This window comes from Diabrotica undecimpunctata, chromosome 3, assembly GCF_040954645.1.
Source record: "Diabrotica undecimpunctata isolate CICGRU chromosome 3, icDiaUnde3, whole genome shotgun sequence".
NCBI lineage: Eukaryota > Metazoa > Arthropoda > Insecta > Coleoptera > Chrysomelidae > Diabrotica > Diabrotica undecimpunctata.
In genome coordinates, this window is record NC_092805.1 from 155,479,594 (window position 1) to 155,551,682 (window position 72,089).

Genomic DNA, 72,089 nt, shown 5'->3' on the forward strand with positions numbered 1-72,089 from the left:
GTACCTAGTTTTTAAAATGAATAAAAAGCTAGTAATTATAAAAAATTTAGGTTTGAATTTCATTAAGAAAGATACTTTGGAACCATCGACAAATGAAGCGTGCCATATGTAAAACGTTGTAAGTGTCACTTTTTCACAAATGCGGATTATAAGCTAAATAGGTAGTATGTGCCATGCTTTACTTGCACAATAAAATTTATATCGATGGCTCTTTCCCAGTGCGATATAAGGAATTAAATATCAAAACGTAGTAAGTGCCAACTAACAGTTGCTTATTTAACATAACATAGCAAAGCTTTTAGAGCAGTATCGGGTGTATTGTTAAAATAATGAATATTCCTGGAGATATACGTGCTAAAAAGAGAAAAATTACTGGAAATGAAAGATAAGATGTCAAATGCAATAAAAACTCCGGAAGTCCATACCTAACTTTAGAGCAAAAGCGAGCAATACCTGGCAAACGTTTTTGTAGAGAGGTAAGGTAAAAAAGTTTAAATTTTTTTTTGAGAGTTTATTTTTGAGAGCTTATAGAGCTCATTTGCCTGAAGTGTATTGATATATTTTATTAAAATATTCTTTTAGGTAAAGTGTAGATGTCAGTACTTTTGTAAGCTAATTACTGTTGTTGCAAGAAAAAGAGCAGTTTTGGAAACTGGCAGATTATATTAAGCAGCAGAACTTTTTACGTTCCCTTATTCAACCTATTTTAATCAAAGCTATAAGACATGAAAATTACGATAATTTTAACAAGAGCAGACGACAACACTCATTTAAATATTTTCTTCTACTTCCAGGAGAATCTGAAGTTCAGGTATGTAAAAGTACTTTGTGCTATTACACAAAGAAGATTAGAGATATTTAGTCAGCGATTACTCTCCTTCGGCATATCTGTTCAAGACAGACGAGGTGGTAAATGTCCTGTCAGAAACAAAACCCTATGGAAACAAAGTATTATTGATTTTTTTACGTCAATTTCTAGCAGAGAAAGCCATTACAGTCAAGAAAAAGTTACAAACCGAAGATACCTGTCTGAAGATTTAAATGTTCGTAAGCTATATAATGCCTTTCTTGAAAAACATCGGCTTGATAGAACAAAGTCCCCAGTCTCCGGACAATGGTTTAATGAAATTTTTAACAAAGAATTCAGTTTAGCCTTCGGAGCCCCAAAAGTGGACACCTGTCCTACTTGTGACCAGTATAAAATTTCTATAGCTACTAGTAAAACTCCCGTGAAAAAAAAATAAATTCGAACTAATGTTTTCATTAAAGTATTGTGTTTTATTACTTGCCTATATCTAAAATGATATCAGAAACATCAACAAATATTTTGTATTTCTTAGTAAGCTAAAACAAAACAAATTAATGTGCCTCCTGTAAATTTTTTTTTAAAATTGCACATACCACCTTTTGCATATGGCACGCTTCAAATCTGGTTTCTATGACCATACCAAGAGTTAGATTAATCAATAAGCTAGATTAAGGGAACCGGATATCTTAAAAGCCATTAAGCTACATATTGCTTTTATATACGACCAACTTGCTTTAGTATATTACGATGGATTTACCAACAGAAGCGTTATTTTTTTTTGGCTTCCGGAGGACTTCTCACAAGGAGTAAAGATCTACGAAAAATACTTCTAGAATTTAACAATGCCTATGGAATTGGTCAAACTAGGGTGAAAGCTTATCTTGATACTTTTAGGTCCTTTGTTACTTCGGAAAGAATTATGTACCTACAAAATCAAGGCAAAGTCATCGAAATTACTTTTCCGTTTCTCCACAACGATATGTTTAAACAATACGACGTATTCTGTGGGACTAGAAACATAAAATTATTTTAGTGATGAAAACTTTAGCATTTTGAATAATATTCGTTCTATAAGATATAAAACAGATGCATTATTTTTGTTTCTAGAGGAATTAGCATTGACTTGAAGTGAACAAGACTTTTTTTGTAGAACAATATACCACAATTACTAGGTATGATCGTCCAAATTCAGCTCATGGTAGCGCCCTAATTCTTTCTACAAATAATGATTTCTCTCCAATAACAAATCAGTGGAATAAAGCCTTCTTTGAATTTTCCTTCGTTTATAATAAAAATCTTAATTTAGACACTCTTGCATTTATAAATGACCTGAATATTCCACGATACTGTTTTTATAGAACCTGCTTAATTTGTTAGATGACTTGCACAATAAAAGCAGAAAAATTCTAAGCAGTGACTTTAATGTTTATTACGTTGCTGCTTGTGCTACCGAACTATCCTTGGTTAATATATTTGAATCGTATGATCTCAGATCTTCTTCTACATGAATTAATAAAGCAACATCTACCATAATTGATTATTGTCTCAGATTTCTCACCTCTCGATGAACGCTCTACAATTATTATTGCAGGACTATCTGATCATGAAGCAGTATATACCAAGTTCAACAAATCCTCTTAGAAAACCCGACGTTTAAGTAGGATTTTTTCCCGTCAGAACTTTCGTAAATTACAAAATTTATACTTTACTTCTGGGTGGAACTTTCCTTCTGTATACGTGAAAGGCATTTTCTTTAATTAAAATTAAGCCAAAACCTCACGATACACAGACTAGCGGTATGTTCTTGCGCATGAAAGGCGAACGCGTGACGTCATATGGGAACCTAATTTTCATTCGGCAATGCTAAATCAAGCGGTAATATTGTTCGAATTTTAAAATTATGTACCTATCATTGCTTTTTAAATAAGAAATTGTATTTTATATTCTTTTTACTGCCATTTTCCAATATGCATTTTATTTAAACATGAATTTCCATTGAAAAATAAAGATTTTATCTTTTGTCCAATATACATTACTAAGATCTGCTTTCTCTTACTTTTATATTAACTTTTTATTTATATAAATACTTTAATTAATTATCTAAGTGTCGCAAATCATACATAAAAAAAATCTCAGGGTGGCATTTTATATTACAAAAAAAAAATCAGCTTTGGTTATACTTATCTTTTCTCGTGGCTTCCAGTATCTCTTAGTTGTTCCTTATCAGGATAAAATAGGAAAAGGAAATAAATAGAAATAACATAAATAAACAAATACAAATATTTTTATTATCAAAAGAAATAATATGAAAGCATAACTACACATATATTCTCTTTAAAAATATGTTTATAAATAAATAACACCTTTATATTAAAGTTTATAAATTCAACAGAAGTTTTGTTAGAATGACCTAATTTTGTAGATACAATTTTTAGATTTTTCCGTTTATTTTATTATATTATTATTTTAACTGTACTAACAATTTTTCAAATTAATTTTTATCTTCTCTCCGACAAGCATTTATCCACTCTTTTAATAAATCTTCATTTGCACGAAATCTGTAGTAGGTATTTCACATCCGTACCTTTTGTATTTTTGTTTGAATTTTTACAAGTAGCCACAGCACAGCCCGGCATTATAGTCTCGGTTTTAATAAACTACTAACTAACTTAAGGTAAAAATACAAAGTATTAGATAAGTACTAATAAACAACAATTTGTAACTAAAATAATCCAGATTTAATCACTTTCAACGCCACCAAGTACGACTTAATGTATCGAAACTCCAAACAACAAACAAGGAGCAAATGGAGCAAATAAATTTTAGGTTCCCGCGTGACGTAGCTGCGCGGCTGAACCAAATTTAACGACGAAAATCGGCATACCGTTTAGTCTGTGTATCGTGCCAAAACCTCACAAAACCTGGACTATCAAAGGTATCCGCATATTAGCCAATAAAATGCATTCACTACTGTACATCAAGAAATTACTGTACTGTAGACTGTACATATTAAAAGTAGAAGACAGAAAATAGTCATGTTGCTTGTTGACATTTGTAACCAATAGGAATATTAAAGAGAAGCATATAAAGAATTGTTAAATGATACGGTGGAGATTGGAAGTTTAGCATTTCAATAAGAAACCGTCGAGAATTTAAACCACGATTAAAAATTTGTAAAGACACTAACGGTGAAATTCTACATGATAAAAACTCAGTTCTTAACAGATGGGCACATAACGATATTGAAGGAGGTTACAACATAGACTATCAACAAAATCTACAATGTCAACTACACAATAAAGACCCAACAAGACAAGAAGTATCAAATGCCATCCTAAAACTCAAAGACAATAAACCCCCAGGAATCGATAAAATCTGTTCGGTATGGGAGTAAGTTTCGGCATTGAGAAGGGCCGTAGGATGCCCACGAATGTAGTGGAGAGATAACATGTGGTCAGATTTAAGAACAATGAGGCTACCACTAACCCAAATATCATGGACGACGGTGTGATATGGAAGCAAGTTGTGTAGTCAGCCGCAAAAGGCTGCAAAAAGGCAAACCATTGTGTTTTGCAGCCCAAAAATATCTTTAAGAGTCACCCGCGATGACTACCAATTCCCCCTGAATTTGATGGGAGAAAGGCTCTATATCCGACCACCAGCTTCTTATTTGGGTGTTCTTTTATAGGACACTCAACTGGAAGTCTTATCTAAAGATACCTTTAAACAGGGGCAGAAATTGAGCCCGCCTCTTCTAACCACTTACATTTAAAATTGGATGAATACATACAAAAACTCTCGTTAACACTTATAAACCCTTCATTCGGCCTGTTATAGAGCGTAAGTCTAACTTATAATGCCTTCTCAATCACTATTAGAAGAATAAACTACTTACCGCTGAATGCAGAATTCTGCGTAGTGTAAACAACAAACCCTGGAGATTTTTACCCCGTGAAATCCATAACATCTCAAATATTGTCACAATTATCGAGAGAATAAGTACTTTTAACAGGAACTTTAAAATCAGAATCATTAACGGGCCCCATTCAAACATTCAAGAAACACAAACGGGTTGTAGTGCTGCAAAAGGAAAAAGAAGAAGAAAACAAAAAGGAAAAAACGATAATATAATCTTGACCACTGTTTTAGAATAACAGCTATAAATGCAAACTAAAAAGAATAAAAATAGTTTATTATATACAATAAAATGCCTTTTTCTATTGGTTATTCTTTAAATACATTAAACGAATAGTTAGTTATCTCTTTTGCATTTAATGTAGATAAGAAATCTTGTTAAAATTATTACTAATATTTACTATAAATAACGCTATGCGTATGCGCAAACATAACTGATAATAGAAACCATTTGCTATTATTTTGTTAGGACTGCTTCAATTGCTATCACCCGATCTGTTATGACGGCTTGTCAGAATCCCGCTGACATTTTTACAAGGAATGATTAACTCTATGATCTCAATCAAAAGAGAAATAACATCAACCTCAAACCTACTCATAATATCATTGATTGCGAGCAAAATATGAAGTTTCATAATTCAATATGAAAGTCTATCAGATAAAAAATGCCGAATAACAAACCACTACGGGACGTGACCTCTTTGCTAGAATCAATCCACACTTAACGAAAAGGCGTAACTGGCGGGTTAAAAAAGGGTATGTTTTTATTTATTAGAGAGAGTAATTATGTTTTTATAATAAATTATTAAAAATACCATAATGTAACATAAAAAATTGTTTAGTAAGCGATACATGATAAAATCCCACTCAAGAAATATCTTAATAATACAAATTTAATACACAGAGTGTGATCTTCTACTTCTTGTAGTGGCTCCTTCTTTCCTTAAAGTGATTGTGAATTTAAATCTACCCAATTTCCTACATTACTTAAAGATTTTCACTCACGAAGGTGCTTTTTAAAAAGACACTTTTTAATAACTTTTACAACTATACTACACTGCTTTTTTTGATTGAAAATTAGTGAACTTGCTGATAAAACTGCTGATTGGGATTGCTGACCTCCGGAGTTACTGCACCATAGTTTCTCCGTCTCCTTGGGAGGTTTTGTGAGGGATGAAAAAAAACTGAAGGTATAGATTCTGGATCAGCTATATATTTATATATTTATTGGTGTCCATAGATGATAATGATCAATTGTTTTTAAGGACACGGTTTGGAGTCTTTCTTCTTCTCTTGAGAGTTTATGTAGTTCATCGCATTGGTGTCTATCTAATTTTAGAGGCTTTACTGTTGGATCTTCCCCTTAAAGTTTAATTTTTATCTTTGGCAGGGTTAACGGTTCTTCCTTTATTGTTGCTTTGAGATTGATGTAAACTTCGTTATTGGTTCTAAACTGACATCCTGAGGGTAGTTCTATTAGGATGGTTTCTCTGGGTACTTCATTTTTGGAAGTAGAACAATGGGTGGAGACTTTAGTAGCTTTTGGATAAACAGCAATATATTTATATAATAATTGAAATTATATAATATATAATATAGTTAGGGAATTTTCATCGACAGCTGATCTTACTGATCTGTTATTACTGGTATTAACCCTCTGTCAATGTCACATAGACCTTATATAAATTTTGTCTATATTGCTTCTATATATAGTCTATTGTTCGTATTTATCATCTGTAGTTTAGAGTAACTCACTTTCTTGTGTGACTTAAAATGATCATGGTTATTTTGTAGCTTCTTAAGTTCTTGGCACTGTTATTTTTATAAAACTTTTCTTTGTTCCACTTATTAGGTACTCTTGTGATGTTTTTGTGGATATCCGTATATCTAACATTGTCTTTGTTCTTTAGTTGTATTCTTTCGCCCATCAGTTTCAAGATTTCTTTAGTCATCAATTTCTGTTTTGTTTTCTTCAAAAACACAAAAACAGAGTCGACAGACTCTGAGGTGACTTTTCTGTTGCTACTGTAGCAGCTGGTCTAACCTGCCGCATTAGATGTTTCACATCCAAATTTAAAAACAGACATATTACTAAAAAACTCAAAAAATCGTTTTAAAAATAAAATTTATCATAATCAAGAATTTATTTAAACTCTTTAACCCGTTTCATCCCGGTGCTATCGCTGAGAAACTATCGATAAACAAATTTTTACTGAACGTCCCAACGGCTCCACGGTGAATCTACGTGTATATTGTGTTGCTTATCTTATAACCATGCTCGTTATACACAAAATTTAACAAGGGTCTCGCGGTTTTTTCCATTACACCGCCTCGATCAACAAACAGTCACAGATAAGTTTATGTATACATTAGGTTATTGTTTGCGTGATTGATAAATGAATTGATAAACAATGAATATTTGCAAATAATGGCTTCTTCTTCTCATGGCGCCGTCTACTTTCGAAGGTTGGCGATCCAAATGGCAATTGTAGTTTTGGAAACTGCTGCGTGAAAGATTTCTGCGGATGAGCGGTCGAACCATCTCCTCAGGTCTTTTAGCCACCAGTTCTGACGTCTTCCTACTGATCTTTTGCCCTGTACTTTTCTTTCCAGTATAACTTGAAGTAATTCGTATCTTTCGCCTCTCAACACATGACCCAAGTATTACATTTTCCTCTCTTTGATTATTCTTAGTAATTCTTTTTCTTACACATGCGATGAAGTACCTCAACATTAGTAACTCTTTGTACCCATGGAATTCTCAACATTCGTCTGTAAATATACATCTTTATTTTCTACATCTATTCTTTTTTCTATTTCAGAGATCATTGTCCAACTTTCACAGCCATACAGTAAGACAGAAAAAACGTAACATCTGATCATTCGGATTCTAAGCTGCAGACTACGGTCTGATCTTGCAAAAAATGTTTTCATGCTCATGAATGTTTTCCTTGCTTGTTCGATTCTTGATAGGATTTATTTTTTTGGATTACACTGACTATTGGTATTTGCTCCCAAATATTTTATGGAATTTACCTGTTCTATTATTTGACCCTTGGCATACACATGTACGTTTATTGGTGTCTTTGAAAATACTAAAGTTTTAGTTTTGGAAACGTTTAGATGTAAACCGAACATTTTGCTGTGGTGAACTACCGTATTTATTATATTTTGTAGTTCTTGTGCATTGCTTGCTATTAAGACGGTATCATCAGCATATCTGATGTTGTCTGTGCTGATTCTGTTAATCTTAATTCCGCCTTGGACCTCGTCTAATGCTTCGCTAAATATAGACTCCGAATACAAATTAAACAGTAGCAGTGATAAGACGCAACCCTGTCTCACTCTTCGTTGGATTTGTATATCTTTGGATGTTGTGTGCTCTATTTCAATTATTGCCGTTTAATGCCAGTATAGTTCTGAGATAATTCGCAAGTCTTGTTCGTCAATTCAACTCATCAAAAGTGATATATGCGTATATTTTGACATTTTCTAGATGTGGCACTAGTAAATTCATATATTATTTTTTGTAAAAGAGGAGAAGCATCTATACTCACACTAAAAAATTTTAGGTTAGCTGTGTCATGGGGACTAATTGGAGTTGAAACAGTTAAAAAGAGAGGCAAAAAAAGTTTGGAACCTCTCGCTAGTAAATTTAAAAAATACGTTCCACTAGAAACCAGATTGACATGTGCTGATCACATGCCAATTCAAGGAACATCACGTCACTGTGGACTTTGCAGTATAAGAAAGAAGCCGCATAGAACTAAGTGGCAATGCTCTACATGTAATGTAGAACTTTGTCGAAATGACAAAAAAAATTGTTTTGCGTTGTACCACAAAAGTGACCCGATGTTCCAGTAGTTTCGTGATAAAACCAACAAGTTTTTTTAACTTACTGTAAAAATACTTAAAAATAATTAAAAATTATTAAAAAAAGGTTGAACTTTTATTTTGGGGCTCAAAGGTTTAAACAAAAAAGAAAAGATAAAGCTATAATTAGAAGAATGCCAAGATTGCACTTGTTTACATTGAACTAAATAATATATGTGTAGAAAATAACAGTATGCAAAATATAATTATCAACGAATTGAGTACAAACCAATAAATCAAATAAGGAAAAAATTCTGCACAAAAGAAAGACATAGAAGAATAATATATAAATCATTTTCATGTTTATTGCCTCTTACAAATCATGTAAAGCCTAGAAAAAGGTAGTTTACATTTCCGGTCACAAAAGTCTTGTATTTTTTGGTGAGTGCTCCTAAAAAGAACGCCAATGACTATGTGTAGTTACTTGTACCTAACGAGTACCCGTTCAGATTGAGGCACGTTCCAAATACAAATTACATTAACACCTCAAGAAGTTATACACGAACCGAAACATATTTGAGATGATTACTTCCAATATGCGGGATGAGTGCCTTCACAATCACTACGATTACCATTAATACAATTTTGTTCTGACCTACACGTGTTCAAATAATTCGAATATTTGTTTGCGCTAGGCTACATTCAGCCGTTGTTGTTATTAAAGTTTTTTACTTCATTTTTTATTCTGATTTTGATTAATGATAATAAGAATGTAAGATTAAAAAAAACTATAATGTAGTAATAAAAGATATAAATATTATATCTACATGTGTGTCAATATAATAGCGAATATTCTCATCTATATTCAATAATTATGATTTATATTATATAAATTATATAAGAATGTTTATTACATATTAAAGTTCAATAAACTTTTAACAAATTACTTTCATCTTTTTTATTACGATTAACTGCTGAGTTTTGTATCATCCAATCGCTTGGCCTCCAGATTTTTTTTTGTTAATTTGTGGTCGAAATACAAAAAAAATTATTAAATTAATTATTATCGAAACGTCAAAATTAACTTATTTTAAAGTAAAATTATGGCTTATTTCCAATAGAAATAGTGAATTAAAAATTATTTAATTTTAACAACTTATTTAGAAAATAATGTGTAGGGGAGAGTGGGGGAATATCGACCACTTAAGCGCTATTAAAAATTTCAAGTAGTAATATTTGTAATAAGATGACCAACACGGGATAGGTGCTCTTTTACTTTATTCATCATGAGATTTTTTGACTGGCTTTGGAAACAAATATATTTTTTTATAACGTACTTTTTTAGAAAGAGGAAAACAGTCGGGTAATTTCGACCGGTATGTTAATATTGACTATTATGTAGGGCAAATCGATACAACACTAATATTTTTAAACACATTTTATTTTAATATTTTACAGTGAGCATGGGTCACAAATATACACTGACGCTTTTTCAGCGTTAGTACATTCAGCATGAACCAAGCAAGTTGCTCAAAAACGGCATCGCCACCAAATGTCATTTTCATGTCAAAATTATTCACAAATGATACAGATTTCGTCACCTCTTATGGAGTTTTCCCTTTATTTGTAACTTTTCTTGTAATCTTTTGTAATTTTACTGTGTTTTTTCTCTCTTTGTTTGCTTTTTAAATTCGAGCTCAGCTTTTAATGGAGTATAACTTAATATTTGCAAATGGTCTTTTTTTCGCTGTGAAATTCGAAGCTGAGATACTGGAACTGGACACAAATCTTAAAATGATGTATTTTCCGTTTTTTTACTAATTTTTAGGGTTTTATCATCATCATCGCTTAAGATGTCTTCAGCAACTTTTTTCAAACTAAATTCAGAATTGTACGTATTTGATGACAATCTATTATATAAAATTTTCAATTTTTCAGGAATGATTTTACTTGTTCCAGGTTCTGAAGAAGGAGTTTTTTACGACTTGTGAAATATCATGAGGTATTTCCCTAGTAAATGTTCGGGAGCCATTGTATTGGATCCGTCTTCATTATTTTCATTGAATAAAAGAAAATCTCCCTCACAAAACACCATTTTGTAATTTTAAATCCATTTAAAGCCTTTTCTATCGAGGTAAGCATTTTTAAAAAGTTCAGCTATATCACTATCTTTAATTTTTTTATAATTTCTATTCTCCATCTACTTATCACATTCTTGATGGTAAATAGTTTTTATTTCCCTGAAAAAAGTTACATACAGAGGCTGCGTTCTATGAGATGTGTGTGGTGAGAGTGATAATAAATGGATGCGAGAATACCGACAAAAGTTTACTCTGATCTGAAATTTCGAGTGGAATGATTATCAAGTATTATCTTAATTTTCATGCAAATCACTTTTACCAGTAGTTATTTTAGGTATTTAAGGTTTTCTTACGATCTTTACAAGTTTCGTTAAGTTTTATATACAAAACTTACCGCTTTCCGGTTATTTAGCATTATATGTTTGGATTTTTGGATTAGATGAATAAAAGTCTATTTTCGAATAGCCATAACTTTGTTATTGTATTAAGTTTACGGTAATAATAAAAACAAATCTTTTTATATTATAAGCTTTATTTTATATCCAAACAGTTTTTCCCAAACCATCTAATTTGTTCGGGATATTTGTGAAAAACCGGTTAAAAACATGCTTTTTTGACTTGTAATTTGTGAACTTTCAGTCATGAAAAACTCCAAGAAATATTGATTTTTTTCGCACCTGACTACCACTATACTTGTAGTTCGAGTTTTCTGTAATACACTAACTACCACTTTACTGGGTCACAGCTCTACTCATTTCAATGCTTTATATTCACAATGACCAGGCGTAAAGAAACGAGATGTAGACGCCGTATATGTATGTATAGTCTAGTATATTTTAGTCTCTAATATTGTAATCTTTGTCAGTATACTGGTAGTTCGTTCCTAAACAATTATCGACACATTCAGAGCACGTGATAATTTTAAGGTATAAAGGAATAATACAAATATTCCAGGGAAAGAAATATTAAATATCATTTATAGAATAACTCATAATAGTGCTAGTAATAAACCAAAATAATTTTGGTCTAATATTTTAGTGTTATTTAGTTACTGATTAATTAAAAGCACTTGTGCAACTAATTCCACTTTTGATAATTTTATTATAATTTTTCTAGATGGTTTTATTTTAAATGTAGTTGACTATATGAACTTAAACCTCTTAATCTTAAGTTAAATTTAGCATTCTTAAATTTTGTTTACTTTATTTAGTTACAAGATTTTTTTTATTGTCCCATTATAAACAATTGAATGTTTCTTGGACAAATAAATAATATTATAATTAGTTTTAATTATTCTTAAAAGTATTATAAAATTTAGATAAAAAATAATGGTATGTACAGAGTGATTCAATATTTTGTGCATTATTAATTGTTTTCTTTTTGTTGTAGCCCAAGTGGTATGAAAAAACCTAGACTTTCAAAGTATGTTAGCAATCGCCCGTTAACGGAACAAGAATTACAGATTGAAGCAAATGAAATAGAGGCAGAATGTTTCGATGGTTCCAGAAAATCCTAGTGAGTCAGATGACGTTTTTTCTGACGATGATTCTATAGTTAATAAAACTTATCTTAGCGAAACTAGTGTGAATAGTTCTGTGAAGATACAGAGTTCGATCAAAGTGAATCTATGGATGAACAACAGTTTGATCTAACAGCTGAACCAAATATTTGCCATAATAAGACAACAAAAAATACTATGACACAGAAAAAGTCTAAAAAATACATTTCAGATGAACATTATGATTGGGGTAAAGTAGAAGAAGGTGTAACAGAATTTCATTTTACTGAAATACCGTCTATCAATGTAAATCTTCCGGCCAATGCAAAACCCATAGATTATTTTACTGTGCTTTTTGTCAACAATATAATCAATATAACTGTATGTGAAACTAATAGATGACCCACTGTATCCATATCTACAACACTGCAACAATAAAGAAGTGTATGGCAAGAAGTTATATATTTGAGATGCTATGTTTTCTCTGTGTTGTTGTACGGGGCGGAGGCATGGACGCTTACAAACACCACTATTAAAAAACTTGAAGCATTTGAGATGTGGCTTTATAGAAGAATGCTGAGAACATCATGGACAGCAAGGATCACGAACAAGGAAGTTCTAGAAAAAATGAAGAAGGAACCAGAGATTGTGTTTACGATCAAACGCATAAAATTGCAATATCTGGGACACGTTATGAGAAATCAGCGCCGTTACTCCCTGCTGCAGTCTATATTGCAAGGTAAAGTCAAAGGTAAGCAAGGACCCAGTAGAAGGAGAATATCATGGCTGCGGAATTTAAGAACATGGTTTAAGAAAACCTCAATGGAGCTGTTTCGAGCCGCAACGAGCAAGGTCCAACATCCGAAACGGATAGGAACCAGAAGAAGAATGGCAAGAAGTTTCTAATGAGGAAATAAAACAATTCCTAGGTTTGTGTGTTTTGGGAGGCATCGTAAAGTTTCCCTTCCTTGCCAAACACTGAAGCAGAGAAAGTATTTACTATGCGATAGATTTCTAGGGATTTTAAAAATGCTACGATTCGTAGACCATATTGATGGTAATACTGAGGACCGCCTTTATAGGATTCGGAGTATTTTGGATGCAGTTCTAACAAATATACCCCTTCATTGATGAGGCCATGATCTTGTGGCGTGGTTGTCTCATCTTTCGACAATAAATAGCCAGTAAACGTCACAAGTATGGGATTAAACTATACGAACTCACTACACACGATGGATATATATTAAATATTATTGTATATAACGGAAGAGGTACCTACCTTGAAAACGGCGGATGTTGTCAGAGTTGACGAAGAATTATTTCGAAAAAGGTCATATTTTATACATGGATAATTTTTACAACAGCGTAGAATTGGCGAAAATTCTATTCAAGGAAAAAACACACGTTGTTTGAACTCTACGAGAAGTGAGAACTGGAAACCCTAAGGACATGTTAAAAAAAACGGGTGTGGCAGTCCAGTGGGACTGCCGGTGGAAGTTACACTTTTATACACGCATTCGCCGTTACAAATTTATTTGGGAGTCAATCTGCACAATCATTACATATGTAATTTTATAGGTAAGACATAGCAGAAAGAGAAACAGAATTAATAACAACTTAATAACAATGAAGGATTGAATCAATATTTTGATGAAAATGTATATTTTTATTTTCATATATGTATGAAAGGAGTTGAATGCAAAAATTTTTTACACATACTCTGCAGTAAAATTCATTGTTTATTTTGTTATTAATATAATAATACAATACAAATTAAACTGCAATATTCATAAGTATTTAAAAATGACAATAATATACATAAAAAAATACACTACAATACAGTGCAACATAATTCCATATATAATAATACAATACAAATTAAAATGCAATATCCATAAGTATTTAAAAATGACAATAATATAATAACATTAATAAAAAAGTCCTTCCCGACTGGGAATCGAACCCCGGTCTCCTGCGTGACGGGTTGGGATACTGACTACTACACTACCGAGGACATAACACAAATGTATTTCAAAATTGACAGTTCTGGATCATTCAGTGATTTATTGAGATTATTATTTTGAAATACAAAAGAATAATATAATTATGAACATTTAATAAATAATACAAAACATATCACATAAATAATAATATTAATAAATATTTTATTATATGTATAATATTATATGTATATATATCTTTATATAATATGTATAATATTAAATTATATATACAAAAGGAACATTTTTATATTCAAGAGAGGAAGAGAGAGAAAATATATCTCCTGTCTCTCTCTTACTCATTATCTTACATATATAATGGTTTCACAGATTCACTCCCATACAAATTTCCAACGTGGAGCGCGCGTATAGAAGTATAACTTCAAAAGAAGCTGAAGAAAGGAGATGCTGTATGGAAACGTAAAGAGCTCGTATTGGTTACACTAAATGGATAGATAAGCGTGATGTCAGAATGACGGTTGTAAACGAGATGCTACGAAAATTAAACCTGACTGTGTACTTGACCACAATAAGCATAATATGTCTGGGATAGATCAAGCAGACCAGATGTTGTCATATTACTCGGTACCAAAAAAAAAACACTTCGGTGGTATAGAAAGCTGTTTTTCCATCTATTAAACATATACATTTGGAAAAGCTTTTACATTTACAAAAAAGCATCGAATAAGAAAACTTCTTTTTTGCAATTTCGTGGGAGCATAGTAATGGACCTTATAGACAATAACAAGGCTATTCAGGTACCAACAACTGCAAACAATATGCATTACCCTAAACAAGTTCCGGCCACGGAAAAAAAAGTGGTATGTTACGGTGCCGATATTGCACTAAAAGCAAAAAGCCCGAAAAAGCTATTATCTCGTTATTATTTTCCCAGCTGCCCCGACTCACCAGGACTATGCATACTTTTTTGCTACAAATTGTACCATACACAAGTCAAACAATAAATTTATTTCTTATAGTTTAAAGTTTAGAATCATAATTATGTTTCTTTTTTAATAAAAAAAAATTATAATATTGATGAGACTAATTTTTTTTTCCAATTATACACCTATTATTGTTGTTTATTTTGTCTAGATTAACCTGTCAGTATACTGGCATTCAGAATAAAGTTAAAAACGTACATCTATATCCTGACTACAGGTATACTGGCAGGCTAAGTAAACCAAAAAAAATGTGTAAATATGTATATACTAATCCATGTGTCCAAGTTTTAATCCAATAATCCTGTTTTTTACCTAAAAACCCGTATCCGTTTCTGAGGAACGTCTAGTATCAATAGATTATTTATTTTATTTATTTCAACGGTAGATCCATTTACAATAAAATACAACAAATAGTAAAAAGTAAAGATCATGTACAATAAACATCAAACAATAACAAAGAAACAAGTAAACAGTTAAAATTTGTACATTAAAACAGTATATCAAATCACAAAAGTTAAAAAAATATATATATATTATTATGATTGTTTATTTTGAGTTCAAACTTAGTTTATTGAGCCAATAAAAAAGAATTATAACTTATTTGTTATCAAAAGTAAAATAATCCTTATATTACCTGTGTTCGATGGATTCAAAAGATTTTCTAGTTGTCTTTTATCGGGAGAGAAGAAAGGATACGAATACAAATATATTATATTACAAAGATTTACGTTTCTTTATTTTATATGAACGAATAAAACAATTATTAAATTCTGTCGTTATCTTATCAATCAGCATACAAGAAAATAAATCAATTTTTATAATAATAAGATTATAAAGCTACATACATTTATATTACGTGAAAACCAATTTTACTTAAAATTTTCTTTACTTGAAACAAGAAACAACAAAACTTTAAACTTTTGATTAGCCTAACAAAACCTCAGTTCTTAAATTTGAATGCTAATGACCATGATGTCAAACCGATCCTTCACAGATATAAAATTCAATTGTACAAACACTTACAGCTTATTTTCTTCTTGAGTTGTATGTTGGAACATACCCAGAAAAGTCCAGTCTCCTCAACGATGTGATCTCTCCTCTTTGGCACCTCGGCTCCTTCTTAATGTCTCTGCAAACCTCCTGCAGACTACACAAAAAACACCTGATTCACTTCTCCAAACTCAGCTACTTATTTATGACACCAGGACCTCCTTTTGTCAACTTGATGCCGTAAGAATACTTTCACATATACTTTATAAAATGCCCACGGTAGATACAAGGACCTCTTTTAATCTACTTGTTATCTCCTTCTGCAAACTATTCACTTCTTTTCGTTACGCCGGTATCCAAACTCACGAACCACACCCTATCTTGAGACAAACGACTGTCTCCTTTCGATGACCAAAATATAACTAACCCCTCCGGTCTCCTGATCGGCTCACAAATTCCCATTTTAAAACGACCGTCCAATCAAAAGCTCAAATTGTGTTTACCATGATTTTGGAAAAGCCTAATTTCGGTTTCAGAGAAAAACTAAATAGCTTACTTTAAAATTGGTTTTGTCAATACACAATTTATACATATTTTAAAAGATTAGAATATGCTCATTTAATACTCGACTATACAAACAATGAAAAGATTAACTAAGACAGGTAAAATGTCTTCTAATTCTAAACAAAGGTTTTTTTGATAATTTTGTTTGAAACGGAAAAAGGTCGTTTGTCAAACAAATTTCTATTCTTATCTACACTAAATCTTATCTTAAATTACTATATACATTTTTGTTTATAATGATATCTTAAAATTTTATTCCGATGGATATTTTTATTTATTTTTCTTTGGTTGGGAAAGAAAAAATATGACAATATATATATATATATATATATATATATATATATATATATATATATATATATATATATATATATATATATATATATATATAAATATCACATATCTAGATTGATAATTAGATTCTTAAGTTGCCTTTTGAAAGCATTAATGTTTGTACAGAAAGGATCCAATAGGAGGTCATTGCAAGAGCTGAGCATTCTCGAAGGGAAAATGACGAGCATAATCAGTCCTATGAAAAGGAATATAAAAGAGTGCAGTGTGTCGGGTTCTATGTATTGTGTTTAAGTGTACATTGGCTAATAACGAAGGACAATTAATAACGTTGTTTAGAATTTTAAACAAAAATAACATATCAGCTCTCAACCTGCGGTTCTTCAATGTAGCAATGTTAAATTGAGACATTATTATAGAATAATCTATGAAATAATTTTCAGTATTTTTTATATTAATATGTGATTTAAAAGCTAAAGATCCTGAGCGTACTAGAGAGCAATACAATAAATTAAATACAATAGGTGAGAGATCATGACTGTTACGATAAATAAAACTAAGATTACGAAATCCTGTTTCCTTAATTTTAAGAAAATGGCTTCTAAATGTCAATGCACAATCCAATAATACACCCAAATCTCTTATCTCAGTAACTGAATCCAAGAGTACATCATTAAGAACATATCTATTAGCTATTAGATTATTTATATGACCAAATGAAATGCAAGAACATTTAGTTGGATTTAAGCTTAAACCATTTTATTTTGACCATAAAAATATATTATTTACATCATCTTGCAGGAGATCTCTATCCGATTTATTATGTATACAACGAAATAACTTAAGATCGTTTAAGATTAGGTACGAACGTATTAGAATAAAACTATTCTAGCGGCTAGCATGTTTTTTTAAACTTTTTCAACTCCGAATTGGGGTGGTAACCACCTATTTTCTACCTACTGTTAAAATTTCAAGCAAATTCATGAATAAAAAAAGAATTCTGAGCAGAAAACCGTCATATCCTGGAATATATGTTAAGATAAATTATAATCTGGTTTCTGTTTGTGCCCACTGTGATTTCCGTGTACATACGTGGATAACACGGTGTCATTTACTGCCATAGAAAAATAAATCATAAATTGTTAAGACGTTTCAAGCTTCCACAAGTCGGTACTTGATGACGAGTTATTCAAACTTTTCTTAAGAGACATCGATCTCTTAAAAATAAAACAAAATTCTTTTCCCGTATACTTCACGTCGATAATATCTCCACTCGACAACTAGACAAGAGGAAGATATGAATAATCTCAAATAATCTTCTAAAATCATCTTAGTCAAAAGTATTTGTCAGTTTAAACGTGACCACAAGTTATGAAAGGAACAAAAGACAGTCTATTGAAATAGGTATATCGTGGTATCTAATTAAGATAAAGACATGTAACTATTAAATACAAAGCAATCTTTCTTTCATTCAATGACACAAATGACCATAAATTCACAATAAACTTACAATGAATTAGGGATTAATTAGAATCTACAAAGAATGTACCGCCAGTTGTTTAATTTATGAACCGATCGGCTAAGATCTACAAGCAGTAAGTGGACATGTGATACTTGAAAATTGATAGGTACATAACTTATATGTCCAGCTATTCATCATTATTATAAGTAATCAAACAAGATTTTTTAAAAGATAGCCACGATAAATAATTACCAAGAAATCAACTACAATGTGAATATTTTTTAAGAACTATTTGTGACAATACAGCAAAAATTTCAGATTGAGAAAAAACAGACCTTTAAAAAATAAAACTTTATTAGTGTACTCACTAAACTACTTGACCAAACAAAAATGCTTATACTAATAAAAGGTTGCTAAAAGTTATAGTTCCTTTATCCAGTTCCTAATTTTTCCAATTTATTAAACCTTCAACAAAATTATAATAATATTTAAATATCGATAGCCTAATGCTGACAGATCGTAACCCACAAAAAATTGAAAATTCATATTTTTGTGTCAAAAACAACCAACCGTGCATCCCTATATGCTGTTAAATTCTCGTAACCTAAATAAAATAGTAAGGTGGCCATTCCCGCGATTTCTAACAAGTCCTAAGCCGCTCGCGTTGTTTGTTTACTTCCAACTCATCTTATCCCACAGTGTAGCTTGAATGGCAAAGCGTGTTGGTAGTAATTCTTTTGAACTTTAAAATTAGTTTATAAATCAGGTATAAAATAGGTAAGTCATTGATTTTCCCATTATAAAAATGAAGATCAAGGATCCAAAAGAAAAACTGACAATGAAAATTTAGACAACGAATAACACGAGATAGAAATCAACAATGAACACTTACAAGATAAAGGATCAGAAGAAGCTAATGACGCAGAGCTGGGCGGTCAAAGAAAAGTACAATAACCCGAAGATATTGACTTAGAAAGTGAGAGGCTCAAAGAAAATATCGAAGATTCAGAAGATCAAGAAGTCCGATTAATGAAAAGGCGCAAAGTTGCGAATCCGGAGAACTGGGATAAAAACAAGACAAAACAGTCAATAATGTTAGGAAGGGAATATACTGATTATAGAATGCTATAAAACATTGTGAAACATGATATTCTACGCCCTGAACGTAAAATGAAGCCAGCCTGTGTCTCGAAGTTTTGCGCTACCGCGCCGACTCGCTTTTGCCAAACAATATCAGAAAACTTAAGAAAAGAAATATTTTTAAAATTTTGGGAAATGTCCTGGGAACAAAAAAGAATGTTCTTTGCTCATATGGTTACCTACAAAGAGAAACAAAGATGTTATGTAGATGGACCTTCCAGGCGAAGTGGTACCTACGAATACTTTCTGACAGTAAAAGGCGATAAATTACAAGTCTGCAAATTGATGTTTCTTAACACACTAGGAGTAGGAGAAAAGATGGTACAGAACTGGGTAAGTTCGGCACGAAAAGATGGATTTCTAGAAAGTTGTGACATGATGCAAACAAGGATCAAAGAAAAAAGAGAGTCTACACCAAAAGCAAAACAGGACATTTTGCGAGTACAGAATTTACGAGAGTTTCTGAACAGGCTGCCTAAAATAGAGAGCCACTATTGCCGCAAGTCTACTGGAAAGTTATACCTGGAACATAATTGCAAATCGAAAACTGAAGTATATAATCTTTATAAAGAACAATGTAAAGACAGGGAGGTACCATTATCAAATTGTAAATTCTCTACAGAATTTGACGAAATGAATTTAGCATTGTTTAAACCACGCAAGGACCAATGTGATATATGTTCATCTTACAAGATGAAACAGGTTACAGATGAACAATACGCATCCCACATTAGACCAAAAGACCTAGCACGCGTCGAAAAAGAAACTGATAAAACCAGAGCCATCCATAAAGAAATTTACTGTTTTGTCGTTGATGTGCAGGCAGTCAAATTGTGTCCAGTGTTACAGGCTAGTTCTTTGTACTATAAAACAAAGCTACAAGTACATAACTTTACAGTATATAACTTGGAAAACCATCGCAGCATGAATTTTGTTTGGAATGAGACTGAGGCAGACCTTAATTCATCTGTATTCACTACGTGTTTATTAAAACATCTAGAACAATATTTGACCTTTGAAAAGAAAAATGTTATAATATTCTCGGACGGCTGTGGTTATCAGAATAGGAATGTCGTCCTTGCGAATGGTTTATCGGTTTTAGCTTCCAAGTATAAAGTCGAGATTGAGCAAAAATTTCTAGAAAGAGGCTACACTCAGATGGAGTGTGACTCTACCCACAGTCTAATTGAACGAAGACTAAAAAATCGGCAAATATTTCTACCCTCAGACTATATTTAGGTAATATCAGAAGCCAGGAAGAATCCTGAATCTTTGGAAGTATCCTATCTCACCTACACTTTTAAACTACAATGACTCTAAAAACGTTCGCTACAGCTCAATTCTTCCAGGTAAATCAAAAGGAGATTTGAAGGTAACAGATCTTAGAGGCTTAAAATACCTACCAAATGGGGATATATTATACAAAGTGGCCCATGATCAATCACGATTTGGTTTACGATCAACTTTATTCGAATAGATTAAAAATAACCACAAAGAAATGGAAGAACCTTCAAGATCTAAAGTCTGTATTACCTGCAGATGTGCACTATTTCTATGATACGCTGCCTCACGAAGACTTAATCACCAAAGACAATAACAAAAATCAAAAAAAGAAAGCCAAGATTTAAACTTATTATTTAGTTATTTTATTTTAATTATTCCTAAAAATGTTAACTGTAACGTTGTTTAAATGGTATTCGCTTAGTTTGCTACATTTTATTTAAAGTAAACACACATTTGTATCTGTTTGTATTTGAAATTAATAAAAATAAAAAAATAAGGATTATGATTTAAAATGACGTAAACCACACTTTTATGAGAACACCTTGAGTTATAATAACTTACTACATTTTCTAAGAGTTCGATATACTCGTAAGCCGCCATGACGTTGGTTACAATATGTCGTATCCCTTAGTACCCTTATCAAAATTAAACAAATTTATATTTTTACAATAAACTCACTTAGTAGCCATTACATAATTATTTATTTAAGAAAACATTACACAAGCAATCTTTTATAATTATGTTATACAGTTTTTTGTGCCTCTTGTAAAATTTTCTAAAATTGGGTTACGACCTATCAGCATTAGGGTATCGATATACAAAAATGCAGATTTCAGGATAACGCTTTAAAATAACTAGAATTTATAACCAAAATTTTTTTCTCCATAAGCTATGAGAGTCTGACTACCTACCCATCTTTTGCACTTACTAATATATAATTTTACACAGGGAGGGCATCAGCGACAACCAGTAAAGTTTGTTTAGCAGAAAATGGTTGACTTCAATTAGTGCGGTCGTAAATATTACTAAATTTATCTGACTTGGCCCATTGTTAAGACCGGTTCGGAGCGAAAAACAAACGAGGTAGACAGAGTTGGTCTTTTGACAATTGACGCTGACTAGACGGTACTCCTATAATAAAGCAAAGGATCCACAAAATTTACAATAATTACGATGACAAAAACAAAAAATGGATGTAAAATAGATTACTTTGCCTTATATACCCGAAATTAATATTTTCAAATGAGTTTTAAAGAAATTAAATCTATTTTAATTGCTAAGATTATAGAAAAAGAAACATTAATAATAATTTGTGGTTCTGAAAAGAACCGTTTTTTTTTTAATAGTAACATTTGTAGATTTGATGACAGTATCTACACATAGTTCTGTTTTGCTATCGCTATCTTCATCTAAATTAATTATGATCGGTTCAATTATATACATACTTTTTAAAATTTTCCATAAGCTTGTGAGGCTACAGCTTATTTGAATTTCGTCAACATTGAGCCGTTGCTTCAGAGCTCCTAATGTAGTTTTGCGTTGCTCTTCCTACTCTTATCCCACGGACGCCACATAATGATAGAAAACGTAGTGAATAAAATGAGTAATACTATTTACCACTTCCTATGATACATAAAGACATACAAATTTTATCAAAAACTCGTATTTCAATACTGGTTGGTGTTTAGTTCCATAATCTTATTATATAAATACCTGAAAACCACTTAAAAGCAAACCCGTGGCGCACTACCATCGAATTCGGAAAACCTTCTTATCACTACAGTTTCGTCAATATAAGCGTTATCTTTTTCTTCTCATTGCGCCGTCTCCTTTCGAAGGTTGGCGATCCAAATGGCAATTGTAGTTTTGGAAACGTTTAGATGTAAACCGAACATTTCGCTGTGGTGAACTACCGCATTTATTATATTTTGTAGTTCTTGTGCGTTGCTTGCTATTAAGACGGTATCATCAGCATATCTGATGTTGTCTATGCTGATTCCGTTAATCTTAATTCCGCCTTGGACCTCGTCTAATGCTTCTCTGAATATAGACTCCGAATACAAATTAAAGAGTAGCGGTGATAAGACGCAACCCTGTCTCACTCCTCGTCGGATTTGTATGTCTTCGGATGCTGTGTGCTCTATTTCAATTGTTGCCGTTTGGTGCCAGTATAGTTCCAATATAGAGATAATTCGCAAGTCTTGCAGTTGTTCTAAGAATTTCGATCATCTTTTGATGGTTAACGCAGTCAAATGCTTTTCGATAGTCAAAAAAACATGCATATAAATCTACATTCATGTCTCTGCATCGTTGCGTTAACACATTTAAAGCAAAAAGAGCCTCTCGTGTTCCCAATCCGTTTCGAAATCCGAATTGAGTGTCACTCATCTGGAACTCGCACTTCTTGTAAATTCGTGTATGGATAATTCTGAGAAAAGTTTTAAGGACATGAGACATCAAGCTTAATATTCGATAATCATCGCATTGTAAGGAATTCGATTTTTTTGGTAATGCTACGAATGTTGATTTTAGCCAGTCTGTTGGTATTTTACCTGTGTCATATATCTTATTGAATATTGCTGTTATTAAATCTAGGCTTTTACTTTCGTTATCTGCAATTAGTTTAAGTATTTCGACATTTATATTGTCTGGACCGGTGGCTTTTCCATCTTTCTAAGATTTTACTGCATGAATCACTTCTTCTTTGGTTATTTCTGGGCCTTTTTCATTTATTCGATTGTCTGTGGATGGTGGAGAACAAGGTCTATCGTCGTCAAAAAGAATTTGTATATATTCTTTCCATCTCTCTAGTTTGTCTTCTGTACCCATAATTATTTCGTTATTATCATTTTTTAATATTGTTGCTTGTCTCTTTTTGTGTCTACCTGTCATTTCTTTTACTTTTTTATGGATATTAAAGGTGTCGTATTTTTCCTGAAGTTGTTCGATTTCTAGGCATTTTGTTGACATCCAGTTTTCTGGATATCTGTATTAATTAAAGCGTTATCTGTATTAATGAAATTATAACGAGTTTGGATTGTACGCAATTAAATCAACATTAAGAAATGAAAACTGACAAATTTTAACAGAAAACATATTTAAATTTTACCTGAAACCGGACCTTTTATACTATTATCGGTTAACCCGGGATGTTTATAGTCGGTACTGGTGAAATTCCATTCCACTCGATATAAATTTTCAACCATACCGATATTGCAATTCTTAAAAAAAAATAAAGGAAGATATTTAACGGTACTTCTTGGGGTAAGAACTCTCCGCTAGCTACCTACATAATTTGAATATTATCGGTCAGTTGAGAAAAAGCTATTACCAAAGTCGGTCGCAAATCACGTAAGCTGAAATCGTTAGTTCGCAAAATACTCTCTTCGCTTATTAATATATTATAGTTGTAACTAAGTAGTTCACATCGTATTATTATTCATAAATATTATCAAGTCAATCGTTTATATTAATCAGTTTTTCCTAAAACCGCAGTTATAATTTTCATAACTGAACATAAACAGTTCATTTATTTAAACCAGCAGTGTTGCCAGTAGTTCGCTTTAAACATAGAAACGACATTCCGCTAACCAATTGTACTTGTAATTATATATAATACATAGTGAAAACAGCCTCAGTAAAAAGTGTAGTGAACTATCCCATAGCACAGTGTTTTCGGACAGATATTAGAAATTGCTATTTAATCTTAGCATTAAATATAAGCTAGTATTTAATCTGTTTTTCATTCCAGCCCTCGGCTGGTGGTCCTTCGTCCTTCAATTATTTAAATGAGTTATTTTCCATTCCAGGTACTAACGGAAGTCAACCATTTACTGTTAAACAAATTTTACCAAGTTAACACGCATAGGAAATTATCTTGGATTGGCTTATCATTGGACTAACACAAGCGGCGCTGTTACAGCGGAGTGGTTGTGATACTAGGTGTCAATTATCCAGTCACAATATTACTAATTAATTAAACATAACAGTTCAATGATCGTAAAGTTTATAAAATATCATAACGAAGATTTGTTGGTACTGTATGATTTAAGTACTGAAATTAAGATCGGGTACCAAGTTAAAATAGCTCCTTCTTAACATCAGTGCCTCCAAAAAAAGATTGAAATGTTATAATATAATTTAAAATACTTTTTTTTTCGTATTATCTTCTCTTTTTATTTTATTTATTTATTATTCATTTTTGTGATTTTTTTTATTCATATATATAAATAAGGCGATGAGGTCGTCAGAGTTCCACGGCAAAATAAAAACCTGTGGGACAAGAATCTCAATAAATTCGCAAGAAATAGTAAAGAAGCTCATCCAGATCCTCGCATTGTTTGTGCTCATAAAGGTGATGTTTGTAAGGCATATCTATTGACTCCTAATGATGTAAGTAGCTTTTATGATAAAATCTACTCACATAAGACTGCTGCTGATCAGAACAATTTCGTATTCAAATACCTTCTCAATCAAGAGTCTAAACAACATATGCCTAGAAATAAAACAATTCCACGATCTCGAACAGTTACAAAATACTTCGTACGACAGACAAATGATGTTTTATTAACTGTCTGTTATTCCACATTCCTGTCCATCACACAATTTTCATCAAAAAGATTGAACCGATTAGCTAAAGCTTTAAAAGAGTCAGGAAAATGTCCTCGTGAAAAGCGAGGTGGAGCTAAGATAAAACCTAAAGATTCAAGTACACCTCAATCAATGATTGATTTCATAAAATCATTAAAGTGCTGTGAAAGTCATTATGGTCGCGGTAAGAGCGTCCGCAGTTACCTTAGTCCTGAGTTATCTATTAAAAAATTGTGTCGTATTTAGAAGCTGACTCAAAAACAACAGAAGAAGTCACTTGCATCTTACTTAAAGTTCTTCAAAATCTTCCACTAAAAAAAAGTTTTGGTAGTCCAAAGATAGACGTTTGTTCATGTTGTGATCTAACAAAAAGTGAAATAAATTTATGCAAAGACCTTCAAAAAAAAGCTTTCTTTATTACTAACTACAGATTGCACAAGTTACGAGTTAAGAAATTTTATGAACTGCTTAAAAGAACAGAAGCTAATGTAGTTAAGGTATCTTTGGACATGGAACAAAACCAGCCTCTTCCCAAACTATGAGTTGGTGAGGTATTTTATTCTCGACAAATTTGGGTTTATACCATTACTTTTGTATTGATGCAAGATGCACAAAATTCTACTTATACTTTTGTGTAGACATGGACTAAAAACCAGACTAGGCGAGGTTTTAATGAAGTAGTTTCAGCTCTGTATAACTTTTTGGGGATTTTCGAACACAAGTTTAAAAATATTCTAGCGAAATCATTGACACTTTAACTAATTTCTGATGCTTGCAGTGGACAAAATAAAAATCAAAATATTTTGTGTTTCCTTAGTTATGTGCAGACTTCCAGAGTATGTAGTGATATTCAGCATTGCTTTTCCATCAGAAGATCTTGATCAGGATGCCTCCTGATAGAGTATTTGGACGGTTTGGAAACTATTTAGAAGAAAAAAAAACAATAGTTAAACCAGAGGAGTACTACTACAAAAGTATTTGCATCTTCAGCTACAGTTAAAGTTTTAGGAAAAGACTGGGATCTTTTTGATTTCATGGATTCTGCAAACGTTTTATTGAAGAATCTCCCGTTTTTGATGCATGAACAACGAGTTTTTTCATTTTCAAATAAAAGTAAATCTAATGAGACTTGTGGACTCTTTGTGGACAACTAAGTAGAGGCCTGGACTCTCAAGCAGAACAATATAAAAAATATTGAAAGTTTCGAGATGTGGTGCTACCGTCGAATGCTGAAGATAAGTACTTTGAAGTAATGCGAAGGATAGGAAAAGACCCAGAAATTTTGTCAACGATCAAACGAAGAAAACTCGAATATTTGGGTCACCTGATGAGAGGACATAAATACGCTATACTTCAAAATATATTGCAAGGAAAAATAGAAGGAAACCGGAATCCAGGCCGTAGAAGAATGTCATGGCTGCGGAATTTGAGAGAGTGGTTTAGCTGTACCACTAATGAACTCTTTAGGTCAGCTGTAAACAGGGTCAGGATAGCCTTGATGATTTCCAATCTTCCATAGGAGTGGCCCAAGAAGAAGAAGAAGTGGACAACTCTTTTCTATTTTAGTTAAATAATATTTTATTCTTTAAATAAAGATTTTAATCTTTTAAGATTATTAATAAAGTTACCATAAAAAATAAATATTTATTAAATTACGCTTAATTAACTATTTAACAGATTAAAGACTTTGTACATTTTAGCATTTCTTTAACAAATAACTGACTATCTATATTCTCTATAATAACAACATTGGGTTGATTCATCTTCAAATGATCTAGTACCACCTGTCCTCTTGTGAGATCGCCGTGAAGCTCAACGGACGCATGGTGAATACTAGATTTAACAATGTGCTCATCAGGGTTCGTGAAAGCGAAGGTCAGGAATGTGTCGCAGGGAATCCAGTGTTCCCTATTATGTTTTTTGTATATTATTTCTTCCGCTTTAGTTAATAATGTAAGTTCAGGTGTCGCGTTTCCCAACGCTTCAAACCTCCATTCCTACAACAAAAAACAAAAAATAACTAATATGTTATGAATCGTATTAAAAGGATTATAAAAAAAAACAAAGAACAACTGTTAAAATGAACCAAGACTTAAATTTGACATGAAATGTATGTTTATACATTTCCGTAAGATCTCCTGTAAACCAATGGCATACCTAATAAATAGCAAGCCCAACGACTTTTCGAGTGTTTCAAGTAGTGATTGGCACTGATATCAGCTCACCAAAGAAATTTAAGAACAGTCTTGCATAGGTGTCGATACTCTCCTCACTAATATTTAACATATACTTAGCCATATACTGGAAAGAGAATCAAAAAAATTCGGATACGCCGACACTCCTAGACAAAGGTCGTCGTAAGAATTCACCACTCCTCCCTGCTTTGTGTTATTTGATGACAGTTTCTTTACACTGTTGCTTTGATTTTGTCTAACCACCGTTTTTGTGGTCGGCCTCTACTATGACTGTGTTTGCTTGATCTCCAATTTACAATGTTTCCCGTTTTCCTTTCGTTGTCTTGTGATGCCACGTGTCATACCCAGTTCTATTTCATTTGCGCAGTTTTTTCAATTACAACTTATTTCATTTATGTTCTCTCACAAATACTCCTAATATAGCTGGTTTTATGACCCTCTGTCTTGGTCTTAAGCTATTGCCTTATAATTCAGTATGCGTCTCGGTTTTCATTTCATAGATCATAACTGGTACTATACAACTGGTGAATGCTATTTTTTTTAGATTTATTAAGCATTTCTACTATTGCTTAATTCATTCTGAGTCTTCTATTTATCTTTGCCGTTTGAGTCTGACTGAGATGACTGCTGCAGTCTATATTGCAAGGTAAAGTCAAAGGTAAGCGGGGACCCGGTAGAAGGAGAATATCATGGCTGCGGAATTTAAGAACATGGTTTAAGAAAACCTCAACGGAGCTGTTTCGAGCCGCAGCGAGCAAGGTCATGATTGCCAATATGATTTCCAACATCCGAAACGGATAGGAACCAGAAGAAGAAGAAGAGATGACTTTAAAATCCGCCTTCAATTTATGTTGTTTTATGAGTATTCTATATCTGGTATCACTTCTTTCGTTATTTAATCCTTCTAATAAAGTCCAGGCTTCTATGGAACCAAAAGCCTTACTGTAAGTGTCCGTAGTATTTGTAGGTGTACTATGGTATACCTTTGCGAAATCCGGATTGATCATCAGGCTGCTAACTATGGAAGGAACTTATTTGATAGTCTCTTGGTAGTTATTTTGGTAAATACTTTGTACGGATGTGGTAACAGGCTTATTGGTCTGCAATTTTTGAGTTTGTATTTGTCTGCTTTCTTGTGTAGTCAAAATATCTGCACATTTTGCCAAGAGATTGAAATAGCACCCTTAAAGAGGCACTTGTTCATTAAGATTTAAACTGCTGCCAAAGTAGTTTGATCTTCAGCTGTAATTATCTCGTTTATTGTTTTGTCGTGTTCAGGAGTTTTTTATTTTCATGTGTTTTAAAGTATTTTTAACTTAGCAATTTCTGATAATTATTGAATTAGGAGCTCATATAAGAGATGCTAGATCTTAAAAAAAACTTTCTAATAGACTTTTCTTTATCATTGGATGTCCGATATCGATTTGTAAAGATATTTTTTTATTTCATACTGTTATACGAAGTGGAAACATGTACTCTTAAAATTACGAGTATGAGGTAGATAGAAGCCTTTGAGATATGGGTTTTTCGAAGGATGATGAAGATCCCTTGGACAGAGCATGTGATCAACAATGAGGTGCTGAGAAGGATGGGGACTAAGAGATAACTACGTACAATTGTAAAAAAAAAAGAAAAAGAAGTTATCTAGGATATACTTTCATAGGAGAAACGTACATCATGCTACGACTTATAATAGAAGTGAAAGTGGAAGGAAAAAGAGTTCCAAGAAACTGTATAGGGATGGACACCCATTAGTTATTAAGAAGAGCTCAAGATAGAGAGCCATTTGTTCTATTTATTGCCAATTTTCAGTAATTGAGAAGACCTTAAGAAAAAGGTTACCAGCTAAAGTTTTGTTTATAGAGCTATTAATTGGCTTTTATTTTTGTAACAATTTGATAGATTTGTCTTACCTATTACCTATCTACCTAAACTTCTTATTGATCTATATTACTGCAAACAATTTCCTTGAAAGACAAACGTAATATATTTTATTATTTTTTTTGGTGATAAAAACTAATGCAATGTATATTTATATTTTTTTATTGATTCAATATTGATCTTCTTCTTTCAGTACCCTGTCCGATTATCGAACGTTGGCGATCATATTGGCAATAATAACTTTGTTTGCGGCGGCTCTAAATAAATTAGCGTTGGTCTCTTGATACCATTCTCGGGGATTTCAGAGCCAGGATGTTCTTCTTCGGCCTCTCTTTCCGGTGATCTCTTATTATGAGGCGTAGAAGGTTATAGCTCTCTGGATGTCTCATTACATGACCGAAATATTGTAACTTTCGAATTTTTATCGTTTTTGTTATTTCTGTACTCTTTTTCATTCGATGTAAAACTATTTCGTTTCTTATTTGATCAACCCAAGTTATCCGCAATACTCGTCGATAAATCCAAAGGCCTCTAATTTTTTCATTAATGTCTCTGTAAGGGTCCAGCTCTCCATACCTTACAGCAATGTGGGAGAATATGTAGCGGCGTATTAATCTGATTTTAAGGTTTAACGTAACGTTGTTATGAATACCTTTCTTCTAAATGTAATCGCTATTTTTTCTAAAATCATTTCAAGAGCACCCATTGAATGTTTATAAATATCTTTAAGTACATAACATTCAGATTCAGAGAAAAATTCTAGAAAGTCCCAACCACTAATCTTTATTAGATGTCTTTTATTATGTATCTTGAAAACGACACCATAAATGATTTGTAATAAGATGTAAGATATCCTATCCTTCCGAATTTAAATAAAAAGGAGTATATACAAATTGTACATGTTGTGTTGACTTACCAGTGGTATTTTTGGCAGAAGACAAGTTTCCCAAGGTAAAACATAAATTGGACATTTCAAATTTTCAAGTGCTATGTAAGCTGCTTCTGGGTCGACATGAAAATTAAATTCGGCAGCCCTTGACACATTTCCCACTCCTGCAAAAAATAGAAAACATGATAATAAATAAATAAATAGATAGGATGATATAAAGTAATATGATTAACAATTGATATGCGACACATTTATCGCTACATTTTATTTTACCGTCATACACCAATAACGCGAAACCTCAATGACATTTATTGACCTTTTGGTGGCTTATGTCACAATCAAGAATCGAATATGATGAACCGGGCTTAAAGTAAGGAATACTAAACTTAAAAAAAAAACACAATTAATAAAAATTAAGCTCATTGGAATGAAAATATCGATATAGAGTATGATCTACGTCATCTTGAGAAACACGAAGAAACATGCAATCGAGAGAGAGAGAGAGAGAGAGAGAGAGAGAGAGCGTTGATTATTTAACACAAGACAGGAACTCGAAGAAGTTCTTTTCCGTTAACAAAAACTGAAACAGATTAGATAGTCGTGAAGCTTTTAAAATACGGACATAGCTTACCAAAAGTATCTACTTTTACACATTTTTTACATTGTTAACCTACTAAAAATTAGACAGTGCTGAAAGTAATGCACAATACCTTGATCGATGAATCGAAGATCGATATTTAAGAAAAAAAATAAAGGAAATTTTAAAAACTACCCAGAAATAATCATGTTAAACTTAGCACATTAACTGCATGCAGGAATAGTTATCCCTAGAGTAATGACGACTGCAGAAGTACTATTCCAAGAAGAACAAAACGGATTCAGACGCCTCAGATCGGGTACATATGGGCACATATGATACTTACTATTGAAACTATTAACAGAGAAGGGAATACAACTTAGAAATTCATATTGCTTTTGTAGAATACTGTAAAATAATAGAAATTGAAGAAAATCTGATCAGCCTAAGCAATATATAGATTAAAAATATCCCTCTAGACTGCGTTTGCCAGTCATTTTCGCTTAGATAATACTTTGTAGCAATGTGTATTTGGGACCTCTCATTACATGTCCGCAGTACTCCAGCTTTAATTTCTTGCCGTTTTTTATAATCTCAGTAGTCTCGCTGAGACATTTTAGAGTATTGTGGAGTTTCGAATCTTCTCCATTTTGTAGAAACTTATAAATTCTTACATAGCACCATATTTCGAAAGCCTCAATTCGATTTAGATCATTTTAATACATATTCCTAGACTCAAAACCATAAAGTAAGACCGAGAACACGTAGAACACGTCTCTGTTACATAATACCTCGGGCAAACTTCTAAAAGCTGCTCTGGCCTGCTCAATTCTGAATCTAATTTTATCGTAGCTCACTGCGTTACAGCATCCAAGTTAAATAATTTGATCAACTTGCTCTTGTTTGGTACTATTTACATATATAGATGGTTTTATATTTTTCTTCTTTTTTTATATATAGACATGACTCTGCCTGTTTTTCAATGTGCCTTCAGTAAGTTGTCGTTCCATCGTTTTCGTGGTCTTCCTACTGATCCTCTTCCTATTGGGAAACCGTGTCTTGCCGTCTTTACTACTATATTTGTCGTCGTTCGGCTTATATAATCGTTCCATTCCACTCTTCTATTTCTTACCGTCGTTGATGTACTCCACCTTGTATCTACGTCGTATATCTGTACTTCTAGCTCTGTTCTATAGTGTTTTACTGTGAATTTTTTCTAAGTGTTTATCTCTGCTGTTTCTAACATCCTTTTTGCTCTTTCTGTGTCAGGTCGTGTTTCTGCCGCGTATATAATTATTGGTCTACTGATTGTTTTGTGAATTCTTCCTTTTGTTTCTTACCTGATATTTTTATTTCTGCATATTGTTTTAATCAGGCAACCTGCGGCTCTGTCTGCTCTATTCACTTGATCTTCCACTTCATTTTCGAGCTTTTCGTAGCTAGAAAATAGTTTTTTCATATCTGCTGTTTCTAACATCCTTTTTGTCCTCTCTGTGTTAAATCGTGTTTCTGCCGTATACGTCATTATTGGTCTGATTGTTTTATTTAGGTAATCTGCGGCTCTGTTTGCTCTTTGATTTTTTTTGGAGAAACTAACGTGTTAAATTTTGTGGCGGTTATACTACATTGGTGTAGCATACGTTGTAAACCCTCTTCACTTTGAGAGAGTAGTGTTGCGTCGTCTGCATACCAGATTATTTTAAGTTGTTGTTTTCCCATTTGGTATCCTTTTTTTCGTTCTTATTTTTTTTAGTATTTTATCCTTGATCAGGTTAAATAATAGAGGCTTCAGATAATCCCCCTGCTTTGTCCCATTGCCAGCTTTAATCAGATCAGAGAGTTTTCTTCTACTTCTTCTACTTTTAATTTTATTGTTTTGTTCTGGTAGATATTTGCAATCGTTTTTATTATTCTTAGACGTATCACTCTTGCATACAATAATTGGATAACCTTTAATTTGACCGGTCAAATACATTCTTAATGTCCACGAATCACTGATATGCCGGTTTGTTGTATTCTAATAATTTCTCTTGCACTTGCCTCATTATAAATATAGCGTCGGTATATCAGTCAGTCAGTCTTCCCGACCTAAAACATTGTTGTTTTTCTGTTAGTAATATAAAGCAAACTTTATTCAGTTTATTTATTATCACTTTGGTTGTTTATTTTAGTGTTATTTTGTGTTTAATTAGCCAAATTCTCTGCAATTTTCCGGGTCCGATTTGTCTCCCTTGTTGAAGAGAAGTATTAGGGTGCTTGATCTCCATTCTCGAGGAATTGTATTTTCTTCTATTAAGTATTTTTTGGATTACTTTTAGTAGTTGCTTGGTCAGATCTGGTCCTCCGTACTTTAGGAGTTCGTTCGGTATTCTGTCCTCTCCTGATGATTTTTTGGTTTTTAATTCTCTTTGTGCTTTTTATACCTCTTTCTCCTCAGTATATGTCGAAAGTAGTCTGTCCAGGTTTACTTCTCAATATATTTTATTTTTATTAGTTCATTCATCTCTTTCCTTTGTCCTTTAATCATTTTCCATATTTCTTTTTGTATTCCGTAGAAGTCGTGTTCCATCTGTTGTGAGGAGCTCTGCCAGTGTTTATTTTTATTTGTCTAACTAAAATATTTGTTACATTTCTAATTTATTTATAGTGGTTGTATGTCTGTTGTGTTTATTATGATCTGTATTGTAAAAAGGCTTACTTCTTTTCTACACATTTTATCTTCACTTGCTCACTGAACCGTAGGGTTTTCTTTTTTGGTATGTTAGTGTTCGTTACTTTCCTCGCCCCAAGTGATTCTCTTACTGTGTTATATTATTTTTGAGATTTTTTCCAGCTTTTCCACAATTTTCACAAAGTATCATATTTAACTCATCTAGAACAACAGACAAAAGGACAAAATATTGATACTGGACAAATTTAACTACTGTCGTTGTCGATGAGGAAAATGCTTCAACGACGAATATCAATATCAACGTTTTTAAATTTTTTTTTTTGAACAGAATACAAATTTCAGCAAAAAAGCCTAACCAAATTTACTTAAAATCGCGAGCAAGACAGAAACGAGAACATGGCATTAGCATTTTGTAAATATTTTCTTTAAAAAATGTGAGCAAAATGTTCCTATAGCAACAAACATCGGGTTAAATTAGAAACGATAATACATTACATATAAATGTGAGAGAGACGATAGAAGAGTATTGAATTCAAAAAAATTTAAAATGTTGACAGTGTAAAACTCTACTTAAAAGTGAGATTTAACTTGTTTTGTCGGCTCATTATTTAAAGACTTTAGTTATCCAATTTTATACAGGACTATAGGATGCATCTGGTATACAAACAGAAAATAACAGGACCAGGAAAAGCCCTGAAACTGAAGTCCTTCAAGTGCTGGTATGTAATTTTTGACAAGGAATAAATTATTGATGTATGTGTAACAGAGAACATAAAATGTGAGACTTAAGCAAATTTAATACATTTTAAAATAAAAACCTTTCCAGTCAATTATAATATAGTACAAACACGCCAGATATTCTCAAAATATTTCAGATTAAAATACTAAGTTAATCTTACCGGTATAGTTTCCTCCCATAATCCATACATCCTTAATCTTAGCAGCCAAGTCGTCATAAAGTTTAAGCGATAAAGCCAAATTAGTTAGTGGTCCGACGCAGATTAGTGAAACTGCATTAGGGTGTGCGTCTACTATGTCGTGTATTGCTACAGCTGCTGGTGTCTTACTGACTATTGAAAGATCTGGATCTGAGTCATAATATAGGTCTCCAAGACCATCTTCACCGTGATAGCGTTCTATATTATCTAAAAGTATTAATTCACGTCTAGCTCCTTTGAATACCGGAATCTACAAATAAAAAATTATTTTGTTATTTATACTTTTTAAGATACCAATTGTTTACTATTCAAGCAATTCAATACAAGAAACTTGATAATTATTAAGTTTTGGGGATGTTGAGATAAGAGGGCGAAAATAAACATTGATATCAATAGTGATATCGTGCAGAAATAGCACGATATCTAAACGATACAATATTAAAAAAAGAAAATATTAACATTAGAGAATACCCATCAAAAACTGTACAATTAGTGCAAATAAAAGAAAACTGTTCTTGTATGTGTCATACGTAGCACAACTGAGAGAATAAGTAGAGGGAGAGGAAACAGCTCTGATTCTCCTAGGAAAATTTAACAACTTTTCTAGCAGCTTACAATTATCTTAAGTGTTTTGGGGTGAAAGAAAGGGTGGATAATAAATTAATAATAACATAGGAATGTTAAGAAAATTATTAATTATATGAATAAAAAAATATCATCATCATCATTGGTGCTACAGCCCTATAAAAGAGCCTCGACCTTCCCAAGTCTATTACGCCAGTCAGTTCTATCCATTGCCAACTGTTGCCAGTTTGCTGCGCCTATTTGTCTACCATCCTCATCTACACCATCCCTCCATCTGAATTTTGGTCTACCCCTATTTCTACTTCCCACAGGTTGTGACATAAGGATTCTTCTAGGAGGGTTGTTCTGCTGTGATCTTGCCAGATGTCCTGCCCATCTTAGTCTTCCTATTTTTATAAAGGATACTACGTCTTTACCACCAAATATATGTTTATATCTGTGATATATCTCGTAGTTGTACCTCCTTCTCCAAACACCATTTTCACAGATGCCACCAAATATTCTTCTCAGGATCCTTCGTTCAAATATAAGCAGGAGATTTTCATCTGCCTTGGAAATGGTCCATGTCTCCGACCCATATGTCAACACTGGTTGTATAAGGGTTTTGTATATGGTTATTTTTGTTTTTTGGCTTAAGTTTCTGCTTCTCATATGTCTACTCAGTCCAAAATAGCATTTGTTTGTTGGATTATTCTTCGCTTGATTTCTTTCGTCATGATGTTCTCCTTGGTGATCAAGGAGCCTAAGTATGTGAATTTGTCCACCACTTCAAAGGTAGAATTATCAACCGTGAATTGGTGGCCGATGTTTCTGGCTCTATTGTTGGGTGTTGATGCCATTATCTTAGTTTTATTTTCATTTACTTGCAGGCCCATATTTTTTGCAGCGTTTGACAAGGTGGTATACATTTCTTCTAGCTTGCGTGTTGTGCGGGCAACTAGATCAACATCATCTGCATATGCCAAAATTTGGAATGATTTATTAAAAATGTTTCCTCTGCTGGCTATTTGGGCATCCCTGACCGCCTTTTCCAAAGCTATGTTGAAAAGGAGACACGCCAGCGCATCTCCCTGTCGCAGCCCAACATCCGTTTCAAATGCCTGTGATTGTTCGCCCTGTATTTCGACTTTGCAAACAACTTTACGCATTGTAGCCTTAACCAATCTTATCAGTTTATCGGGGATGTGGAATTCATCCATGGCTTCATACAATTTATTTCTTAGGACACTATTATAGGCCGATTTAAAATCTACGAAAAGATGGTATGTGTCGATATTGAATTCATTGGTTTTTTTCCAGTATTTGCCTTAGCACAAAGATCTGGTCTGTTGTTGATCGACCAGGCCTAAAACCACTTTGATATTCGCCAAAAAGCTCCTCTGAATATTCACTCAGGCGACCATATAAAATACTCGAAAATATTTTGTATGCTGTATTAAGGAGGGTTATTCCCCTACAGTTTCTACATTCTAATTCATCGCCCTTTTTGTGTAGCGGGCAAACGATCCCAATACACCACTCTTCTGGGATTTGTTCCTCATTCCAGGCTCTCAGTAAAACTAAGCTCAATAGTTCGTTTTTTCGTATTCTGAAGAGTATTCAAGAATCCTGTTAACTTTGAAGCAGTGTAAAACCAGATAAATTAATGAAATTAACAAATTTTTAGTGTAAATTATTTGTTGAAAAACCGTCTATAAAATTGCTTTGATGTTATTTTATTGTAAAATGATTAGAAAGAAAGTTAATAATGCCCAAAAGAAAATTTGTTAAAAAATTTTCAGTTATTTTTGTTTATAACTTGTTTATTTTCTATTCTACGATAAAAAGTAATCGGAATAAAGTTGTGGACAATTTAATTTGCTATAAATAATTTTTGATGACATTTTCTGTAAGTTTACTAGTGTACGATATACAGTGCGAAAACCTTTTGTACCCAATTTTTCTAAATGGCGGCCGGAAGATAAGGGAGTGACCCCACAAACTTGAACTCAAGTTTATACTAACCACACTCTCTGTATAACTGCCCAGGATGAAATAGGATAAGGCTGAATACAAAAGGTAGCAAAGCAGTCCCTGCATCTCTGCCTAATGCTTTATATACCACGTGACCTTCTCTTTGGTCATTTAGGTCACGTGGTCGATAAACCCGGCAAATTAGAAAGAGATGCAGGAACTACTTGGCGTCAGTTTTCTCTGTCGCACTGGAGAGAATGGGCTGGTATTGCAACGATCAGTCTATCTTGTATAATATGCTTATGAGCATAACCAAACCTAACCTAACCTTCAAACCGTACTATAAAAGAACTCGTTAATATTGCCCTTACAATTTTACAGTCATAAAGAAACCTAATATAAATACAGCACTGAGTATATTTATTAAACATAGAACATATCTTTCTTATTTAAAATATAAAAACATGTATAAAATTTAATTGTACAGTAATGTCACTTATGGCATCGGGCTTAAGCCCTAAATAAAAACAAACTTACGTCAGTCCTTCCTATAAGTTCCAGTAGCCGCACAGTATTAACTACAACATGGTCAAGATCAGTATTTCCACTTGTACAGACTATTCCTTCAATTTTGATTTCGCCTCTATTTTGGGCATGTAATAAATGCAGCAATGCCATGTAGTCGTCCGTCCCAACATCTACATCTAATATAACTCTCCTCATCTTCATTTTTAGTTTATTTGATTAGAATCTGTAACAAATTAAATCTATAATTAATATACTATATAGGTTAAATGGGAAAGTGAATATAAGATTTCTTTTTAATATTGTTTTTCTTGAAATGATATTTAATAAATACTGTTAGTTGATAGTATTCCGATCAAGGTAGCTAGGAGGTAGAGATATATTTGCCTTTGGTGTCCAATTATAAAAGTTCCATTCTTACTACATAATAAAAAAGTGTTGCTAACGTCACCTTTTCAAAGTTCCTGACAAACCGCTAAGTCGTAAACTGTTTAGTTTAACTCTTCTGAGGTATGTAAGAGATATTATTATTTTATTGACAATATTTTGTAAGGTGAGGAATTAAAGTTTTCTAGTAAACATAACTATTTTATCTTATGTAAAATTTTATACTGAATACGAATATGTAGGTCGTCCATTTTAAAAAGTGATATCAATTTTATAATTTGCTTTTTCTCTAAAAGCTGCACATAAATAGAAAGTTTAAAGCTATTTCGACAATTTACTATTGAAACAATGGAAGAAACTTTTTATTCCATATGGTTAACAAGCAATAAACAAACAGCTTTTCGCCCTTGCGGAATCAGAAGCACACAACGGGCGAGTACGTGTTGACATTGTATGTGTTCTAAATAAAGGAGAGGGGGGGAACTGAACACCAGTATCAAAAAATGTTTTATGTTCATAGATAGTCCACAACCTTAAGCTGCTCTTAGCACAAAGTAGAACTGCTAATGTTTAAATTGTAGAAAAAAATAGATTTAGCAAAGCATGTGCCCCATTTATGAGGTCGAGTGATCACTATCGATAGGCACACCGTACCTTGAAATTATTTAAATACACATTTAAGATTTACTGTTATAGCCTAAAAATGAATACAGTTTTTGGTTTCGTCAGGTAGAAATCGTACGATTTCTCTTTTTAAATACAGTTTTGTTTGTTCAATAATGTTAATTGTTAACCCTAGAACAACAACATGAAAGTAGAGTTACGATACTAACAACGTGGCGTCGTATATGACTCCAAAAGAACGCACCGTAAAGCATAACAAAAGTACATTATTTTTTAAATAAAGTGTTTTTATTTTTGGTTAATAAAATATATATTCATAAATTTACAAGCAAAGCCTCGATTTACAAGCTCATTGTAAAATTTCTTGAAAGGTACATACATACAGTGATGAGTGTCTTACCACCCGGCAAAATAGCGGAAAGGATAGAAGACAGATTAAGTTCTATATACAGGGTGGTCCTTAAGTAATTGTACAAAAAGAAACAGTAGATTCTACACTTTAAAATATTACGATTTAAGCTAAATTGCTTTAATAAAATGTTGATATTAAGAAAGATACAGGGTGTTAAAGTGCAAATTAAAAATTTTATTTTTGGCTATAACTTTCATGTTTGTAAACATTTATGCAAAAAATTTACAACTGGGTACTTTTAAATATGAGAAATTATAATTTGATGCACACTTTGGTGTAGCGGATAGAGGGCGCCACATATGCTACATATGTGGCAAAAATTTGCACTTAACTTTTTTGCTCTTTGAGTGAACTGTATTTGTGATACAAAATATTAAAGATACATTATTTCAACAAAAAAAAGGTATACCTGTTAATAACTTTTAAACTCAATAGTTTTCGAGATAATCGCATTTTACAAATCAGCTGCATATTTCTGAGTTAAGGCAATTACCCCAGGCAACGAAGGAAAAATAGACAAAAACATTAATAAATCTAAATTTTGGTATAAAATACCAATAACTAAAGTTAATAGTTAACGAAATATTAAATAAAATAAATATATCAGCAGGATAATTAATAATAGGATATGACAAAAAACAGAATAATAGGATTTTACATCAAACATTTTATATTTTATGTTAAATTAAAGTCGTAATCAAAACATTTTGTTTACAAACCAAATTAAGAAATAGTTAAACTAAATTACTAAACTTTTTGTTAAAGTAAGTGTTCGATATGTCTACCATTTTCATTAATTCATTTGTCAATATATTCCATAAAAATCATCTCATATTAAATAGCATCATTGGTTCTAAAGAAACTGTTGCAGTATTTATTTCTTCCCATATTTGGTTGCAAATGTTTATGGCATTATTATAGACACGTTGTTTTAATACGCCCCATACACCAAAATCAAGCGGATTAAATTCTGGGCTACGTGGTGGCTATAATGTATAATGGACGAATCTATATCCAAATCTTATAGTATATTATGTCGCAAAGTTAAATAATGTATTAAACTGTGATGTATCTCATTCATTGGTTACTTATATACACTCATATAAGCTTACGAGTAACTATAATTACATATCGAACAAATGGACTATTATGATAATGATGATAATATTATGAACTAACGAACTAATATTATGCTGAACTAAATTGCCTGTTTGTTTACTATATTTATAACAATATCGGTTATTAGGCCAACGATGATGTTTTTGTAAAAATGCTGAGTCTTTAAGGTAAGATTTGTAGCAAAAGTATTATGAAACAAGACACGTGTGTTATTTCATACCTGTGCTTTAGTTTCCATTTGTCATAATAAAAATGGGTAAACAACAATTTACGTAATGAATAATAAGTATTATTTTGGGTTTTTTTATAAATTAAATAATTATATCAATATCTCACCACATTGCCAAGGAATAAGACTGCCACGTCCAATCCAACGTTCAGAAAAGGTATATTTAACTATGTTCTCAACGCCTTCTCTCTAGAATGTGGTGGTGTACCATCTTACATAAACCATATATTTTGGTTTTTCAGCATTTTACAATAGGGAAAAAGTAATACAACGCCAGTAGGTATAGAAATTTAAGAAGCGATAGAAAAGGGAAATTGTATACATGATGACGGCCAGCGTCTGAATACGGACACGGCACCTAAAGAAGAAGATGAAGAATATTTTCTCCAATAAGACATTTAGCAGCCATAACAAAAATTTTGTAATGTTACATTATCATCTTTGAGTTGTTTTAATAAGAATAAACTATGAATTATGCTTATCTACAGGTATTGAGTGCTTTACCGCACAAATATCACAACTAAGAATTATGAGGCAGCTGACTTATAAAATGCGATTATCTCGAAAACGGTTAAATTTTGAGGTTACTAACAAGTATACCTTTTCTTTGTAAAAATAATGTATGTTTAATATTTTTTAACACAAATAGAGGTAACTTTAAGAGCAAAAAAGTTAAGCGCAAATCTATGCCACACCTGTGGCATATGTGGCGCCATCTATCAGTAACATTAATTTATGTATAAAATTATAATTTATCCTACTTAAAAGCGTCCAATTATAAATTTTTGTCCAAAAATATTTACAAACGTAAAAGTTATAGCGAAAAATAGAATTTTAAATTTCCACTTTAACACCCTGTATCTTTCTTAATATCAACATTTTATTAAAGCAAGTTGGCTTAAATCGTAATATTTTAAAGTGCAGAATCTATGGTTTCTGTTTGTACAATTACTTTAGGACCACCCTGTATAGATAAGGCTAGTTATTAGACGTGTCTATTTGACTTCAGTCATAATTATACGGATGACCTCGAAAATATTTTATTTTAATAATTTCTGATGTTAGAATAAATGATTAAATATATTAAGATATATTATAGTAAAAAACATTAATTAGTGGCGATTTTAAATTATAAATCTTTAAGTTTATTTAATAATAAAAATAACTCAACTGAAATATTTGACTAAACTAAATAGGTATGATCAGTCCGAAAACATTTGTTGTATGTGAAGTTGGCGTAATAGTTTTAGAGAAGTTGTCTATTGATAAGAAGACTGGGGTTCAATTCACACCAAGGGTAAAATTTTTGTTTTACTCAATCAAAAATAATAGAAAATATGATACATATTAGGTATCAAGTTTTCGAAAAACTCATTATTTACAATTTATTCTTATTCCAATGTTATAAAATAGAAATACAAAATATTTCAAATTCAATTCCAGTTTTACAGTCTTCAGTTGTGAATGGAAAATAATCTATTGAAGACTATTTAATGTCAAATCCATCACTAAATTCACAGTGTTAATATAAATTCCTCTGTACAGGTAATGATTTTTAAAACAATTGACGACATTGGAATGGATGCGCGCGAACAGCTACCTGCTTTATAGCTAACCAAATCATCAAGCCTTCAAGTTATCAAATGATAACACATCGAGAAGTGTTTTTTACGGTGTTTTTTATTGAAAAAACAATTCGTGAAAAGGATTTTAACGGTCGATGAAAAAGTGCAAATTGTTGTGTGGCATGTGAATGGATTATCAGACAACATGATTAGACAACAATTTGTAAATATGTTTCCAAATAGGCCGGCTCCAGCACGATCAACAATTCAGTCTATTATACGTAATTTTTTTACTTATGGATCCATGTTCGATCCAAGAGGAGATCTCAGACGAAGGGAGGTAAATCCAGATTTGGAACTAAGGGGCACTTTGATTTGTGCAAGTATTGAGCAAAATCCTACCCAATCAACACCTCGTCTCCGAAAACAATGTGGAATTCCAAGATTTAGAGTAGGTGAAATTTTGTAAAGACATCGATACCGTCCCTATAAACTTCATAAATCCAACGAACAATTCCCTGGGGATCAATATAGACGTTTAGAATTTTGTCAAACTTCAATGGAAATGTCACATCAAGATGAACATTTTTTAGAGAACGTTTTGTTCGCCGATGAATGTATGTTTTTATTGCATGGCCGTCACAATTCAATCAATGCTAGGTATTGATCTCGAGGAAATCCTCGTCAGATTTATGTCGCTCGTACCCAGCTTCTTCGAAAAGTAAATGTTTGGGGAGGCATAATAGGAAATCATGTCAATGGTCCATTTTTTATAGACGGTATGTTGACTGGGCGGAAATACTTCGAACTTCTGCAAAATGAAATTGTCCCAGCCCTTTGTAATTTATCAATACCTTTCGATTCCATATGGTTTCAACACGATGGTTGTCCTGTACATAATTCTCGCATCGTCAGTGAATATCTCAGTGCGAGTTTTCCTAATCGATTGATTAGTGGCATATTTTTTTATTTTTGTAGAATTTTTACTTATTTAAACATTCTTTAAAAGTTTTTACTTTATTTTCGTAAGTACGACGATACTGTTTTGTCAATAAGATTTTTTGCTTTAACTTTAGTTTTGTTTAGTTTTGTTTAGTGATTCAAAGCAAAACGATCTTTGCATAATTTCAAATTATTAAAAAAAAAAAAAAGAAAACCACATGTGGGTTTTGAACTCTAATCGTCTGCGATGTCTGTATCGCAATGTCGAATTCTTGCCACTAATTCACGAAGGATTTATAATTATTCCGTGACAAGAGTGTATGAAACTCCTCAAATCATAGTAGAAATTATTCTTGGTTAATAATTTAAAACTTTAGATTAAATAATCACTATTAATTAAATTATTTTATTCCCATTTTTGCTTTATTGTGGTCAATCAGTTTTTACTTTATGCGAAATTAAAAAATGGAAATACGTCACACATTCGACGTTACTCATAATAATTATGACCGAGGTGATTTAGCTCGAATCTAAAGTCTAAAGGTGTGAGACTATCGATAGTGGTAATGTAATGTAATATAAATTACAGGTTTTTCCGATTATTTCTCACCTCTACGAGTTTCGTCTCTTTTTATTTCACAAGGTAACTGTGTTTTCTATCTCTTACGTTAAAAAGCCGGGTGGTAAGACACTCATCACTGTATATGCTTCTTTTGAGAGGTAGGAGCCGATGGCTTGTGTGTGGCAGTAATGTAAGTGAGGCAGTATTGTTATCGTTTCCATCTCGAATGCTCCTAATACTAATATGAGTTTAATGGTTATCCATAATTAGCAAAACAGGCGAATCCTTCGAAAGTTTCACATAGCAAATAAAATGTTCTAACCATTCCACAAAAATATCGGATGTTGGTGATGCAAAACCTATTGTACCTATGGGAGCACCATTTGTCATATGATAATTGAAATTAACTCGCGAAAAAATCATAATAGGTGGTATTTACGTTTCCAGAGCGTTAATGGACACCTTTGACATCTTTTGTTGCTATAATTTTGGATGGAGCTTGGACCGGCGTTAAGCTAGTTTCATCCACATTAAATACGTGTTAAATATATTAAACAAATTAAATTAATTACAAATGATGTGGCTTCTGATGTTCTTAGAGAAATGACCCATTCTTTTTCATGAAAAGTGTAAACCAATCTTTTCCAGCAGTTTTGTTAGATACCCAAGATTTTGGCACATATTTAATGTTTGCAATTGCAAACTCATAGGCCAAACTACGCAGTGCACTGGGTCTCAAACCATGATGTAACGCTAAACATATTTTTAGATATTCTACTAATTTCGCTTTTTCGAATTTAAGAAAATTTATCTTACAGTGTAATTTACAGTTCTCCTGAATGCCATAGGCTGTAACAGCACGTTTAATTACCTAACCTCCGTTTAAATGGCGCTTAACTGCTACGACCATCCTATCGGGCAATGTCTGGCCAATATTAGTCTGTCGTATTTTATTACTTACCATTTTTGTGGCAGCTGCAATTAAGAAAAGAAAAACAATTCATTCATAACCTTTAAAAAGTCCGATTCACAACGCAGATAAAAAACTGATTACCTGTAAATTTACCTTCAAAGTACCTTCAAATAATAAACTATCACAAAATTTATAAATATGGGTTTATAAGTATTTATTACACTTTTTTTTCATGTGATAAAATTTAATGGCCACCTTAAAAATAATTTTTAATAAATTTCACCGAAAACTGCATACTCAACATTTTAAATCTCAACCCCCTAACTAGCTATTTTAAAATTTCAATAACTGCTCGATGCAGGCATTGAAGCAGGATAAGATAAAATAGTTTTCAACTATCAACCCTTCCATGCATAGAGAGAGGTATCCTGATGCCAGACTATAACCACTTCTAAGGAGGGATGGTCGAGGGATGTTACTTCTGTCCCATTTGTGAATAAAACAAGTGTTGTTTTATTTACATGTTGTATATAGAAAATATAATAAAGTAACCTATTTAAATTAAAACGTAATTTTTTCTGATATTATTTATTTGAATATTGACCCAACTTATAGTTATTTTGAAAACACAAATGGATTATGATTTTATTATTAAACAGATTAGGTAATATTTTAAAAACAAAAAGATATAATATCAAAAACACTACCTTCAGCTTAGGAGAAATGTCGAGGTTATCTATCATTTTTATGATAAGAATAGTTGTATACAAATATTTAATCTTTGGAACATGCCTCACAGACATTAGAAAAGACCAAAAAGTGTTTGGTTTGTGTTCAAGGTGATATCCAATATATTTTGTTTTTAGTTTCATACGCTACTCATTCATTTTAGTTCATTTTACTCCAGAAAATACTATTATCGCGTAAGTCAAAGAGCACTAAAGTGCAAACTTTATCTTCTTTCTTTTAGGATCTTAAGACCTGCTTCTTCTTCGATATCAGCTTCATGCAGAGTATGTACTAGCTTTTCTTTGGTCTTCCAGTACTTATTTGATCATTTGGTGATTGGTATCATGCTATGTTATTCTTACTATTATATCTCCTGCCATTCTGCTGCCTTCGGCCAGCAGACGACGCAATACTAGAGTTCACCCTCAGAGTGAAGATTATTTACAACGTATGATGTACCAATTTATTTTAACTGCCAGAAAATTTAAAATGTAAATTTCCCCAAAAGAGACAAAATGCATTCTTATAAGATGTAAATTGAAACTGGAAGGTTAGATAATAGAACAAATATTGGAGTTTAAATATTTAGGCATCTCATTATCTAGCTACGGAAAGAAACGGAAATGGAAGATCAAATGAATAGAGCAACCAGAGCCGCAGGTTGTCTGAATCAGAAAAGAAACAAAAAGCAGATTTTACCAAACAGTCATTAGACCAATAATGACATACGCGGCAGAAGCACGACCTGACACAAAGAGGACAAAAAGGTTGTTATAAACAGCAGAGATAAACAAATAGAAAAAATTGATAGCAACACACTTTGGGATAGAGCTAGAAGTACAGATATACGACGTAGATACAAGGTGGAGACCATTAAGGACTGGGAGAATGGAACGATCATATAAGCCAAATGATAGTTAATAGACTAGTTGAGACGGCAAGAGACGGTTCCCCAATAGGAAGATGATCCGTAGGAAGACCACGAAAACGATGGAACGACAACTTACTGGAAGCACATTGAAAAACAGACAATCATGTCTACATAAAAAGAAGAAGAAGAAGGGTACAAACTTATACTACAGTATAAAAAATAATAATAAATTAAACTTTGATCATTAAAGATAATAAATGTAACAAATAAATGTTTATAATATAAGATGTAATAGTCGTGTGATAAGGAAATGGATATAAAAATCACAAAAGTATTTTTCTGGTGCAATTCAGGAATATTTTAACATCACCATTTTCACTTCTACACATTATGGTACACACTGTCACAATTGTTAAATGAACAATAAAATTCAAACTATTATTCTTGGATTAAAAAATTAAGCAAGAATTTAGTGTTCATGAAACTGTAACTATGCTATAATTTAACTATTTTAAACGAAGAGATAAGAGGATCAACCAATAAATAGCATAATGATATAACCTTGCCATAATCATAATAAATATCATATTTTGTTATAAAATATACAATTAAACCATTAGTAGAAAAACTCACAATTAAAACTTTACTTTTCAAAGCAACGAAAAATAAGAACGATAAGATTTCTTAGTACGATTTCTATTTCATTTTTTTATGAAATTAGAGCATAAATACTACTAAAATCGACAAAATAATATACTTGCAAACACTCTTTTGTCAACACTGACATATCTTGACTATATTTTTTGCCTCCAAAACAAAAAATATATGTAATATCGAAAAAAAATTATATTAAAATTAAAAATAATAGGACACAACTTATATTTTTTGTACAAAAACTTAAAAAAAAAAGGAGAATATTCAAATTATGAAACAAATACTATTTTTAAGGACAGTAAATAATAGGAAATACTTACGGAACAACGCATTTTTTCTAACACACTGCTCTTGATTAAAAATATTGTCTTTATTGAGCTGATTGGAATCTACAACCTTCAGGGACTATTAAACCGATCCACAACTAAAGTGAATTAAATTGAAAGCAGCAACACATTGATTAGTTATAAGGCTGAAGTGCAAATGTATAATATTTATTATATTGTAGAATATTTTTTTGTGTAAGGAAAAAAACTACTTTAGTTGAGGAGAAATTTTTAAAATTTTTATATAGAAACCGATTGATCCATTAATAAAAGGTTATGTAAACCTGAAAAAATGATATTGTCAATATATTTGAGTTGCGTTCATGGGACGTCTTTATTCATTGTTCAGTCGATTACATGCCACATAAATATTAACATTTTTGTGTAAAACTTCTCTTATTTTAACTTGTAAGTGTAATATTTACCCTTGGTAGCAGGTATTGCAGATCCAATGCTTACCATGTGACATTTGACAGAATTTGTCTTTGATCGTCTGGCCCCAGCTAATACCGTTTATGTTTTATTTTATATTGCTTTAATATTTTACTTTATTTTATATTACTTTTACTTCTGGTTAATATAATCATATCAAAGAAGACAAATATAAAATGTTTAAACGTATTAGGAAATAGAATATTAGTTAATAAAAAATACAAATAGAAAAGCCAAATATGTATACAATACACTTTGACGATAACCACGAAATATGAAGATTTCAACTATGATGAAGATGAATATCAAGCAATGAGCTTAAAATTAATATGTAAATATATAATAGTGGGCCAAAAATAAAACGACTTAAACTTAAAAATTGATAAAATCAAGATTGTAGAAACCTGGAAATACTTAGAAGTTATCTTGAACAAAAAAATTGTGAAAAATAAAACCAAAGTAAATATATGTAAAGATAAAATAAGAACATGAACAATCGAGAAAGGAACATATTTAAAAAAGCATAATTCTAAACGTGCTATCCACTATTTGAAAGTTTGGCTCTTTACAAATTAGTACAACCAAACTTTTGAAACCAAAATGGACTACTTACGAGTAAGCTTTGATAGATCCAAGCTTATCCACGTAAAAAGGATATCAGAAATTATCTGGCCTTCAAGAATATTCGATCTATTTCTCTGACGGAAATAAGTTAGTACAGAATTCCGTTGGATCAGTTGATAGAATAATAACTTATAAAGCAATATCGTAGAATACACATGGAGTGCAACCTTCCATATAGGTATTAATCCGTCAATAAACAAGCAGAATTTGCTTATAAGGAGAAGAAGGAAGAAGAATAAAATCATAATCTAACCTTTATTATCCACTGCTGAATATAGGCCTCTCGTATGCTTCTCCACTTATTTTGGTTTTGCTTCATCTAAATCCGATTTGTTCTCACTCATTTCATATTATCGGCTCATTTTTTCTTTCAGCGGGTATATATTCCCATCTTTAAATTATTTTTGTCTATCGATCATTAACTGCAATTGCTACATGACCTGCTCAGTTCCATTTTAGTTTTATTATTCTTTCAATAACTTCTGCGACTCCTGATCTTTTGCGTATAGTATCATTAGGTATTTTATCACGTAGACAAACCCTTGACATACTTTACTTACTGTTATTCTTGTGAGTGTTAGGGTTTCTGTACTATAGATCATCAGGCAGAATGTACTTATTAAATACTTTGCTCTTCAGATACATTGGAATCTTTGACTTAAAAATATCCTTAATCTTTCCAAATGCAGCACAGGCGACGTTCATTCTTCTCTTTAGCTCGATTGTTCGGTTGTGTCGACTTGTCTCATGGTCCAAATACTTGAATGAGTTAACTGGCTCCATGTCTCTGTTTTTAACAGAGATACTTTTGCTATGGACTAAATTGATCATAAATTGTATTTTAAAAAAATTTATTTTAAGACTCATATTTTTGGCAGTACATACAAGAGTAGTGTGTAGCTCTTGGAACATTATTTGCGCCTATTCAAAGCTGTCCACATTGAGAACAATGTCATCTGCTAACATAAAGATTATTTAAAAATTTTCTAAATAAAATCAATATTGATGCCCTTCTACTATTTTACTGGCATATTCTAGCAGTTATAAACAATTTAAGAGACATGTTGTCTCCTTGCCAAAAGCCTGTTCCAATACGAAAGGTCCTAGTGTCCTCATTAAGTCTTACACAAGACTTATCGGTGGTCTATTCTACATTGCGTTAGGGCATTGAGGATTTCACTCTGGTTCACCGTGTCAAATAATGTTTTAATGTCGACAAAGACAAGAGTCAGGGATCTGTTATATTCAATAGTTTTGTTAATTAACGACTTCATGGTTTCCAAATGTTGTTGCGTATTGAATTATTTGTTTCGTATTCATCTCTAAACTCTGTCCACCAGGACTAGTTTACAAAGTGGTGTAGAAAGTGTACATGTATAAAAATTCAGATTAAAAACAAATTTTTAAGAAACTTCTGTTCAGGCGACTAAATATCGTGTTGGTTTGTTATATAAATGTCATGATAATAAAGGTACCAGAGGAATATGAAAATAAAAAATTTTTCTTGAAGCTGAACGTCATATTTAAAGTTGAAAGCGAGCAAGAAGAACATTATATGTCTATTAAATAAAATAAAAACTATTAAGGACTCGAATAAATGGGAAGAAGCATTATGTAGTAAAAGGGACGTCAAATGGCAATATTTAAATCTGTATAGCAAACTACTTAATCAGAAAAAGCTGTGGTCTGGTAAATAACATAAAAAGATTAAAAGTAATTCAAAAAGATGGTACAGTAGTCGGTACAGTAGACTAACGCGAAGCTTCATACTATGTTTTCATTATTGTTAAACTTAACCCTTTAACCGGCACTGGTAGGATATCCTACCAACGTCTGATAAGGTCTAGATCTCATAAGTAAAGCATTAAATTACGTCTGGGAGCATAAGAACATTTTCCGAAAGCAATACGCCGGTATAGCAGTGTTACCAGTACCTGTTTACGGTCTCGACGATAAGCAGTTTTTGTGCATACCTTGAAAATTAACGGTTTTTGTTTGAATGTGTAATGCTCAATCAGATTTATATAAGGTAAGAATTATATATCAATATTATTACCGCGATATCCTATTGAAGTAAACTGATTTTTGTTTATCGTTTCCTAACCAATATTTATTTTTTCAGTGCCGGCACATGCTTGAACAATTTATGTAAAATTTTAATGGATAAATTATAACAGCTTTTTGCTACATACTTATTCTTTTCATACACCAAAACGTATACGAATAGTATTACCGATCAACCAACCTCAGCTTTCGACATCGCAGGAATCTGCCGGGCAGTCAGCGTTGGAAGAGGAATTGGCGGATGATCCTTATGACACCGATGACTCTGTGACTGATGTTACCTTTCAGCCAGAAATACCTAGACCGTTCTCTTCTGGAATCGGACAGTGATGAGAGCGCTGACCAGCCACACGAAGATCAAGAAGACTTTGTAAATTGGTCAAAAGTACCTTGGTTGCCCCAAGCGTATACAGACTTCCAGTATGTAGATGATATGGGTCCAACCGTGCAGGTAAAAACTTATTTTACTCGATTTATTTTCAAATAATTGTTGTATTATTGCAGGTTCGTTCGGAAAGACCGATAGACTTCTTGAATTTGGTGTTGCCTATTGAAACTCTGCAGTTGATTGTAGATCAATCTAATTTATATGCCAGTCAGAGAGGAGTACTTCTGAACATTACAGTGGCGGAGCTAAGGGCTTTTCTGGGGGTGTTGATAATTATGGGTTTTAACTCTTTGTCGGCTATCCCTAAATACTGGTCAAGAGACCCAAATTACAACAACTCCCGTATTTTCAACATTTCCCTCTAAAAAGGTTTTTGCGAATTTTAAGGTTTATGGTAAATTTATGACAAAAGCTTTATTCCAAGCAGAAATGTCGCGATTGATGAAAGCATGGTAGCGTTCAAGAGACGAACAACACTGAAGCAGTATATGACAATGAGACCTGTCAAAAGGGGATTTAAAGTTTGGGTAATGGCATGTGCTGAAACAGGATATTTGTTGAAGTTTGACGTTTACCAAGGTAAAACAGCGATAAATCCGGAGCATACATTATAGGAAAGGGTTGTGATTGGAGGCTTCTGTTTATACTTTGATAATTTCTTTACGACAATTCCACTAATGAAAAAACTATTAGACAGACTTTGGATGCGGGACAATGAGGCAGAACAGACAGCACTTCCCGAAAGGCGAACTTCTCGAAGATAAAAAGTTAGCGATGAGCCAGTCTGATTTTGCAATGTGTGGCGACGTATCTGTCGTGAAATGGAAAGACAGAGGTAGTAAACCTGTTACAGTATGTGGCAACTTTCACAATGGTGGCGATAAAGGACAAGTTCTTCGAATACAAAAGATATCAAAGAGAATGTTTGTGAGTGCCCGATGTCTATAGTTGACTATAACAAAAATATAGGTGGAATGGATCGGTTTGGTCAAAGGATGGCGGTCTATAACATAGGCTGGAAGAGCCGTGGGTGGTGGATGAAGCTCTTTTATTATATGATTGATACAAGTGTCGTCAACTTCTACATCATTTAAGCGTTGGGAATGAAGAAAGAGAGACAAAAGCCCCTTAGCCACCTTCAATTTCGGAGCAAGTGGGCCGACGAACTGATAGAAGAGTTTTCTGCCAGGAAAAAAATGTGTCGTCCACTTTTAGTGACAGTAACGGACAACATAGGACATTTGGCGACTAAAACTACCTCACGGCGTTGCAATGAGTGTAGTAAAGAGGGAAAGCAGAAAAGAACTTCCATCAAATGTTCAAAATGTGAAGTGGCTTTGTGTATTGAATGCTTTATACCATACCATCAGTAACTGTAAATTTCTCAAAATAAACCATTTCTTCCCGATATATATATTATATATTATTTGTGGTGGTAAACTTGTAATACCAGTGAATTTTAAGAATTTTTTTTGTTGCAAACAAACACTGGTAATACGGTTTACCACTGTTTTTTGACAGATTGACATATAGAACTAATTCAAAATGACCTTCAGGATACCTATTTAGTTCATTTTAACTAAAATACCATATTTAACTTTCCGTTTGTCTCTCCAAAAAAGTTGCCTGTTAAGGGGTTAAATAAAGTAACTCTATAAATACTACTATAGTACTTTATTAAATAAATATTTATTTATTTAATAAATATATCAATAAATTATTATATTTGCTTGTAAATTTAATTATTATATTAAATAAATAAGATATTTAAAAATATTAATTATATTTATATGAAATTATTTGAAAATGAAGTGTCATAAAAATTTAAACCGATGATTTAATTTTGTTATTAATTGGATAAGATTTGTGACTTTTAAGTAACGATTTTTAAGTTATTGACAATCGTTACGAATTGAATATGATGACTAGAAACGAATTAATCGAAACTGATGAATCAATGCGAAAACTGCTATTCTGTGACGCTACCCCTGACGCCATCTCCCCGTGGCGCTAGTTCCGTGACGCTTGTCTCAGCATTTTACTATAGGGAAAAAAGTAATACAACGCCAGTATAGAAGCTTTACTTCGAAATTGAGTTGGATTTTCGATTCAATATCAAAAAGGATCAAAATTTAGAATCTATGTTTAGAGTTCATACTATGAAGTGTAAATAGTTGGTGCTGTACGATAACTTAATAAGTGTGGAAAATGAACGTCAAAGGCAAGCTTAAATGTACTATAGACAAAGAAGAAATAGGGCAAATGCTTCCGGAAAATAAAAGTAATAAAAAAAAAAGAAAATAACATTTAAAAAATAATGAGAGACGGAGTTACATATCAAGTGGATTGGAGAGACCGAAAGACAGAAGCTTTTCTTACAATTACATTTATGCTAAAAATCAAAATTATTTTGGTAAATTGTATCCTACCTGTTGCTCGTAAAATCTTATATTTGTTTTATCTGTATTGACTTTTGTCTTCCGATAGCACTAATCGTATGCACAAAACTGTATAATATAAGTGATTCAAACGATTTTTGTTCAAAGTTTTATCACACACATACACTTTATATCGTTTTTATGTTCAAACAAATTATGATATCTATGGGATTTGTTTTTAATTGCATAACTAAATGTTTTAAATAGAAAATAAGATCATTACAATTATACAGGGTTTTATAGTATGTGTTAAAAATAATAATTATATTTCTGTTAACATAAACTTTCAGTGGCAGCTAGTTAAATAATAAAGGGCAAACAAATTAAACCTTAACATAAATTATTACAACCGTTAATTGAGACAAACACATTTTATACATAATAAAAAAATATTATCTCCTCTTTCTAAACTTTCACAAAAATTTCCAAATAATAACTAGAACCAAAATTCACATTAGCCTGAATATCAAATATTGTTCTGAAGCTATTCTCTTGTGGCTATCTTAATGGGCCTGTACCTGAGAAAAAAAAAATCGGTTGCCTGTAAAGTCGGTTTTACGGGCGAAGATTTTACGTGACAACGTCTTTTTCTCGGTAGAATATTTATTGATATGAATATTATTAAATTGCACAATAGGAACAAGGAATTGAATGAAAATAAGAATTGCACAAATTTTAACTATAGAAATATATTTTGTTTACTAAAACATTGTACATGTAAACTTAAACTTAACTAATTTCTATTTGAGTGATTTTGTTGAGGATAGGACGATGATAGGAGAAATATGAAATGAAAGGAAGTGTTTCTGCTGTAATGTGTCTTGCGAAAGTTGTAACGCCAAGAACGCTCGAGAAAGACAGAGACACAAGCACGCACCGATTCAACGCGCCTAATTCTCTAGTGCTGCGCGCGCAGCGGACCGATCATGTTTGATTGGGAGAGAGACGCAAGGTATTCGCCGGTCCGGCAAGGTATTCGCCGGTCCGGCGGGCCTCTCTCTCGTTCGGTGACTCATCATAACAGACGTGAGCGGGCGTTACACTTTTTCATGAGTGACTCCGAGCCACAACCTAATTTAAGACCTTGTCACGTCAAAAATTGGTTTAATTATTAAAAGGTAAAAAGTGAAAAATAAAGAGAGTAGTGGTGATGACATTGTGAAAACATCGTATCTGGGCCACATACTGCGAAACGATAAATACTCTCTTCTACACGTGATTATGCAAGAAGGAGTTGATTGAAGAAAAAAGAAATCTTTGCTGAAGAATATCAGAGATTGGACTAACTCCAGTGTTGAACAGATATTTCACGTTGCAAAAGATAGGAAAGCGTTTGAAGAAGTAATCTTCAACCTTCGTTAGAAGACGATACAATAAGGGGAGTGGTGATGATGAAATTTCAACAACAAAAATGTGTAAATAAGGTTGTAATGCCATTTTTATACGCAGTGAATACTTCTTTTAAATCAGGTATGTTACTAGATAAACTGAAATTAGCAGTAATTAAAACTTTAGACAAGAAAGGTAGCATGACATAAATTAAGAATTATCGGCCAATAAGCTCGTTGTCAAGTTTTTCGTAAGTATTTGAAAAATGTATCAAAAACAGGAATATATCCTCTTCTTAGAGTGCCGTTTCCCTACGGAAGTTGGCAATCATAATGGCTAATTTTATTTTTGAGCTTGCTGCTAACTAATGCTGCTAAACTAATGCTGCTAAACTAATCAATCGATCTGCATTGATACCAATCACGTAAATTCTTCAACCATGAGTTCTCTGCCTTCGGCCAACAGATCTTCTTCCTTGAATCTTTCCCTGTATAATGAGTCTCAAAATTTCATATTTTGGTCCCCTCATCACGTGGCCTAGGTATTCCAGTTTTCTGGTTTGTATAGTGGTGATTAGTTCTGTTTCTTTACCGACCCTCTACAGTACTTCTTTATTTGTAATTCTATCAGTCCATGATATTTTTAATACTCTGCGGTATAACCAAAGTTCGAAAGCCTTGATTCTTTTTAAATTGCATTTTTTTAATGTTTTTAATGTTTTAATTTTTGTAATGTAATGTAGAGTATGATCTCAAAATTTATATTTTTGCACGTTAGGAGTGGCTTCATTCGTATAAATGCTGATCTGGCAATCTCTATTCGCCTGTTTATTTCTGTATTATGAACATTGGTTTCATTGATCAAAGTTCCCAAGTACTGATATTTTTCTACTTGTTCTATCCCGTTACCATTGATTGTCAATAGGTGTTGTACCTATATTTTGTGGTCTTTTTGTAATTAGCGTGTACATCGTTTTTTTAGCGTTTATAGTAATTCCCATCTCAGCACTATTCATGCTTAAGCATTCGATAAGATGTTGTAGATTTTCTATACTCGTTGCTATGATCACAGTGTCGTCTGCATATCGTAAGTTGTTAATTAATTTTCCGTTAACGATAACTCACACTTTGATATTATTGAGCGTGTTTTGGAAAATTTCTTCAGAATAAAGTTAAACAAAAGTGGCGATAAAACACATCCCTGTCTAACCCCTCTACAGATCTTAATTTCTTCTGAGTGTTGCCCATCAATTTGAACAATGGCACTTTGGTTCCAATATAATGTTTGCACTATATTTATAATTTTACTGTCCATGCGCTTGTTCACAAATATTGATATTAGTTTTTCATGTCTCACTTTATCGAAAGTTTTTTCGTAAGCAACAAAGCACAAGTGTAGATTAACGTTTACATCCCGACATCGCTGAATCAATATGTTGATGGCAAATAGTCCTTCTCGAGTACCCATTCCATTTCGGAACCCGAACTGCGTCTCGCTAATACCCTGAGGAATAATACTACAACATAAAATATTCAATAATAGTACACATGTATAGGCAATGGGACGCAAACAGTCATATATTAAATCTTGAATATGTTGTCTGTGTCAGTCCATTTCAAATAGGTAAAAAAATGTAAGAATAAGACTTTCTCACAATCAATTTATTCTACCACCAACGATCGGTTTCGCATACTATAATTTTTGATTGTTTTTTCACTTAAGTTTCACTTGTGTATTTAATAAATGTTTAAAGTAATATTTAATAATCACACACATATAATATTGGCATAATTGTTATTATGCCAACGGGTTATTATATTTTCAGCATTTAGTTTACCATGTACCGTTGACCTGAAGATCCATAGCAAATTATAGTATGCGAAACCGGTCGTTCAAGGTAGAATAAATTGATTCTAGGTAAGTCTTATTCTTATTTACTTTGACCTATTAGTTATATACCTATCAATTTACTTAAAGTGTCTTACAAACACTAGAATAAAACGGAGCAATATTAGGGTTATTTCTATATTTAACAAAAGCATATGCATGTGTTAACCACGATCTATTACTGAATAAACTATTATATGTTATAAATGGAGTAGATCATAATTGGTTCGTATATATTGAGGAATGCCTATTAAATTACTGTAAGTAATGCATTGGTTAGTGATCAGTAGACTTCGGCAAATATGCATATTGCATATTTTGCATATTGTGCATATTTTATGCAAATATTTCATATTTTGGCATATTTGTATAAAAGTTGTATAAAGTGCATAAAAGTTCAGATTTTTATACTGTATTTGAAAATTTTTAAACATACCAATTTATTTCAATTCTTGTATAAAATTTTGTAGTCATTTTAATCAAGAAATGATCTAAGTACGTAATCTCTACAGGTACAAAACATTTACAATTTCAAAGAAGATCAATTAAAGTAGCCCTCAACATTCTTAGAAAGTCTTGGTCACTGAGGCATTCAGTTATTGAATAATTGCTAAGGGTTCGCTCATTTGCATTTTATGATCTAATCCCCAAATCTATCTACAATTTATTGTATCTTAACAGCAGGTAAACGGCTAATAGTTTTATTCCTAATTTAGGGATTTTCCAAAATCTCCCAGTTTATTGAATTAGGTACCTAAACATTTCTAATTTGATGCTCAGATTTGTAAATCATTTTTGTTTTGATATTCAAAGCGTAAACACTCGTTGTGCGTAACAAAAAGGAAGATTGTGATTTTATAATGCCTAAAACAACCAGTGCTTCAACTTGGATTAAACCTTATAGAGAGCTGTCTATGGATATGGGAAAAATCTACTGTTCAGTCTGTGGCAAAATTGTAAGTATCTAATATTTTCTATTAAATATCTAATATTTCATACATACAGGGTGTTTCCAAATGACACTTACAACATTTGACTGTAGATACTTCTCGAAAAATTGAACAAAACCATATAGTTAATGAGGGGTCAAACTTATTTACTTTTCGAGATACAGGGTGTTAAAATTAAAAAAAAATAAATTCTTTTAGTTAATAACAACAATAACTTTAAAACCAATAAACGTATTTACTTGAAATTTAGTACTCGTAGGTTGTTTTTAAATGAAAAATAGCTTCCTTTAGTGAGAAAAAATTGTCCATGGTACAATACAATGGTGTGTATTTAGAAACATTTTTCACCTTTACTTTTTTTATGAAGTCAGCTATTCTAAAACACAATTATTTTTATTGTAATTGAATTAACAACTTTTGTTGAATTTTAAAATAAGTTATATGATGTACTAATGGTTAGTAACAAAAACTAATTTGTGGATTAATACTGCATTTAAAATACTTAGCGAGTGTTTTTTTTCCAAACCAGTTATTTGATTAACCAAAAACACCTTGTATATTTTTATATTTTAAAGGTTGGGTTAAAATAAAGGTTTTTATTTTTATTTATAGATAGCATGTGAGAAGAAATTTCAGATAGACCAACATGTGAGAACTGCTTCACACATTGCAAAAAAAGGAAAAATAGGAGGAAAACATCAAACTTCAATGGCTAAATGTTTTCAATCTACTTCAAAAAAATTAGATGAGCAAGAAACTTTTAATGAAGACTTGTGTCGCGCATTAGTGTCTGCAAACATACCGCTTTCAAAATTAGCAAATGTAAATTTTAGTTCGTTTCTAAAAAAATATTGCAAACTTAATATTCCAAGTGATCGGTCTCTAAGAAGAAATAATGTGAACGGGCTATACTCGTCGGTGTTAATTAATATTAAGGAAGAAATTGCAGATAATTATTTTTACATATCTGTAGACGAAACCACTGATTCCTCAGGAAAGTATATTGCTCATTTATTGATTGGTGTTCTTAAAGAAGATACCTTACCAAAATCTCATCTAATTTCATGCCAGCAACTTGAGAAAACAAATGCTTTAACAATTTCGCGTTTTATACAAGAAACGTTAGCAACTTTTTTTCTTCCGACAACTATTCCTTCTAATAAATTACTGCTTATTTTATCGGATGCTGCTCCTTATATGGTGAAAGCAGGACAAAATTTAAAAATATTTTTCCCAGATTTAATACATGTTACTTGTGTAGCGCATGGATTAAACAGAGTTGCAGAGGAAATACGAAAAAAGTTTCCTCTTGTAAATACCATGATATCCAGTGTCAAAAAAGTATTTCTTAAATCTCCTATAAGAATTCAACTTTATAAAGAAATGCTACCTAACATTCTTCTTCCACCACAACCTATTTTAACGAGATGGGGAACATGGTTAGAAGCAGCTAATTTTTATGCAGATCATTTTGTTAAAATAAAGAACATAATTGATACGTTAACAGATGAAAGTTCCCAATCTCTTTTGGATTCTAAACAAACTTTTCAGAGTAACTTGCTTCAACAAGAACTTTCATTTATAAAATCAAATTTTAGTTTTGTTCAAAAAACAATTACTCAGTTAGAATCACCAAAACTGTCATTGTTCGAAAGTACAGCATTAATAAAAGAATTTGCGTCATGTTGTCGGAACGTTAGAGGTAATATTGGAAAAGATATTTTAAAAAAATTTGAAGCTACTATGGAAAAAAATAAAGGTTGCCATATTCTTTCTGAAGTAGTCAGTGTTCTAGCTGGAAATATTTCGAAAACAATTAATTTAGAACCAAATGTTTTGGTTAGTTTGAAAAATGCTCCCGTTACATCAGTTGATGTTGAACGAAGTTTTTGCATATATAAATATATGTACTCAGACAGAAGCCACAAGTTTTTGTTAAAAAATTTTGAACACCACTTGGTCATTTATTGTTACCATAATTTTAAATAAGTTTATTCATACTTAAAAATGATGTAGTTACTTAAAATAAATGTAAATCTTAATGAATAGTAGGAAATATTTAGTTATGTACACTTTTTTTTTAAAATAAAATTGTTACTATTTTACGATTTTTTTATTTATTTGTATGCATATTTTGTAAAATATTTGCATATTTTCGGGTAAACACGTGCATATTTATGCGCATATTTTCTACATTTTTATTTGCATATTTGCCGAAGTCTAGTGATCAGTCTAGTAGTGTCTGATAATCTGATAATAAAGCAATGATAATCGATACCGTTCAACCCGGAAGACTATTGAGTTCAATGATAATTCCTGTAATAGTATTAACCTTAGCTCTAGATTATTTGGAAAGAGTTTTCAGTACTTACCCGATTATTTTATTTTTAAAATCAATCGATTAGTTACCTTCGATTGTCACTGAGTTTCGTATAAAAATCCAACATTGATTTAAACCCAGATCTTATATTTCTTGAGACCTCAGGTGTGATTTTTCGGAATTCGGCGATAATTTTTGTTGCAGTTTCGATATATTTTCAGGACAAGTAGTATAAAATGTTGATTTCAGATGACTATAGGAAAAAATCTAACCGATTTAAATCTGGAGATCTAGCTGGTCCTTCTATTGCACTTCTTCGACCAACCACCATGCAGGAAACGCTGACAAATATTGAACCATCTTGTTGAAACAATATTTGATCCTCTTTGAATAGATTATCGTTGTTTTTTTGAAATTTTTATGATTATAGGTTCGTTGGTACTTTCTTGTTAATCAGTATTAATGAAAAATTTCGGCAAATACATTAAGTTTTTGAGAGTATTGAATATCTATCTAAGATCTGTATCAAATTTATTTTGAATTTTCTATTGGTATAAAAAAAAGATATCTTCCTGAATAAAAAAAAACATCTTAATTTTAGCCATTCCTAATTTGGTTTATGAAATCAAACGCAAGCTTGAAAAGAATATCCAACAAAGCGAAGATTTGCCTTTTAGCATGTCGAAGAATATGTGGGCAATCATGGTGTATAAAAACCACACAGATGTCCTGACTATATCTTATGATACTCATCCTGACTATAGTAACACCTATAATTACGTATGGAGCAAGGATATAGTGGTTCGTACGTGCCAACAAAAAAAAACAGAAAAAAGCTGAATACGCTTCAACAACAAGCATGCTTATTCATACCTTAATCATGACAGGAGTACACAAAATACATAAATAATAAATTTTCTTTAATTTTGGACCTGTTTGGGTAAGAAATATCCCTATTTTCTCCCTGTGTATCCGCCCCTGCCTCCATTACATATATAAATGGAGATGGAGGAGAAGGTAGGTGCATACAGAAGGCGGATAAGATGCCAGGAAGTAGAGCGAAAGGATACCGCGACTAAATCTGGGAAGATAATAAAAAAAAATTATCCAGAGTTAGAAATGGCACCAGATGCAATTAAATCTAATTCTAAAAAGCTGTTCAGCATCGCCTCTCCAAAAAGAAACAAACAAAGGCAGTCGCGTAGAAGGAATCTCATAAAAGCAATATTGGTATACAGACCCTAAATCTGATAAAGAAGCCGGAAATGGAGTATATGGAAGAAAATCAAGGCTTAACCTTAATGAAAACGTAATCATTCCCCTATCTTCAAAACAAAAATGTATAGCAAAAAGCATAGCAAAAAAGAACGATTACGGACTGGATGGAACGGATGGAATGAGCTATGAAAAAGTGGGTCCTAAACATTCGAAAGCTTTTGTACATGAAACTTCGAAGAAGAGATCTACTAGAAATGATTTGCAAATTATCGTAGGTCTCCTAAAAAGACACTATCGCCTCAAGGGGTTGATGAATAAAATTGGACTGGAAGAACGTGCGAATTAAAGATTTTGACAGGCTCAAGATGAGATAGTGGAAAACTTTATGTGCAACTGCTCAAGGTTGAATATAAAACGGCTCAATGTATTTGAGCATTAGCAATACGAGCCGTACGAATTGGTAGAATTGTCATCATAGGCCTTCATAGACTTTCTTAAAAAGACTGGTTGAAAGAACAAGTTTAACCTAGGGATGAACCACAATAGACCTTTTAGGTAGAAGGGTATTTAAGCGCTCACCCGTATTAAACCTTCTTCTTTTTCTTACTGTGCCCATCCGTTCTAGATGTTGGTGATCAGCGTGGCTATCCTAACTTTGCTTGCAGTTATATATATGAAACCCAACTTAGCTAATTACCAATTTTAAAATAACAGTAATAATTTTTTATTTCCACATATTTTTATACATAGAAAACACAACTTACTGCCATTGTTACATAAGACAGTATATCTATTATTTTCAGTAATTAATTAATGTAGGAAAAAATGTGTTTCTTATTTAATATTTATTTACTCTTCTTTTTTATACGACTTATTTCAAGAACCGTTCATTTTACAAGATACAAAGCAAAAACAACAAGATATACCTCTCATAAAAATGTAAAATTGTAGCACTAAAAGCTCATCCGAAAATATTTCCAGCTTATCAACTAAAATGTCATCTGATATTTTAAAATAAAATAAGTTAATGTTCACGAAATAGTTTCAAGATTTTAACATCTCCAAGAATTAATCATCTGTGAAGAGAGAAAGCATGTAAGATTAAAATCATGTACAGTAAAAAATTTAACAAATTGACCAGCGACGAGAACGTTTTACTAAGCGGTATCAACGAGGTATCATTTTTATTCCATTGTGAAGATTAAGTGATTTTAATTAAACGCAACTCTTCGATATACAGGGTAAAATAACAATGGTAGAGAGTTGTACAAATGGTTGAATTTTGAATTCTAATTCTTTAATATTGTCATTTAACAAATAGTGCCAATTTTTATTAGAGTCAGTAAGGTCATAGTATCGAGACAGGAAGGGTGTACGACAGGGACGTATTCTATTCTTTCTAGATTTTAATATTTATTTCGAAAAAAAGCAATTTATACGTTACTTAAAAGTTTGTAACATTCTGTGAATTATTTTAAATATCTAGCACATCTTTCATGGCATCAAAATGATTTGTGTAGAAAAGTGCTGCTTTAATCCGTTCCCTATTTTGTAAGTACAGGCTCTGTAGGTAAGTTGTAGTTGTTCTTTATAGATTTGCGCTCTTAAAGGTACTTTCAAAAATCCTTTTTTGACGTTTAAAATCGGAATTCGAATATGAAATTATTGAGAAACAGTTTGGCTTTAGAAATGGTACGGCCACAAGATATGTTTTGCTCAGCATTTGTTTTATTACGTATTTTTAATGTAAATGTAGTGCTGTTGATGTCAAGCTGCCATTCCATCTCTTCGAGGGTCTTCCCAGTGGTCCTTTTTGTATTGATGTGTTTTTGTCTATTTCGCGGTTCTTTCTGGATACTTTCTCTCGACATAAGGTCTCGATTTTTAGCGTTGAGCTCATATCCATCTCACCACATCCTGAACTAAAGCTTCTCTTAATGAATCCTCATAACTTAACATATCTTAAAAAATTCCTCTTATGGTTCTTCTTCTTCCTCTTCTTAACGTGCCCCATCCCTAAGGATATTGGCGATCATCATGGCCCATTTGACTCTATCTGCAGCCGTTCTGAAAAGTTCTATAGACGTTTTCCCCCTCCATTGTCTCAGATTCTTTAGCCATGACGTCCGTCTTTTTTCCGGTCCCCTTTTGCCTTCCACCTTCCCTTGTATGACCAGCCGCATCAATTCGTATTTCTCGTTTCTTAGTATGTGACCAAAGTAGCTCATTTTTCTTTTCTTTATAGTGTTGAGTATTTCTTTATCTTTTTTCATTCTTCGTAGTGTTTCCGCATTTGTTATGTGTTGTGTCCAAGATATTTTCCATATTCTTCGATAACACCACATTTTAAATTTAACGAGTTTTTTCTCTGTCGCCTGTGTAATTGTCCAGGCGTCAAGTCCATACAACAGGACCGAGAACACGTAGCATCTCAATACTCTAGTTCTAATTTCGATGTTGAGTTTTCCATTGCATAATATTGCTTTCATCTTATTAAAAACGCTTCTAGCTATCTCAATACGCCGTTTTATTTCCGTACTTCTATCCCATTCTTCATTTATTTTGCAACCTAAGTACTGATATGTGTGCACCCTGCCTAAAAGTTTTCCTTTAGCATAAACACTGTCTTCCTCAATCTTGTTCTTGCTTACCACCATGATTTTTGTTTTATTTGTATTCAGTGCCATTCCATACATTTCGCAGTATTAGGTAATGCGATTTCTCCTTCTCTGCTCTCCGCAAGGAGTATTGTGTCATCTGCGTATCTAAGATTATTCAGATGTGCTCCGTTAATAAATATGCTTTTATTTAAGTCTTCTAATGCCTCGTTTAAGCCGGATCTCGGCTTCCGATTTCCGTGTTCAGTAATGTCTACTGGTTTTATTACCATTGCGATCATTGCCATGATGATTGTTCTAGGGATATCCTTAAGGATCTTTAATGTGGTAGTCATCCCGTGGCTTTCCACATCCTTATGCCGTTGGTTACTTATTTGTAACTCCTCCGCCTTAGTGGTCAATTTCTTAACTCCAGGACAAGAGTGTGCCCTGCCGCTTACTTAGTCGTCCGCCCGAAGTCGTTGGTCAATAAGTGGATAATTGTTTATGCCGACAATCGTTAGGTGGAATTTTCGCCATATCTGGCTACCCTCACTTAGTTTAGCCTGTAGACCAATGCAGTTGCCCGGGGTGTGGCACGTGGAGCCATAAGTGAGAGTTAGTTATCTTATGAATACCAGTTATCAAGAACAATCTCCCGTCTATGACGCTCGATGTGGTCGTTCCGATAAAAGTGCTACCATCTTTTTGTAAGAGATATTTTAGCTTTTGTTTCCGCTGCATATATTAGTACTGGCTTTACACATGCTTTGTATATTCGAATTTTGCACATATATTTATTTCTCTTTATGATATCCCTTAAATATCCCGATATTCGGGCTACCTTTGTTAACGTATACCACCGAAAGCTAGAAGCTGCACATATACATTTTATCTAACTCTTGTCCACCAGACCTTCTGTGGCCTTCTTCTCCTACTGCTTTTACAATGGTGAAAGTAATTCTCGGTATTATTTCAGAGTTTAACGTATACAAGATAAATAGAAGAATGGAAAGCTAAAAATAAAAATTATCAGTATAGTTTTTTATTTCTTGTGTATTATTCTCATCATCCGAAATGATGTGCTATAAGTGGGAATATGTAGCCAAGCTTCATGCTCATGCGCGTAAGAAAATATGCTTCGTTGCTGGTCACTTTAAATTGTAACATTAGAGTAGTATATTTCTGCTTATAATAATAAAATAATACATTAGATCTAGTTTATGAAATAATTATTCAATCACATTATTACTTTGTCGACTGATCGGATGAGCAGTCGACTATATATCTCAAGATGTAAAATACTCAAATTAGAATTATTCTCTTTATTTACGAAGGATATTCAGTTACTTAGTATGTCAATAAAAAGAGTACTAGCAACCACAGATGCTTATTTGGTTCGTATCTGCATAATGTGGTCTAAAAATATGTCAAAATGTGTTTATCTGGAAAAAGTTATGAGAAATAACGAATTTTAAATATTTTTGAAGCTCTGATTTTAAAAATTACTTTCATAGCAGTCTTTTTTTTGGAATCATGACTCATTTCATTATTTCTTTGCTAAAGTATATTGTATTATTCTCGTTGTCTTCATAACCAAACATAGAGAATTATTATAGAATGCACGGTAGTGAATTTTACACTTAGTTTCAACTAATTTTAAACAATCATTCAGAAAATGTTACGCCTATGGTTTATTATGACCTACGCTTGATGCTTTATATTTATTGCGAACCTATAATAATTAGACAAAAGTCAAGGACATTTTGATATTCGTCTCTATGTAGGTACCTAGTATCTAAGAAAGTCATATTGATTTAATCCATAACTTTATCTACTGACATAAAATCACTTTAGGTAGTGTTAAAACGAACTAAACACAAGAGATTTAAAATGTTTTTCATGGAAAGTTTTCAGTTTAATAAATCGGCAATAAAATGCGTCAGCAATTACTATGGTGTAATGTAAATTTCTGTCACAAAACGATGAGTATTATTTTACGAAACTGATATTTGTTTTATGAAATGGATTATATTTTTTAATTTTTTATTTATTTATATTTAAGTTATTATTCAAGAGCAGACCTTTGAATTTTAAAGTCAAAATTCAAGGATTTTTGTGAGGATTTCACGAATTTCTACATTTTTACATATGTACGAGTATTTACATAATGCCTAATACGATGAACTATGATCATATTCTGTTATGATTATTATGATTGTCCCGCAAGACAAGAAATACGGCCAAAATGAAATATTTTATTCAGTATTGTTCGGAAGCTATTTTCTTGTAACGTTTTAAAGTAATTACTATTTTAATGAGAATAAGCCTTAATTCAAGGTTAAAATAAATTTACTGACGTTTCAATCTCTACTTTGGAAATCGTTCTCAAGATGCAACCATTAATTAATTAAAGAAATTTTGTTTTATTTTCGTTAATTGTTGAAACATTCTTCTAATAATTTTCTAAATAAATCTATATGAAATCGACTTTAACTTGAGAATATCCGTCAGAAAAAAATCATAGTATGTAATTCGTCTTTAAAAAGACAACCATATGCCATGATGACAGTAAAATTCTCCTGTAAGTGATTCCATAGTAAATCATGATGAAAAAACCAGGAAAAAAACCTCAATACTATCCCGACATGGTAAGTATTAGGTGTAACATTTAGTTTACTCTCAATAAATACCAAATTTGATTTTATATGTTTGTTACTTAAAAAAATTAACTGATGTATCCTCGATATGTTACTGACTAACTAATTGTGGTATTTTTCTTTTATTAACCTCGACTTTTAATATGGGGAACCAGATCCTATTGCATTCTGCCTAGGAACTTGCGACACTATTGGTCTCATTTAGCATAATTAGATTTTTCTCTTATTATAAGTTTGTTTATAGTCCTAAAAGAAACAGACAAATACATCAAACTTCTAAAAAATGTAAACATAAAATAAAATATAACTATATAATGTAATGTGTGGCTGAACCACAATATGTCGAGGACAACTACTATCTGACACAGATGCTTGCAGGACACGACTGCTTTCGAGCATATCTTTATCGCTTTAAACATAACGATTCTCCAGAGTGCTCGTCTCGTCCTGGGGTCCTTGATATGTTCTTGTTTTAACTTGCTGTGCAATACTCTGGAAGCAGTTATCAAATAGAAAATTCGAACTTCCCGTGAAGTAATGCCTTACAGAAGGGGACGCGTTTTAGTTGGTATTGTAACATGCAAGTCCGACATACCAGGCAGTATATCTAGTCTTGATGATACGTATATGCATTTCCTAACCAAAAAAAACACACACACACATTGTAAGGTACTATGGTACTTATTTTAATATAAATATGCTTAAATCTACTTGCCCATAATTCACTTTTACCATTTAATAATATTGATACAATGGCTGGTTAATCCTTTGCCATCGGTTATTATTAAATCCCTTCCTCACTTACAAGTACCAATATTTATACTATTTCCAAAGTATACTAAAAAGTACGCTAAAACAGTACGTACAGTAGTACAATAATAACAACATATGTATGTATTTATATTTTTTGATATGTACTAATTTCAACATGTATACTTAAGTCTAATAATTTGTTGAGGTAAAAAAATATAAACTAATTAGACCTCAAACACAATTTGTTGCTTCTACTTAAGTCTAATAATTTGTTGACGTAAAAAAATATAAACTAATTAGACCTCAAACACAATTTGTTGTTGTTGCAGCTATATCCTTCACTGTATTTTAAAACGTTCCACCAGTATTCATTATTTCACATTATCAAGCCACATACAGTAAACACGAAATTAAAAACGTTATGAAATTATTTGCTTTAAATGATATCCAGGACCTACAATGCTTGTTATTATTACTTTAAGAGATATCAGAAACTTATATAACATATGTATATAAACACATCAGCAAAAATAATTATAAACTATTTGCTTAAAGTGATATCCAGGACATACAAAGTTTGTTATTATTACCCCAAGTGAAGCCAAAAGATGCCTAATCTTTACAAATATTATTACGTAGCTTACTGCTCTACCATTCGAATATTATTTATTTGTTACCAGATTCATAACCAGGTACTTTACACGTAAAAAAGTAAAAATAAATGTATTGTTTTATTATTTATTGTTAATTAAATATTTGTAATTTTTTATCTTCTCTTCGCAATATCATAATTTGCCAAATTTAGAATGTAAATGAATCGGTCATTTCAACGGTTCAGAACTTTCAGACACTAACTTTTTGAGCGGAATTGACTCTCTTCATAGATTTCCGGCAAGCGTACGACAGCATTAAAAGGGATCAAATGTGGAATGCAATGGCAGAACTGACAGTTCCAAAAAAACTTATCCAGCTTGTTAAGTTATGTGTGAATAGCTGTAGATCCAGAGTACAGATAGGTAACAAACTCTGGACAAAACAAATGGACCAAAATTACTACTAGCATACGCAGATGACATTGACATTGTGGGAAACACTGTCACCAATGTGAAGGAGACTTTTAATAAATTGGAGGTAGAGGCAAAGAAAACTGGTTTAAGGGTAAATGAAGAGAAAACCAAATACATGTGCTTCAACAGACAAAAGGGTCGAGATAGAATAGGGCAAAATGTGACAATATACCCATATAACTTTGAAAGAGTGGAGAGTTTTAAATATCTCGAAGCAACAATCACTGCAGATAACGATATCGCGGAAGAGATTAAAGGAAGAATTCAGGCTGCAAACAGATGTATGTACAGTCTCCATAATACTATTAAATCTAAAAGCCTAACACGAACATCAAAGATTAGAATATATAAAACAGTGATTAGACCGGTGCTCATGTATGGGTGTGAGACGTGGACCCTGACCAAAGAAACTGAAAGAAAACTTAGATGTTTTGAGAGGAAAATCATCAGAAGAATCTTTGGGCCTTATCACGACATTAATAGCAACCAATACCGAATGAGAACAAATGCTTAGGTCAAGCAGATGTATAGAGCGAGCGATATAGTCCAAGACATTAAATCCCAACGTCTTAGATGGGCTGGCCATGTCCATAGACTCCCTAATAATCGCCTTGCCAAATTAATATGGGAGGAAGCCCCCACAGGAAGAAGACCCTTAGGACGTCCACGAATGCGATGGAGAGACAATATATGGTCAGATCTAAGAACAATGGGGCTGCCCACTGACCCAACTATTATGGACGACCGTTCAAGATGAAAGCAAGTTGTGCAGTCAGCCAAAACCCACCCCGGGTTGTAGTGCTACGAGAAGAAGAAGAATAAGGAATTGACTTCTCTAAGATAAACTCACTTTGTGTGCCAAAACGACACCAGTCTGTACAGAATCTGTCGAGATTCTTTACAACCAAAATTTAAGGTCTGTGCAAAAACAACACGAGTCCAGGACGTATGCAGTTTTTGATGTGATTTTATAAACATAATTTCTAAGCAATTGATTGGTTAGCCGAGATCGCATGATTGTTCAGTCATTTATGTCACCATATTTTTATTTAAGTTTTCATTAAAGTTTGGTCAGGTTAAGTGCTTGATAACGATCAATCTGAATTTATTGGTTTTTTGTTATTTATACCTAAAAATATTATGCCTACCCATGAACATGTACCCTTAAAAAAGAGAAAATCCAATGCGGATAAATACAAAAGGAATGTTGTACGTAATGCCAAAATTACAGCTAGGTATACAGCACACTAACTATAAAGGAAATATTGCACTGGCTAGAGCTACAGGACCTATATGCAAGTAAGTAGTAATTTATACTGTTATGTCGAATTAATAGAGGTTTTTTTATTACCGTTTTTATCAGCAATAGGTAATTTTTTACAGTTTTCATGACTATCAATATTTCTTTATTAAAACCATATTTTTTCCCGCAGTCCTATTACACAAATTAAGTAATGTAATATTATCGTATATCATACTTGTTCCAAAGATAAAATTCGGCGTAAAAATTTTTGTAATATTAATAAGAGGTTAAGTACCACTATACAAGAATTTATAAGCTACAAACACATTTTGTGTGGTAATGTGCCATAAATTATACCATTCATTAAAAATCTCTTTTCTTTTCAGATGCAGAGCAAAATGTATTCAAAAATTTCTGAAGAAGAATTAGCTCTTAGTGTTGACACATTAAAAAATTTTTCTACCAAAAATGAGCAATATATATTCTTGCAGCAACAAATCGAAAAGACGCCTGTTCTGAGACACTGCACTTGAAAAAAAGGAGTAGTGTTAACAAAAATTTCAAGTCACCTATCATGTTTCAATTCGAAACAAGACCTAAAAAGTATGTACTGTAAAGTCTTTGGCCCCCGTGATAGGCGAGAGCAACTCACCCGAAATGGAATAACAAATCTCCTGAAGTTCATAAGCTTATTTATGATCATATTTTGTCGTTTAGAGCCTTTTAAAGAAAATCATCCAAATGTATAATATATTAAGTATAAGTACTATGCAAAATATTTTAAATACCAATTTTCTTTGCATTTTAGTAGACCCCAGATCGATACCTGTATTATGTGCGAAGAATTGTTCACAAAAATTAACAGCCAGTCCCTGAGGGCACATGCCAAACGTACCGCAGAAGCTGAACTTGCCGTTCATAAAAGAATTTCCAAGAAATTTCACAAGATTACTTTTGAGAGATATTTGTGAAAATTGAGAGGACGCAGTTGTTTCTACGTTAGATTTTATGCAAAATCTTTCTCTGCCCTGTATACCGATACAAGAGATATTTTATTTGCGTCAACTATGGGTGAACTGCTTCGGTATAAAAAATGTTAAGACCAAGAAATCTGTGTTATACGTTTATCATGAAGGCCAGGCCAATAAAAGAGCTTATAAAGTTTGTTCCATGTTATCCCATTAATTTGAAACATTTTTACCCGACAACGTACAAGAAGTATTTTTGTTCTGCAACTGTCCTGGACAAAATAAGAACCATGCCATGATCCGATTTCTGGTCTTATTGACGGATACAGACGGATTTTCCAAAATAACCCATTACTTTGCAATCAGAGCACATTCATTTTTTTCCAATCAACGAGATTTTAGGATTTGGAAATCAAAAGAACGACAGAATTTATGTACCAGAACAATACTATTCCATTATGGCTGGAGCTGGGATACATTTTTCCGTCTTGCGTTCTATGCCAGAAGATACGTCAGATGTATTTTGAGAACGATTTCCGAAGTGAAAATTGAAACGTCAATAAACGTATTTTAACCTTTAATTGTGGCTTATTCCCATTTAAATAGTAATTGATACGTCAGATATTATCGTAATTGATGGCCGGCATACTTATTTCAAACGAAACTGTCTCTACAAAGCCTAAGTCCAAGATTACCAAAGCAACGAAAAAGATTCTTTCATCGTCGTTTATGTTATTTGATAAGCATGCAAAAGATACAGTTCTTACTCACGATTTTATTGACGGTTTCACTAGTCATACGTTTCGTCTTTCAAAAACCAAATGTCCCGTGTTGCTACCAACATCATTAGATTACCCAAATAATGCTGTAGCCATTAATCCCAAAAAAATTGCAAATATTAAGCAAGCAAGTTCAATACAGCATTTTAGAAAAATAAAAACAATTTTATGAGGAAGGAAACAATTTTATTTTGCAGTGGTCTAGATATTAATGATTTATTGGAATTAAATGTATGTATATTATCTGTTTGGTTAGGCTTCTTAACATTTTACGTGTTTTATGAGTACCGAGGAGTTGGTCCGGTGCCTCAACCCCCAACCTGGAGGGCCAGGGATTTTACATCAGAGTATCCTTCTCCTATGCGAGTTGCTTCCACTACAGCTAGAGAGTCTCACCTACCCTTCGATTTTAAACAAGCCCTAAAATCGGGGGCTGCCACTTCCGTCCTCCAGACCGTTGTGAAGACCTTCTTCTCCGCCCTGAATGCCGTTGTGGACTTCATCCGTAACCCTGGACAAGGGACCCTTAGCAGGTACTAGTTTCCCGGGTCAGGAAACACCTGACCCGGGAAGGTGAGACCTTCTAGGAGACTTCAACAGCAGAGTTGGATGGAAATTGAACAACAAAGTGGTAGGAACACACGGTGAAAATACCAGAAATGATAATGGAACCAGATTAATAACAACATGCACCCAAAATAACTTAAAAATATTAAATGGATTTTATCCACATCGCGATATACACAAATACACGTGGATACAACAGACCAGAAATCTGAAATCTATAATAGATTATAGCATTGTAAGACAGAGAACTAAAATTAAAATACAAGATGTTCATCATCATGTGGCACCATGATGATCGGTGCCATCATGTGGCACCTATCATCATTTGCTAAAAGTTAAAACGATACTTCCAAACAGGTACGAAAAAGAAAAAGAGCACATCGAGTCAAATCAGTTAATAAAACAAGTACGCTACAACCTAGACAGTTTAAATCATGAGAGTGTAAAGCTACTGTATAAAAAACGATTAGACCAGAAATTAGAAATGGGTAATTTCGAAAATACCGAAGAACACTACGAACACATCAAAAGGGCGATTCATTTAGCAGCAGAAGAAGCACTGGGAAAATGTGACGAAAATCATAAAGGAATAAACCCATACTGGTGGGATGAAGAAATAGAGAAGGAAATTAAAGATAAACGTCGGAAATACCAAACATTCTTAACAACAAAAACAGAAAACGATAAAACAATTTACAAAGAAGCACAAGCCAAAGTAAGAAAAAAGATCACTCAAACAAAGAACGAACCACGGGAACAGAACTGCCAAAAGATCAACACCTACATAGGAGGTAGAAGAAGCACAGAGAGTTGGAGATTGATTAAAAGTATGAGAAATAATAAGAAAAAAGACGTTATATCAACAATAACAACAGAAA

The 72,089-nt window shown here is 32.4% G+C and overlaps 1 protein-coding gene across 1 annotated transcript; it reads right to left on the reverse strand.

The window, feature by feature from the left end:
- Positions 1–27,004: 27,004 nt before the first annotated feature.
- Positions 27,005–53,034, reverse strand: LOC140437633 (pyrimidine-specific ribonucleoside hydrolase RihA-like). Its single transcript, XM_072527255.1, has 5 exons — positions 52,865–53,034; positions 37,607–37,820; positions 34,493–34,781; positions 30,373–30,509; positions 27,005–27,377 (listed from the first exon to the last, which is right to left on the reverse strand). Exons 2-5 carry the CDS (start codon positions 37,796–37,798, stop codon positions 27,051–27,053), a joined length of 945 nt encoding a protein of 314 aa, XP_072383356.1. The 5' UTR covers positions 37,799–37,820; positions 52,865–53,034; the 3' UTR covers positions 27,005–27,050.
- Positions 53,035–72,089: the final 19,055 nt, after the last annotated feature.

Coding starts and splice junctions, on each gene's coding strand:
- LOC140437633 (XM_072527255.1), bottom strand. CDS start 37,798: ATGAAGATGAGGAGAGTTATATTAGATGTAGATGTTGGGACGGACGAC. Junction 34,782..37,606: donor AACTTATAGGAAGGACTGAC/GTAAGTTTGTTT, acceptor TTTTATTTGTAG/ATTCCGGTATTCAAAGGAGC. Junction 27,378..30,372: donor TTCTGCCAAAAATACCACTG/GTAAGTCAACAC, acceptor TTTTTGTTGTAG/GAATGGAGGTTTGAAGCGTT.